Raw genomic sequence first — 72089 nt, 5'->3', positions numbered from 1 at the left:
GCTTATGAAGACATGCCAATGCTAGCGCTGATGAAGCTAGTATACCAAAGACAGAGGGTGGCTGCATCAGTACAAATGGTAATCTGCCCCACGTATACACTCATCCGAGATGATAGGCAGATAAGCATGACTCTTTTCCATTTTTAGTGCTTTAGCTCAATTACAGCCAGCACCATGAGCTCACAATTACTTTTTCAGTTCTAAGTAAAGATTTACTTACTGTTAGGCAGTCCCTGTGTGGAATAGCTTAGTCAAAATAGACAAGACAAGCAAAGGGTAACAAGGGAAATAAGATGACAAAAAGAGCTAATTTATCCAAGGTTACACAACAGGACAGAGACAGAGCTAGAGGCAGAACTCAGCTCTCTTTAGTCCAGGTCTATGCTAGGCCTTAAAGTCGATTGTAGATACATAATTATAGCTATGGCAATGGTGTAGCTTATCTTCCATTGACTTACCTGACAGCCCTCACAAAGGGAGGTCAATGGGAGAAACTGTCCCATCAACCTCCCTTATTCCTCACAATATTGAGGAGTACAGGGGTTGACTGTTGACCCTTGGTGGTTCTATTTTGAGCATTCCTATCAGGTGTGCAAACTTAAACGCTGGAAGATTGACCCTGACCCTAGTCCAGAAGTGTAGCTACAAAGTAGTGGAGTGAGGATTCACTGACTGTCAACTGCACCCACAGCTCCTCAGAATGAAGTAGTATCTTCCTAAAATTACAGCTTGTTCAGCCTGATACATTTGATTTAGTTTCACATTTAGCTATTTTCAATGCTTGAGATTTTCCAGTGCTTTAGATTAGAGAAAATTTTTCCCCCACACAACACAACATTAGAAAGATCCTTTCAAGTACAAAAGCAGGTCTCAGATATCATGGACCTAATGTCTTGAAAAGTCCCAGAAAATTTAATAGCAACTTTTTTGACTGCCTTGGAAATACACCTTCTAGCCCTCCTAAAACCACAGCCATGGGGCAAATTGAACCAACCTCACAAAAGTGTTCAAGACAAGCTGCTGCCAGGCCATAGTGGACTGAGAAGGTGCTGCTTAGAGCCAAGTGGGGAGTGGACAGACCAGACTGCCAACTGGAAAAAGTTAAGAGCAATTGGAAAAGAACTATTATTTTCATGCTTATAAGAAGACATAGCAAACAATGAGGAGGGAAGTATATAAAGATATTTGTCACCATTACCCTTTGTGCTTCCAGGTTATCTTGGAACTCTTCAATCTTGCATTGATTATTATTGAATAATGACAAAGCAGTTCCAGTTAAGGGACATCAACAAAATACTCAGCTGATTCCTGACAAATTATTTTGATAGCTTATTGTGGCATTCCCATTTCTTACAGGCTATACATTCTATGAGGCCTTGCATGAGCTTTTCCTCCCCAAATGAAGTTTAGCTATTTACTTCCAACAGAGAAGAAAAAAGTTGTAAATATTTTAATATTTCATTAAATTGAAAAACATTAAAGGTATTTGAATATGAGAATATTTTCTACTGAATATCATAAAAAACTAACTTAAAATTTAAATACAATGCTCATGACAAACTCTGACTTTATAGCAATGGAGTCTGACACTTTCTTCAACCACATAATTGGTACAACACACCCGGAGCGTCCCTATTCTCCTCTGTTATTGAACCCTAATCTGAAGGGACACCTCTATTGCTGAGTGTGTCATTCAGACTATCTGGGTGGCTATTTAATTTTTGGCTTCTCTGCAGAGAGGATGCCAGCACAATGGTACTTTCTGCAATAAGGGTCAGGATTATGAATGTGGATAACAGAACTTTCTCTCAGGTCCGTCAAGACTATGGAACACTCTCACTCATGCACTGAGAACACCCCCAGACTTTCCCATTTTTCCACTCCAAATGCAAGGCTCATTTCTTTGATGGGATAAGAGCCCATATGGAACAAGCAATAATACCAAAATGGAGAACCAAAAACTGCTAATGTTATTTGTGGAGGTAAATTCTAGGTATTTCTGACCTGGGGAAATGTTGACAAGGAAATTGGATTTTGCTCATCCCTGCAAACACTTAAGCATGTATATAACTTTACTGATGAAGTAAAGGAGTCAACACAAAAGACATGAAGAGGTTGACATCTTGTAATCTCACTTGAATTATAAGTGGAGATAATGGCTACATCTACACATGCACGCTACATCGAAATACCTTATTTCGATGTAGCGACATCAAAATAGTCGATTTCAATGAATAACGTCTACACGGCCTCCAGGGCTGGCAACGTAGACGTTCAACTTTGACGTTGGGCAGCACCACATCGAAATAGGTGCTGCGAGGGAACGTCGACACGCCTAAGTAGCACACATTGAAATAAGGGTGCCAGGAACAGCTGCAGACAGGTCACAGGGCGGACTCAACAGCAAGCCGCTCCCTTAAAGGGCCCCTCCCAGACACAGTTGCACTAAACAACACAAGATCCACAGAGCCGACAACTGGTTGCAGACCCTGTGCATGCAGCATGGATCCCCAGCTGCCGCAGCAGCAGCCAGAAGCCCTGGGCTAAGGGCTGCTGAACACAATGACCATAGAGCCCCGCAGGGGCTGGAGAGAGAGCACCTTTTAACCCCTCAGCTGCTGGCTGCCATGGCGGACCCCGCTATTTCGATGTTGCGGGACGCAGATCGTCTACACGTGCCCTACTTTGACGTTCAACTTCGAAGTAGGGCACTATTCCCATCTCCTCATGGGGTTAGCGACTTCAACGTCTCACCGCCTAACGTCGATTTCAACTTCGAAATAGCGCCTAACACGTGTAGCTGTGACGGGCGCTATTTCGAAGTTGGCGCCGCTACTTCGAAGTAGCATGCACGTGTAGATGCGGCCAATGAGTGCATTAAACAAAAGATAAGAAAAAGGGAAGGGTTAAAAAGAATTAACAAAAAAAAGTTAGATAGGAATTAAAAAACTGTGAAAATAGTGGGAGTAAAAATAAGACAAACAATACCAGAATAAGTAAAGTAGCATTCATTTTTAAAATACCAGGTTAGAGTGCAAATTAAATCATTTAGAAAAATAACAAACATTTAAAATAATTGGGAAAAGTAGAACAAGCAAGGGGGACATAAGTATCCAAAGGAAGGGTTAAAAGGCCAGGCAAGGGACAATAGGATGGGATTATTAATAGCAGCAATGAAGATCCAGTTATTAACAGATAATAAGTAACAGAACATGAAAATTTAGAACTGACCAGATAAATTAATTAAAGAGAATAATCTCATATACCTCTTCCTATTGTCCACAAATTATCTGCAATCTCTTACTTATTGCTGTAAGAACATGGTACAATCTTGAGGGTAAACACCATGGGTGAAATCTTGAACAGATTGCAGTGAATGCTAGAAACTGTACTGCCTTCAGTAGAGAAAAGATTTCACTTCATGCTTTAATTATGTCTAGGTGGCAACTTGCCCTCCTTGGGGCATATTAGGAGAAATTCCCTCCAGTTTGGGCCTGGGGACAAGCATGAGATCTATGCACTATTGAACTCCCCCTGAAGCCCTAATCAAGGGTTTTAGAAAGATTTAAGTGATGCAAAACCTTGAAATGGGATTCTGCCCAGGCGCCAATTTCACCCTCAATGAACATACTTTTGAATACATAAAGCAAGCAATCCATACAAATAGCAATAAAACAATGGATAATGTAATGTCAGTCTTTGCAGAGAATTAGATGGGCAATCTTTGCATAGTCTCCTGGTATATTTCAGATATGCTAGATGACCCAGGAGTACCTCCCAAATCTAGTGTAATTTCTACCTCAAAAGGTCTTGTCTTTCATACATATCTGTTGTATCAGGCATCAAATATCAGCCAAGCATCCATTTTCCTCACCTACTTTTCTCTTGAGCAAATACAATTATTAAGTTCCACTCTCATATATTTGTCCTGTATCTTAAGTGGCAGTATCCACAACATGAGGAGGCTATACTCTGGCTTTTTTATTACCTGATTGATAAAATGAACTACATTCTCTCTGTGTGTGACACACCCACACGTACACACAGTAATTGGCCCCCTCTAAACTGTCTTTTCCCTGACTCAGAATATTCTTTAATAACTTCTTCACCAGGAAATCTATTCATTTGTCCCTCCTTATTTCTTAATACATTTTTATTAGCACGACACTTTGCTAAGAGGATGACAAACTATGTGCCTTGTCCACAGCTCTGAGATCCTCATGGTGTTTCCCCACCTCTGAGAATGACATCATGAAGTCACTGCTTTGGCCCCAATTCAGGAAGCTGTTTAAGCCAGAGCCACCAACCGGGGGGTGGTGGGAAGCAGGACAAGGGTGGCAATTGCACTGAGGCCTGGTGCTTCAAAGGGGTCTGGAGCTCCCAGCTGCCACTGTGGCAGTGAAAGTAGTCTGAGTCCCAACCCCCTTTATATTGCTGTCAGAGGGCCGCTTTGCATGGCTGTGTGTGTGTGCACGCGCGCGTGTGTGCAAACGCCACCATCTGGGCAGTGCAGAGGCCCTGCCCCTTCTGCCCAAGGCCCCACCTCTTTCAGCTGACACTCCCCCCACCCCACACACACATCTATCCCCAGGGCCCACAGTAGCTGTCAGCCCTGCTGACCTCAGTGCATACATAACTAACATTAAGCATAAGTAAACAGTTTTCAAAGTGGAGACAGGTAAATAGCAATGTTCCTCCACAGTCTATACTAGGAGCAGTGCTGCTCCACATATTCATAAATGATCTGGAAAATGGGGTAAATAGTGAGATGATAAAGTTTGCAAATGATACAAAATTACTTAAGTTAGTTAAGTCCAAAGCAGACACTAAACAGTTACAAAGACATCTCAGGTGACCAGGCAAGAAAATGACAAACAAAATTCAGTATTGATCAATGCAGAGTAATGCACATGGGAAAACATCATCTCAACTATACGTGCAAAATGATGGGGTGTAAATTAGCTGTTCCCATTAGAGAAATAGATCTTGGAGTCATGGATAGTTCTCTGAAAACCTCTACTCAATGCACAGTGGCAGTCAAAAAAGCTAATAGAGTATTAGGACCCATTAGGAAAGGGCTAGATAATGAGACAGAAAATATTATAAATGCTACTGTATAAATGCATTGAATAGTGTATGTAGTTCTGATTGCTACCTCTCAAAAAAGGTATATTAGAATTGGAAAAAGTACAAAAAAGGGCAACAAAAATTATTAGGGGCTTGGAATTTCTTCCACATAAGGAGAGATTAAAAAGACTGGAACTGTTCAGCTTCAAAAAGAGACAACGGAGGAAGGATATGACAGAAGTCTATAAAATCATGAGCGATGTGGAGAAAATGAATAGGGAAGTATTCTTTACCCTCCTGTCCTAACACATGAACCAGAGGTCTCCTAATGGAGTTGATAGGCAGTGGGTTTAAAAACAAATAAGAAGTACTTCTTCCCAAGCTGCACAATTAACCTTTGGAATCATTGTCAGGGTATATAGTGAAAGTCAGACCTATAAATGAGTTAAAAAAAAGAATCAGTTAAATGCATGGAAAATAGGTCCATCAGTGGTTATTAGCCCAGATGGTCAGAGACGCAATACCATGATCTGAGATCTTTAAACCTTCAACTGTTTGAAGCTGGGACTAGGTGACAGAGGTTGGCTCACTCCATAAATTGCCCTTCTCTGTTCACTCGCTCAGAAGCATCTGGAACTCACCACTGTCAGAAGACAGGATACTGGGCTATGGACCATTGGTCTGGTCCAGTGTGGCTGCTCTTATGTTCTCATAAGTAATTTTGATGAAGACAATGGGACTACTTAAGAGCTTAAAGATTTGCATGTGTCTTAAATACCTTCTGGAATTAGGGTCTTTATGCAGTAAATTCTGATGAACTGTTCATGTTTTTATAGCACTGTGAAAATTACTTAGAATATCCCACATTGTTGATCCAAAAGTTACGATATTTGTCTGTATTTGAAATAACATCACGAATGTTCACCAGTACATGGAGAGTTCTGATTACTACACAAACTGGTTTTGTGGAAAGACTTGTTGTTGAACACCATACAGCTTACACACTTACCCTGTTGCAGAGGGCAGGTTAGTAGTATTAAAGCATTTGAGAAGAGAAGCCACAGTTTACTATGTGCACCATTACATAAAAGCTAAAGGTAATTTTTAGACTTGGAATCAAGCTGGAAAGTTCAGATCCAGTCTGAGTTTGTCAGAAAACTGGCAGTGTTTGAATATGCAATGTTGGTTTGGTATTTTATAGAAAGGTGTGGTCACTAAAATTCAGATTAGGATTTTCCCAAAATTCAGGAGTACTGAGATATGGGGTTTTGGATTGGACCCATCTCTATTTTGCTAGGGCTAGTATAACTCCCATATTTTGTGTATACTGTTGACTTCATAGTTTTTAAAGCAAATCACAGAGATTTCACAATTGCTTACATCACTCTTAGAGCATCTACCAACAGTTTAGATCAAACAGAAACATATGGACAGGTACACATGCTTCTCTGGTGGGAAAAACTTCCCTCTGATTCATCTCGGTACATCACACATACAAAGGGAAGAATTTAGCCCATGATTAACTGTCGTTATTATCATATAGCACAGTACAGGCTGACCCTCTTCAGTCCAGCACTTTCTCATCTGGCAACATCTGTAATCCAGCATGATTTTAGATTAGCCGGACAGTCACTTATCATAGATGAGGCCAAATTTCTCGTGGTTCCATAAAGTTTGTTTACAGTCACCAGTCCTGGCTCTCAGTGTTTTGTGCTGTTATTGCTGTAATTCGCCCCCTACATGTCTCTTAAGAGCCCAGGAAGCAGTGGAAGTGTTGGTAATGCTGCTAGACAATATTGACCTCCCACAGTGCAGAAAATTCTCTCATTCGGCACCAGTCAGGTCCCAAGGGTGCTGGACTAGAGAGGTTCAACCTGTACTTCATTATATTTGAGTCTTGAACAATAGTAGGCAACACTATTTATAGCAAACAGTGCTTTGCTTTCCACCTTTGCTTCTCCCTTCTTGTTTGTAGTCTATAATAATAATAAAAAATGCAATCCACTGTACATCAACAGAAGTAAAATTTGTATGCTGTTTAGCAAAGAAAAAGTAAAAACAACTGGGGATGATACTTACTGTACCTAACAATGAAAGTATCAACCCATATGCTTTTTGAAAATTGAAAATAAAATTATAGAGAAAATACTTTATTTGATTCTCTGCTTACGGGAAATTCATTTTATTTGACTTTTTTATTTGTAATATCAACTGTATTGCAGAGCACAGTTTCTAGGTGCTCCCTTATGATACCATTCTTCTAAATTATTAATGCCGTACTGTTGATATATTGTCAGCCTTGTACATACATTCTATGAAAATGAGTTTTACAGTAGGTTGGGATTTATAACAAAGCTTGACATATGCAGCTAATTCACCTAGACAGTCTTGTCAGTTTTAGGTTTATAAATAATTGATACTCAGGGCTTGGAGTTCACCTACTGTTAGTGCTTCAGCTGTTAAGTTTCAGCAACATAATGGATGAATATTTGTTTATAATTTCTGTACATGGACCTGATGTCAGATCCCCAGTCTCATTTACATAGGTAGATTGAGATGTTGGAAGTGTAATGAGCATATGAAGATGATGAATTGTTTTCCTCAGTGCTGGTGCGGTTCTGTAAATGTTTGATTAGTTTTGAATGGATTACTGTTAGATTATCTGGTTCAGGGGTTAAAGTGAGCAGCTCTTTGCTCCCAAAGCTTTTGTGATCCCTTGCTGACAGATTTTAAAATTCATACAGTGATATTAGTGCTGAAAAAGCTAGGGGTGTTCTTTGCAACAGATGTTTAGTAATTAAACATACGGTTTGCCTGTTTGGAAGTTGCTCAGGAAATTTAAATCAGCATGATTTGTTTATGGTAGTTTGAGGGAATTACAATTTCTAAAAATATAGTATACTTTTGCCCCTAAAGTGCTGATGTTTTCCCATCAATGACACTAATTAAAAAGGAATAAAACACAACAATACTCAAATGTTTAACAGCTAGAGAGATAGAGGGAGCTAGTGCAGATAAAACAGAGGTTCTTATTTCTTGCATTTGTAAATTAATGACTCACACTAAAAATCATTACCAATTAGATGTCTGGGGTAGAAAACAAAGTAAAAATGGCAATTCTTGCCCATCCTTTTTTGCTTAATCTAACCTAATCTAATCTAATCTAAAAAACCTGACTATAAAGAAGGAACTAGAATGAGGAAATTATGTTGGAGAACACAAAAGAAATTAAAATACTACTATACTGAGAAGCTCTGTCCTATTAGAAATTAAGCTTTAGCAAGTCTCACACAGTTAACGAAATGGTACATGAAATCAAGATATAGCAGGGAATATATGGATCTGACTGACTGAGGGTTTGTATTTTAGGACCAAGAATTAGCTATCTCCTTTATCCAGCTGCAATGAGGCACACGGTTCTTTGCAAACATTGAGTTATTGGAAGCAAACACCTCTGTACAGTTGTCTCATGTGTCTCTTTTTGCTGAATAGGGACAAGTAGACATGTTACTTGCTGTAACTTAATGTTCTTCTTACATGAATTTTCCCGCACCCCGGAATTTGAATAATTGGTTGTTCTCCTTCTCAGACAAGAGAATCAGAGAGCTGCTACTTAATGAAAAGATTTAGTGTTAGCAGCTAAACAGAACTGAGTTCCAGTGCTCTACTGAACTATATTTTGTCAGCCTTATGTATAGTTCCTTAGCTTGTCTGGCAATCATGTTCGTGATTATATGGGTAATGAAACACGTGCTCTTTTTGTCTGTGGCGCTGATTAATCTGCTTTCTATTTAGCCTTGATTTATGGTGCTCAACTGTTGAGGTGAACACTGGCCCATCAGTTCCATAGCCTATTACAGACGCAGTGACTGCTAAATGCCTGCGAGGCTTGAACTGTTTCTTGACAGCCTGGCTTCCCGCTACATTCCCTCCAATCTGTTTTGCTTCCTGGTGTGACCTTTCATACAGTAAAATACATTAGTTGAATAGAACAGTCTCATTAAAAGAGTGAATTAACCGAAGAGTCTTTTTAACTAAATGACAGCCAAAGGACTGAGTGCTAATAGCCATGAGCAGTTAGAAACTTAACTCATGAATCAGGCTGTTAATACTGCTTCATGCCTGAAGCACTGAGGGCACCACACTCTCTGCTTGCTCTCATAAGAAGAAAAGCTCATTACTTTCCTCCTGATGGGAGAGAAAGAGTGAGCGAGCAATAATAAAGCTTGAATTTTTCAATACTGTTAAAAATGGGGCTGACAGATTGCCGACAATAGGAGCAACGGCCTAGACACTGCGTAGAGAGCCACTGAATTAGCAATACCATATATCATACAATCTAATTAAATCAACCCGAAGAATGAAATTAGTTTTCTGTGAGTGAAATGGCCTTTGAAAGAACGCTATTAAATGAACTGTAGAGCATTAATTAAATAATTCACAGTGAGGGATTTTGCATTTATACAAAAATTGTGCACTTAATTGTCCATGCTGTATTACAGATTTGGCCTTATGTTAACAATGTGTCTAAAGCACACTTATTGGAGCATATCAGGAATGGCTTAACATAAATGCAGCTTATAAAGTTTTTAAGGCTTTGCAAAGAAATCAGAGAAAAGAAGTACCTTATAGTGAAAATGGCATATAGAGTCAATAACTTTTCTCAATTCATTTTGTGTTTGCTTGACAAATTGTGAATTTTAATTATGAGGAATTTTGCTAGCATTTCCCACTCTGTGTTTATTAAGAAAAAGAAACCTTATCTAAAATGCTATATTTCAAATATGCTAATTAAAATATATCTTGATTTTAAAGAGGATGGGAACTAATTTATTCCCGAAGTTAATACAGAATGGTATAATATATGAAAACATTTAATATGTGCATGTTGGTTGTTGGACTGATATGGCAGGATGTTCTTTATCAAAGGGCAGCATCTACTTCTCAGAGTTTTTTTTGTGAATTTTATTGTTTATGGAAATATCTAGTTTCTCGCCTCCCTTTGCTGTTGTATGAATGTCATGTTAAAACAACATTTTCAAACCTTGATGCTTAGACATCTAAAAAATTGGCTTGATTTTTGGAGTGTTGAGCACCCACAAATCCTGTGGAAGAAAATGGACGTGGCTGGAACTCATGATCTTTTGAAATATAGGGTGCTTTTATATAAATACCCACATATGGATTTAGCAGTCTAACTTTACATGCACTCAGCTTTAAAAATATTGGCCTTAATCCAGACAAGCATATCCCCTTGCAAATAACTCTTGAGAAGAAGCCATTGTTATAAATGAAAAGATGCATAACTATATAAATATAGGTGTTTACCTCTTGAAGTAAATAGGATGCAATTCAATAAAGACAAATGCAAAGTAATCCAGTTAGGAAGGAACAGTCATTTGCATACATATAAAATGGGAAATAACTCCCTAGGAAGGAGTACTGCACAAAGGGGAATGGGCAGGTCATAGTGGATCACAAGCTAAATTAGACTTAGTAGTGTAATACTGTTTGAAAATAAGCCAACATCCTTCTGGGATGTATTAGCAAGAGTATTGTAAGCAAGACATGAGAAGTAATTCTTCCTGTCCACCCTGTCCAGTTTTGTCTACCACTTTTCAGGAAAGGTGTGGACAAATTGAAGAAAGTTCAGAGAAGAGCAACAAAAAGGATTAAAGGTCTAGAAAATATGACCTAGGAGAGAAGATTGAAAAAAACAGCTGGATTTGCTTTGTCTGGAGAAGAGAAGATGGAGAGAGAACATAGTAAAAGTTTTCATGTAAATAAAGGTTTTTATAAGGAGTGGGAAAAATTGTTTGCTTTAGCCTGTTAAGGATAAGACAAGAAACAATGGGTTTAAATTGCAGCCGGCGAGATTTAAACTAGACATTAGGAAAAAAAAAACTTCCTAAATATCATGCTGGGCAAGCATTGAAACAGGGAGATTGGGAATCCTGTCCACTGGAGGTTTTAAGAGCAGGTTAGACAAACACTTTAGGTAATACTTAATTCTGCCATGAGTGCAGGAGACCAGACTAGATGATCTCCCAAGGTCCCTTCCAGTCCTATGATTCTACAGTGTTACCAACTTTAAAAAATATTTACTGGATTTGCCTTCTCTTATTGCTCTGTAACCCAAATTAGTGTTGCAACTTGAAGGGAGGTTAAGACCAATTTGGTCATTCACTTTGTTTGTGCATTATTTTATTTATTGAAATTTATCTTATGTAATGAAATTACTCAATAAAAGAGTAATTATCCAAAGCTTTTGATGCCCTTCACAATATTTTAAAAATAGCTGTATAAACAAACAGATCAGTCCTTTACTCCAAGGTCTGATCAAATAACACAACAGCAACACGAATATAACATCAATTAATTTTGCTCTCTCACTATAACATAACAAGTTTAGGAAGGTTGTTTTTTCTGTTTTTTTTTTGGCCAGCCTGGGATTTTATCAGTGATTTTCTGGGAGGAAAAAGATTTTACATTTCAATTTTCTTTGAAGGCTAAATAATAACACCTGGCTCTTATTTCAAATATTTTTCTACAGCAGAATGGAAAACAATTTACAATGGAGGTCTTTATCCCCATTTTACAGCACAGAAAATGGAAACAGAGGGATATGAAGTGACTTGCCCAAGGTCATCCAGCAGGCCAGAGTCAGGAACTGAGCCCAGGTCTCCAGTGCTCTAAAACAGGCTCTACAAAATACCACAAACATAAATTCAAAGTACAAAAACGACAAGTTCATAGTCAGAGGTGAATAGCCCTCTCAAGCCATGGCTGGGGGCTGCCTGAGCTGAATTCGGAAGAGACCTGAGTGACAAGAAAAAAGAGCACATTTTATACCAAGTCAGTCATTGTTATGACATTTGCCTCATTAGTTTTAGCTTTTGTTTTAGTGTTTATGTCTTCCCATCTCCTCTGCCCTCTGCTGTACTGCAGCAGAGCACACAAGGCATGTTACTGCTCTCTGGGGTAGCTGCACACTCTTCTGGCACATGGCTGAAAAAGAAGGTGAGGCTAGTGAGTGAATGATCATGACTAGAAAAAAACACAAAGCACAGATGCTTCCCCAAAATGCAATCAGTCCTTGTGTGGTCAGAAAGAGGATAAAAAGTAACTGTAGTCAATCTTCAATATAAGCCACTCTGATACCAGTTGTTTTGCTCTTACACCACAAAAACTTTGAGGAACACGGTGTAAAAATTTCTTGCACTAAAATCATTGTGTCATTTAGAAAATGGAAAATTAGCATGCCCTCCCAGCATCCTCTGTGACTCTCCCCTCTCTCGTTCTGCACATAGGATAAAAATGGTTTACAATGTATTTTGAGTGAGGATCATTTCTTTAAATGTTGCATAAAATGCATTAAATGTATGTATGGTCATGGCAATGAAAAATACTACATATGGGATAAAAATGGTTTTAAAATGTACTTCGGGTTAGGATCATTTCTTTAAATGTTGCCTAAAATGCTTTAAATGTCGGATATAGTAAGTGAGTGGTACATTAGGGTTTAAATGGTCACATAGGCAAAATTCACACTCTTACAGTCCCTATCCCTCTCTATTTACATTATTTCTTATGTGGGAAAATTACCTCATTATACATTGTTTTGCTTTAAGTCACAACTTTATGGTCCCTATCCCCTACGTATATTGAGGCCGCCGTATACACACCCTGAGGAATTTTACCACACAGAGTGCACACTGGGCTGACAACAGTGGCAGGTCTCCATAAAGGGGGAACTGAGCATCCAAACCAAATTGTAGATGGGACACTAGGGAAATAAGTTAATTTCAGATACACAATTCTAGCTATGGCATTTGCATAGTTAGAATCAACGTATCAGAATCGACTTATTTCCCTAGGGAAGACCTAGCCTCTATACTCTTGCACTCACCACCCAATAGCATGGAGTGCAGGGGTCAACTCCTGACCCCAGAGAGATCGATTTTGCTGCATCTTTACCAGATGCACGAAACTGAACTCTGGAAGATCAACCCAAACCAGGTCGATCTTCCACTTTGTATAGACAAGCCCTGATGAAGACAAAACTACCTGTCTAGGGATATTTCTTCATGGGAGGTATAAACCGGCTGTGATCAGACCTCCATTACATTGTCATCAAAAACACACATACCACAAACTCCTCAGCTCCTCTCTACTGTGGTTTGGTACGTAGGTGTGATTTTGTTCTTTTACTTTCACCATTGCATGCTTGTATAACCAGCCATAGGTGGATCTGAACCTGGGACCTCAGTTCAGGAGCCTCTCCAGTTTGAGCTAAAAGCCAGCTGACTCTCAGCTAAGGCTGTGCAGAAGCCTCATTCTTTGTCTCTGTCAGTTGTCTAAGTGCCCATTTCATGGGACAGTGTACTGCACCCGAGACGTGTGGGTTACACTTGCTTCCTTTCACTGGGTGGGTTATTTATGGGTCACTGTCCTATATTCATTAGCATCCAAGTACCCATTGTTTTTTATTCCCAAGCATGACTCTCTCTGTGCTGACTCTGGTGTCCATGTGATGTTCCAGGTTGGGCCTAAACTGTGCCAAATTCTGAATCCTCCTTGCTGTGCATAATATAGTCCTAGCTGTGTGTGGCCAAGCTGATCATAGACTGCTCGTTACTCACTGATGTGATTACCATGTACACCCTAAATGTTGTTGGTAGGTTTCTGTCCTTTGTCTTGTACCTTTTGAAGACTTTATATCAACAGCATCATTGTAAGCAGGGTGCTCGGGGTATAGGAAGGGCTCCCCTCTTTCAGAACATCTTGGGCCTTGTCTACAGTAGCCCCCTCCTTCGAAGGGGACATGTAAATGAGCCCAAACAGTAAATGGCAATGAGATGCTGAGCTGCATATGCAGCACCTCATTAGTTTAATTCTCACTGTGGGAACTTCAAAGTTGCTAACTTCTAAGCACCAGTAAGCCATGTAGCCACAGGCAGTTCAAAGTACCCATGCTACTTCAAAGTGCCCTTACTCCCAAAACATTCAAAGGTGGGGGCTAGTGTAGACAAGCCCCTTGTGTACTTTTATCATCAGTGGCCCATGTTACACAATGAGTCAGTGATTTGGGTCATCATAATAATGAAAACTTGCAGGGAGAAAACTTGCAGAATACACTTCTATTTACTTGACTGTACCACATTTCATACTGCCATAAACACTTTTCTGTAATTATCCTGAAGTTAGGAGGGCAATATCTCTATATGGATCTCTGTCTGGACAGGTGGACCAACAAATATTGCTGTAGGTGATCTGTTTCCCACAACCTGAGATGTTCCAAACTTAAATCCTGTGGCTCAGTTATTGCCGCTAGTAAAATATGGAGATATACCTATCTCATTGAGCTGGAAGGGACCTTCAGAAGTCATTGAGTCCAGTCCCCTGCTGTCTCACCATCCCTAGCAAATTTTTTTAATCTGCTTGCCCTTGATCCCTAAATGGCCTTCTCAACAACCGAGCTCACAACACTGGGTTTAATAGGCCAATGCTCAAACCACTCAGGCATCCCTCCTAGCGAGAGTAAAGGGATGCAGCTAAAATTCAGTGAGACCAAATTAGCAGTTGCTATTCTCCTAACCACACTTTTCATGGCATGAGTAGGGCCTGGAAAGCATAATGCTAGCAGCTCCATGCCCAAGGAGGAGGGAAAGCAGATGCTTGAAGATTTCCTTTTTGAGAGCATTCCAGAAAAAAGTTACTCAGGTGATATCAGTAGTGCTAGCTAACATAATCCCCATATGGGGCACTAGCAAAGCAATTTGCTGAAGGATAGAGGAAAAGGCCATAGAAAAATCATTGCTTAGAGAATTTCAGTCAGTGGATCATGATATCGTAGGGGAAATGCACATAATACGGTTGGTGTAAGTGAGCTTAATGTTACTGTGATCTGAGTGTTTATGACACACATGAACAGTGGAACAGGTGGTGTGTGGGCCACCAAGTAAGCACAACAAGCACCTCCGTTAACAGTCAGAACCTGGCATTTCCAGGTTGTGAAATCTGTCCCATGAGGTCTATACAAGCATATCAGCAGGCATCTGCTGCAGACAACTGTTCAGACAGCACCTTGCAATGCTTCACCAGAAGATGCTCTGTTGTGTTCTGTGCCCAGAATCCATCAGTGTCTAGGTTGTACTTCCAAAATATGCCGACTGCAGAGCTGCTCTCCCTATGCTAGGTTTTTACATGGATGTTAAAGGAGAATGTTGTGAAGCTCTGTTCCTCCATGTGGAATACCAAACATATGTCTCTGGAACAAGCAGTTTTGGTACAACAGACTTGCAATGGTAAGCACTATGTGGTGTACTGTATGTGAAGGAAGTTTGGATTTAAGATGGGCAGGAAATAGCTAGGCTTCTAGCATGGGAGTTACACTCAATATCTGAGTCCCAAATGAAAACCCTACGGAGGCAGACATGGGGCCACTCTGTGTTCTATATAACAACTTGCTCTGCAGGAAAATGGACATAAAAAGGATACAGAGAGGTTATTATATGGCCCTAGAAGTAGAAAAAGTGAACAGTGTATTGTAGTGCTGCATTTAAACTTGACAGTAATTTTCTAGTGTGAATATCTTCTTAATCCGATCAGTGAATGATGCCCTGAATAGACATTGGCTGAAAGAGATGAAACTGGGTGTACACTCAGGAATGCCCCGCTTAGCAATCAGTGTCTAGAAATCAGCCTATATGCATTGAGGATCGGCCTCAAGTAAAATTAGAGACATACAGGGTTTACACTAATCTAGCCAAGTGGGTACAAATATGGTTTGCCCTCCTGTGCCTGTAAGGATCTTCATGGTATAACTGCTCAGATTTCTGAACTGGGCCTGTTCTGATATGTAGGCAAGACCATAGTCATTTCAGCTCACGTTGCTCTAAATGATAGGCTAGTCATTTTTTTAAATGACACTGCAAGGCTCCAGTGCATAATCACCATGTTCCCACTTTTTCATTTGCTTTATTCTATGATGTGATATTGATATAAAACCATCGTGACCCCATTAAAGATATCTCATGTGCAGTAATGTTAAACCATTCAATCAGTCGCATCATTACCTTTAATATTAAGCATATTTAGTTTATTCAGTCATAACAAAACACATATTGTATTACAGAATCCCTTTTTCACATCTACTCATTTCAATTGCATTGTGTATAATCTCTAAAATGTATCTTTTGTATAAGTAAACAACAAAATGTTTTGTGTTGGGGCTGAGAAAAGATATGTTTTCTCTCCCTGTTCTCCAAAGCGATTGAAAATATTCCAGATGCATCACTGCAAAGCTCATTGAAATCGCTATTTTTTCAGGGATTTTTCTTAAAACTAAACTTCCCTGAAGGCTCAAACAATCACAGCAATTAGAGTCAAAAGGCCAGATAGATCTTTGAGTTCAACTGCCACTACATTCATTTCTATCGAGTCTGTGCCTTTGTGTTAGTTCCAGTACTATGTAACAACTTGCTCTGTGGGAAAACTGAAATAAAAAAGATGTGGAAGTGATATGTGAGTGATCAGAATCATTGATTCTTTCTGTTGATCAGTCCTTGTAAGGTACATCTATTAGCACCCTTTACTTCAGCTAATGATGATTGTGTATACATATTTTATATACATTTTTATACATTATATACTTTTTTGACAAGCTGATGAATGATCCAGTAGAGCAACAGATTGTGGCATATACCAGAGTAGGAAGCATCATCTTCTGGAAAGATGAAACAATTAGTTGACCTACCATCCTTGGTTAGTAATGGAGGAAATGATGACAGCTCACTAACTGTTGAGTTTGATGCCATTGCTGTCCCTGTTTATTTACCTGCTGTTTCAATTAAAATTGAACATGTAATGCAGGTATCTTTTAAACCAAAGTAATTTTGAAGTGCTTTGTTGCAGGCCATGAAAAGCCAGAATTTTTCTTTGCTGCATCCCTTATGCCTCATATTCCCCTTTTACTATATCTTGTTGAGAATGACCAGCTACCAGTGTTGCATAGTGCCCATTTACAGCAACGCATAAGTACATAATCAATTTGCCCAATAGCTTCCCTCTTTAGTGACCCATGTGGTGTCAAAGCATTTCAGCTAATACATTATTTGTACTCTGGCGCTGAATCATCAGTTGTCAGCAGATTTACCGACAATAAGAGCTAGAGCTAGAAAAGCACAGAGACAATTCTCTACTTCTAATCCTGAGTTCCCTGATCAGGTTGGCAAGCCAGACTCTCCCCCTCATCACAATTCTGAGAGAGACTAAACCTTCTAGTAGTGTATTTCTGTCTTGCTGAGTTAGTGAGATGCATGGAATCATGTATCCTGTGAAAAATTTGCTGTTAAGAATTTATTATTTTCTTATCTTGAACAGGCTCCTTGTATATTCCTAAAAACGGCAGTTTCTGAAAACATGCTGGCTAGGAAAATTGTCTGCTTGAATTTTCATGGCAAGAGAACAGTGGAAAATTCATTAAAATTCATATATATGTTCATGAAAATATTAGTGAAGAGTTGGTCATGCTTTAGTCACAATTTTAGTCCCATTTGACCAAAGCTAAATTTGAACTAGAGAGGAACAATTGCATAAACCACTTCCAGTCCCCTGAACCAATCAGATCCCTCTGTCCTTTTGGGCACTACACTCACCACTGTCTCTTTGCTTTTTACACATCATCAAGAACAAGAGAAAACCACACAGACCTACTTGAGCCCTAAATGACCCTTTTTACTAACTACAGCCATACAAGGTCTAGCTACCTATGTGTGCACTGCTACTCGGTCAGGTTCTGGTGGTTTCTGCAACAGAAGACACAGAGACAGAAGGCTCACAAACATAGTGCCAGATTTCTATGTACTACACAAATGTTCTTCCACACTGAAGATACATGAGTGAGATGTGCCTGGTTAGCAAATGGCACCATAACTGGACTCCTTGTTTATAGACTCTTTGTCCATTTATGCATTCTGATATGGGATATTTACTGTGATTTCTAAAGTTTAACACCTGTAAAACACTGTCCGCCCCTTTTTTAGGCTACATTTGGCAACAATTTAAAACAAAGTACTATCTTGCCCATGTGTCATGTATATGTATATTTACATCAATGCACATTTTACATTGGAATCAAAGGCACATAGGGTCCTTAGTTCAGAAACACCTTTTTCGGGAAGGATTCTTACAACTTTTGCCCTATGGCTTTTTCTAAGACTTGTGGCCTTTTCTAAATAGTCAAACATCACCTTGAGTTCCCTGGGAGAGAAGAAAATAAAAATCAGTATTGGTTAGATTACAGTGTTTAGTGAACCCCCAAAGAAAATGTGATTTTCAAGTACTTGTGCTCATCTGCTATATGTATTTCACACACACTAAGAACTCCTAACAATAAAAAAATATTTTATCAACAGAATGTCTGCTTAACTACATAACTGCTCAGATGATAATTTTTGGGTATAAATGGCTTGACAGAGGTCCCTCTGAGCATTTATTTAGTTTCTATCAATCAATTGTTCATATTATTTTCCATCTGTATTTTGATACGTTAAGGAATTTACCTAATAATCATTGTGTTGTAGATGTTCTAACAAGAAAAAATAACAGATGCAAGTTTAGTGAATATTGAGTTTTAAATGTGTCTTGCAGTGATTTGTGGCTGTGTCACTGCAAATATTTTTCAATGTCATTGCCTAAGTCCTGGCTGTCACTAAAGCAGTCAGCTGGGGAATAGAAGGCCTAACACTATGATCTCAGTATTAATGGGAGCTGTTGAGAGTGGCAAAGGTGATAAAGTATTGTTTAGTTATTGGTGCCATACTTTTGCTGCAGGACATTATTATAAAACGTTGTGGGCTTTTTTTTTTTGTCTGTCAGATTTCAATCACATATCCAATAACGTATTTAGAAATTTACAGGTAAAAATACTGCAAAAATGGTTATTTTTTAAAAACTGGCAATAGGAATATCCAAGCATGAAATCTAAAGACGTAAGAAGTATTTGTGAATCAGCTAGTTGGTTTTATGTAAATATTTTTGGTTCAATGCACAACTTAAACCAAAGTAAATATGATATAGAATGGATTAGTAAACTGCTAAAGCGAGTATAGTTCTGTTCCTATTTTAGATCTTGGGCTAACTGGTAGCCTGTCCTCCTCTTTGACATGTGTGTATATTTTCCACAAATGTTAATGGGAGTTATATGTGGGCATTCAAGAGAGAAAGCATACCCCAGTTGGTAGGTAAATTTATGTGTCACTCTTTTTCATTACTCCCCAGACTAGAATACAAGGAGAAATAGAGATATAAGATTTATAAAGCTTTTACAATATCCTGTGTTGCCAAATTGTATTCTAGCAAGGGCATAACAGGATTCCTTGCCTCAGCCCAAACTCAAGACCACAAATTAATGTCTTGCTGTCATTATCATTAATAGTTGTAGTGCATGTGTTTGAGGTATGATTAAAATAACCTTTAAAATTCAATCTTTTATTGATGGCAGAGATAACCTGATTCAAAATCCTTTGATAAACACATTCACCACAGCTTTAAACAAAATCCAATGCCTCTTTAAAAAAGGGCATATAAAATTAGATGATGAGAGTTTATATTGCCTTCTAATATCAAGCTGTCTGGGTTTGTGTGGGTAGAAATATTGTAACTGAAGTATGGTGAAGAAAAGGAGTTTATTTTAGAATGAGGGTTTTTGAGTGATTTCATACCAAGTAGAATATAATGGGGACGGGCTTTTGCCAGTGCTTTGGCTCTCCTGACCTCCATTTCCAGTAGAGATTAGCTTGATAAAACTGACACAACCTCAATAAAACACTAACAATGGAAAGAAGTAAATAGAAATCATATTAAGCAGCAGCAATATTGCATGAATTGAAACAAAAATTTAGGTATAATAGCCTTGGTGGGTTTTAATATTGTTCTCAATCACATCACAATATGAATCATATCAGGGTGATTCTAAATAACATTTATCATCTCCAGATCTCCTCTCCTAGTAGACGTCTCATATTATTTGAGGTTTTTTTTTTTAAGAGCTCATACATAATTAAATGTGCTGAAAGCAAAGGGGACAAAATACCTTCAGAAACAGTGACTCTGTGCTACATGCTCAATTAAATGTAATACTCCCACATTTATCGTTATTTAGCTGGCTTCCAGAAGTTAAATAAATAGCATAATGATACATTACTGCAGAACAAAAGGTAAGTAAGGCCAGCTCTGAAACTTTATTCCGACAGCAATTGTCTTGGAATTGTTGAATTTTGGGTACAATATCCAAAGCATGACAAATGAAAGGAACATGAGTCAAAGTGTATGTGACAAGGGATGAGAAGGTAAGGTAACAGACAGAAGGGTGCAATTCACTTTGATTTTAAATAGGACTCCAGGAAAATGTCTATCAGAGAGAAAATATAATCATCCACAAAGTAAGGGCCTAATCCTGTGCTAAGCTTTGTGTGAATAGACGCATGTGGCTCCAATGATTTCCACAGGACTCTGAGGCTACACCTATACTACAACAATCTGTTCACAGAAGTTACTGTCAGAAGAGATTTTTCAGCAAAACTTCTGTCGACAGATCATGTCCAGACACAAAAGTGATTGAAAGAGCAATCTGCTCTGTTGACAGAGAGCAGCCAGACTGCCCAGCCACTCTCTCGAGAGAATGGCCAACCAGAAGCTCAGCAAACAGGGCTATCTGATGAACCGGAAGCCCTGTTGAAAGAGGGCCCCCCAGAGCTTCTACATGGCCTTTTTTGTCAACAGGAAACTTTTGACAAAGGCATTTTTCTTGATTTGGGAGCGGCACAATGCTGCCCGTGCAAGTGCAGAGTTTTACCAGCAGTCTGGCAACAAAGTGCACTTTGTGTGTAGATGCTCCATAGATTTTGTTAAACCCTCTCATGTAGATATAGCCAGAGTGGTTGGTAGGTAGGGCAACCTATGTTGGTAGAAGTCCCAATTTTACAGGGAAAATCCCAATATTTGGGTCTTTTTAGTATATAGGTACCTATAACCTGACATCCCTTGTCCTGATTTTTCACACTTCCTTTTGGGTCATCCTATTTTTAGGGGTCAACTTACACCAAGCCCAATTCAGGACTGAAGTTTTAAACAATACTATTGTCACCACATTCCTTCTGTTTTCAGATAATATTTACTTCATGATCTAAGGGTGAAATGGGTATTTTCCAATGCTCACGCAGATGATTCTGTCCCAATATTATTCACTTTTATAATAAAAAGATGGTGCTAGCTGACACATTTGGGAAATCTGTAATGCACTGTATTTATCAAGTTTAATACCAAACTGACTGATACTGACATTACTTAATCAGGATCAAGCAGGCAGAATCCCTGTTTAAGACAAATGGGTGCCTAAATTTAGGTGCCTAAATAGCCATTTAAACAATTAAAGGCTGATGTAAGGACCTCTGAAACTCAAGGTACAGCTTCTTAACTATTCAGGAGTATAAATACGAATGTAAGCATCTCCCTTTAGACATAAGAAACAGAGTAGAGGAATGCCAAGTGAATATTAGGTGTAATTATTACAGTAGGTATAATTATTATACACTTCTTCCTTTACCACAAATTAACTCTTGGTTGAAGCATATGCCTTAATTCTGTTTTCTCAGTCCCTTTCAGAAAGCATTATGTACAGAGCTAAACTTCAAAGCTGTTGTATATAAAACCCTCACTAGTAGGTGTTAATAATTCCAGTCACCTTTCAGGGTATTATATATTTTCTGAATAAGCAAGCATTTAATAAACAGAAAAACACTATATTTGGGATACTATGCATAACCCTTAAACAAAAGCTGCTAAGTGTTCCTTATGCAAACTCTCTTACCCTGTTGCTGTTTCACGTATTCAAATATAAGGTTTCAACATAATATTCCGTGCTTCTATTCTTTGGCACATCCCATAAATATATTCTCTCTGATCAATTTTCAGAGATAAGTTCTCAGTCTCTGTAGTTTGGCCATAGTATGTGTTGTGTCCCGTTCCCCCCTCAGACTCTTCCATGCTTGAGAAGAATGGCAGAATCTTTGTTCTTTTCACATTTCAAAATCCCATCATAAAGCAATCAGAAGGATCTCCCCAACTAGCAGCATTCCTCCCTTGGGTTTTCAGAGATTCATAGATTCAAAGGCCAGAAGGGAACACTAGATGGTCATCTAGTCTAACCTCCTATATAAACACTGGCCATGTAACATCCCCTTAAAAATTACTAGAGCAGATCTTTTAGGAAAAAAACCATACAGTCTTGAGTTAAAAAATGGTCATTGATGGAGGATCCATCTCAACATTTAATAAAGTGTTCCAATGGTTAATTAACCTTACTGTCAAAATTTTATTCCTAATTTTCAGTCTGAATTTGTCTAGCTTTACCTTCCAGCTATGACTATAACAAGGACAATGTTATATCTTTCTCTGACAAATTGAAGAATCTATTTTTAAATATTAGTTTCCCATGCATTTACATAACAGCCTAAACTGAAAAGATGCTATGTAATTTGCGCTAAGCAAATTGTATAGCATAGTTCAAGTCAGTTTGGAAATAGGCTACTTCGACATGTGGCACTGTCTAAATAGTGCCACATGTAAAAATAAAGTGCTATTTTGAGGCATCCTTTACTCCTCCTATGCTGAGATGCATAGGGATGAGCATGCCTGTTATTTCAAAAAATATTTTGAATGGACAGGCACATTGCATAGATGCAGGGCAGCTATTTCAGGATAACACAGTACCTTGAAGTAGCTCCTGCCCTGTAGGCATAGCTTTATAGACTATATTCAAATTGTCCCCTAACCTTCTTTGTTAAGATGATTAGAATGAGTTTTGAGTGTCATCACTGTGATGCATGTTTTTAAAATCCTTTAATCATTCTTGTGGCTCTTCTCTGTACCACCTCCAGTTTGTCAACATCCTTCAGTTGTAGGCACCAGATCTGAACACAGTACAGTATAACCTCAGAGTTATGAGCACCTTGGGAGTAGAGGGTAGAAACTCAGAATTGTTCATAGCTCTGAACAAAACATTGTGGCTATTCTTCCAAAAGTTTCCAGTTGATCATTGACTTAATATAGCCTTGCAACTTTGTTATGTAGAAAAATGTTTCCTTTTTTAGTAGTTTATGTTTAACACAGTATTGTACTGCATTTTTTTGTTTGTGCATGTGTCTGCTCCTATCAGCTTATGTATGTCCCATTCCAAGTGAGGAGTATGGTTGACTGATTAGTTTGTAACTCTGGTGTTAATGACTCTGAAGTTTTAGTGTATTATAGCAGCCATCACACCAGTGCTCAATCCAGTGGTTAAATAACCATCTATCTAGGAAAAATATAATCAGTAAATTTAAGAAATGCTCAGAAAGTGTGAGGGAAGAAGGAGGATAAGGGAAACTATAGTGAGAATATGTATTTACATAGGCTAGTGTACCCAGACAATGCCTCCCCCATTACAGACCAGTTTTGCCTCCCCTCTAAGGTGCCTCAGAACACACAGGGCACCGAATAGCAGCAAACAGCACAGTCTCTGCTGCCTTCCTAAGGGGGCCCAGATGTGCTGGCTCATCATGACCCTGAGGAACTGAAAACACAGATAAGAGGGCTAGCAGGCTAACCGTTAACAAAGCGACCTCGAAAACTACCTCCGGCTGGTACTGATAAGTGATGCATCCACACAGCCATCCCAGGAGAGAAATCCCCGCCCAAGTAAAAGAATCTCCTGTACTCCTAAATTACTTATCTATTTCTCTTACAAGTGCAAATTAAGCAGAAACCACTCTTGTAAGAACTGGCATCACAAGGACAGACCAGTACGATCTGGCACCATAGATAAGAAAGAGAATACGTGACCCAAGGGGTATAAAGATGGGCCCAGTGGCACACTAACTCTGAGTGCATCTCCACCAACTACCTGCTGGTCGGGTCAGGTGATTGCCTCCCGAGGTCCGCAACTGGGGATGCCCAACCTCGTATTTGGTCTTTCCGCGGAATTGAGCGACCGATCCTGGCTTGGCTACGCTGGTATCGAGAGACGCAAGGAGGGTAAGAAGCACCCACATTAAGGTCTCCTTTCTCTCGTGCCCATATTTGAGAATTAGAGCTCTATAAGTTGATGTTGTTTGTCTGTAACATAACCTGTTAACACCTGTACTCTGCTAGCATATAAGAAGTAGACAATAGCCTTTTGTAATCACACGCGTGAAATTGTAGCTTAATAAACCTGTAACTAGTTAAGCATTTGAACCTGACTGTTGCTTCTCTTTGTTACTGTGACACAGCCGGCACAATCAAAAGAACCTAATAGCTGTTTGGCTATACTAGCCTGGCCAATGGTGAGAGTGCTGAGAGCCTAGCGTAGAGTCATGCCGCCTCCTCAGGGCAGACTCCTGGGGCACCCGTCAGTCAATCCTGGCTGTCCGCTGCGAAGGGACAGTTCATCCTAGCAGTTAAAGTCTCGGGTGTGGAAAGGCTCTTAGTACTACCACTGGGGCATCCGTCAGCCTTGCCCAGGCTGCCCGCTGCGAAGGAGCTTCCCGCTCTAGCACTTAAAGACTCGGATGGTAACAAGGGCATAGTTGGTACCTCACCGCACATTACCCGGCCACCGGCTAACAGCTAGTTATGTGCACCACTTTGTTACAATTGCTATGTTATTACATACAACAAACAACAATATACATTTAATAACATTTGGAAGTGGGAGGTGTGTACAGTGCACAAAAGGTAGATTGGATAAAAGTGTGAATTAGGATCAGGGTGAAATTTTTGGACTGAAACTTGGTCTCAGCAACAAATGCAAATAATGTGACTCCGAAACACTCCAGAAATTCACTGAATTATTTTGGCTGAATAAAAACAAAATCCGCAAAATAATGAAAATATTTTATTTTGACAAAATGTAAATGAAAGATTTCAATCTAAAATGATTGTTTTAGAAATTTTTTAGTTTTATTTTTTGAAAATTAAATTCAAAATGAAATATTTCAGGTGAAACAAAATATGCCATTTGCCCTGAAAGACCTTTTCTTACTTCTAGATTTGCCATTTTTTTAAAAAAAAGACATTTTTGGTTTAACCAAAAAATTAATTTTTTTTGGAAGGGGAACTATGAGTGAATCATAAAAATTTATTATTTTCACAGCACTAGTATGAGGGTGCTAAAGAAGAAGCAGACAAATGGGTGTTGAAGGCTGACATAACTGGCAGATAGACACAGTGATGGTATGATATATTGGCTACATCTACACGTGAAGCCAACATCGAAATAGCTTATTTCGATGTAGCAACATCGAAATAGGCTACTTTGATGAATAACATCTACACGTCCCCCAGGGCTGGCAACGTCGATGTTCAACTTCGACGTTGCGCGGCACCACATCGAAATAGGCGCTGCGAGGGTACGTCTACACGCCAAAGTAGCACACATCGAAATAAGGGTGCCAGGCACAGCTGCAGACAGGGTCACAGGGCGGACTCAACAGCAAGCCACTCCCTTAAAGGGCCCCTCCCAGACACACTTGCACTAAACAACACAAGATACACAGAGCTGACAACTGGTTGCAGACCCTGTGCCTGCAGCATGGATCCCCAGCTGCCGCAGAAGCAGCCAGAAGCCCTGGGCTAAGGGCTGCTGCCCACGGTGACCATAGAGCCCCGCAGGGGCTGGAGAGAGAGCATCTCTCAACCCCCCAGCTGATGGCCACCATGGAGGACCCAGCAATTTCGACGTTGCGGGACACGGATCGTCTACACAGTCCCTACTTCGACGTCGAACGTCGAAGTAGGGCGCTATTCCCATCCCCTCATGAGGTTAGCGACTTCGACGTCTCGCCGCCTAACGTCGAAGTTAACTTCGAAATAGCGCCCGACGCGTGTAGCCGCGACGGGCGCTATTTCGAAGTTAGTGCCGCTACTTCGAAGTAGCATGCACGTGTAGACACAGCTATTATATGATACAAGAGCAAATAAGGAGATAGAGAGTAAATTGTGAAGGGCTTTAAAAGTAAGGGCCAGAAGCTTATCTGTGTGGTGATAGAAAGGGGAACCCAATGGAGGGACTTGGTATGACGTGGCCAGAATGACAGACCAGGAGAATGCTATAGCTAGTAGCATTATGAGAGGAGGTGAGGGAGGCAAGGACTGAGGTACTCAAAATGGGGACATGTTGTGAAGCTGAGAGTGATGTAGACATGGAGGACAGAAATTAGTATGGGTGAAGAAACACCAAAGTTTGGACTTGATCTGGATACCTGGGTCTCAAGAGAAGACAAACAGGTCGTTCAGATTCTGGGGCTGTTCTGAGGCAGTTAGTTTCAACATTGATGAAGAATAGTCTCAGAGGGGTAGCTGTGTTAGTCTGTATCTTCACAAAACAAAGCAAGCAGTCATGTAGAAAAACTAACAATGTTATTTCTTAGCTAATGAGCTTTCATGGGAAAGATCCACTTCTTCAGATCTGGAGCAGTACTGAGAGAGAGAGAGAGAGAGAGAGAGAGAAATTGATGGAGAAGGTAGAGTATGGGACAGGGCACACTGAGAGTACTGGAAATGTCCAGGAGGAGGTATGAGACAGATAGGCTGAGATGTGGGATTGGATGGAGGGAAACAGGGCCCAATGGAGAGGTAGATGTGTGACTCATGCACATCAGCACAGAGATAACAACTGAGACTGGATGAAGTCACCTGCAGGAAGTTGGTACAGAGAAAAGAGTGGGGCAAAGACCAAAACCTTTGGTGTATGAGAACCAATCAGTGACCTTGGTGACAGCACATGTGACATCATGTATAGATGCTTTCAGTGGCTGTGGTTATAATTTAGTAATTCATTGGCATATAGAACACCTAGCACAGATGTGGGGAGACATTTTCCACATAACATACAACATACTTTTTCCTAAATTCACAACGTCATCTCAATAAGATAGGCATAACCTACCCCTCAGGAAGACCTCACCTTCTATAAATACCCAATCACAAAAAATATGAATATGTCACTCATAAGGCTGATGGAACAAAATCAGTTTGAAGCATGATCTAGAGCTTGTCAAACAGGCTGTGGCAGGTAGTCACAGGGAGTGAATTTCAAAGGCGAAAGGTTTTCTGCTGAGAATGCCTCACTGTCAGCTGTAAATATACAAAATACTAGAATGTAACAGCAAGAGAGACCCTGCTGACCCCAACTTCTGTCCCGTGATGTAAGTGACAGGCCTGTCAAGAGCTAAACTTTTAATATAATTTAATTTTAGGCTCCTGTATGTTTCTGACACTTCACTGTTTCTGCAGTAACTTCTGTTTCGGAATCTCAAAATACAGCACAGTAGGCCTGGAGACAGTTGGCTATTTATTATCATCATTTTACAGATAGGGCAACTGAGGAACAGAACACAAAAGTGACTCACACCAGAAGTCTGAGACAGAGTCAGGAATAGAAACCACACTCCCAGCCAACCTTTGGGCTACTAAAGCACAGACAATGGAAAACAACTAGCTTAACAGTAACAACGTTAAAAATAAGAGCTGCAGTGATGTTTTCCACCATTTTGTGGCTGCAGAATTTGCTACAGAATTGCACTTCAGGCTGATTTCATGTAACCCTCAGGACCTAACTGGCACAGAAAGAACTTGGGTTGAGTGAGCACAAACTTCACCTTCATACAGCAATTCCAGAGCTGCTCTATGCACTGGTTGGCCTAAAAGTACAAGTCCAACTTAAAAAAATACTTCTTCATCCCTCCCCCATGTGGAAGAGGAAGGAAAGATGATTCCACTATGTCAAGAATAATTAAGATACTACTTAGTTCTGCCTCAGTTCCAGGGACTAGACTAGATAAACTATCATGGTCCTTCCAGTCCTACATGTCTTTGCTTCTAAGAACCTCTCAGGCTCTTGGATGCAAAACCAAAATCTCCATCCTCACCACCCCAAGTATCAAATGCTGCAATGTGCCACTACTTCTCAAAACCTCCAGCTGCCTCCCTCCTGAGACAGTTGTAATGATTAAGTTATATCATTTACTAAACCTCTTCTGCTTTGGGGTATATGTGACGCTGCTGCAAAATTTCTACTTTGCAGCAGAACCATGCACATGTGTTAGAAAAGCCTGAAGCCTCCTGCTCCAATAAATCTCTTAGTCTACAAGGCGCCACAGGACTTCTAGTAGTTTTTTGTAGGTTGCTGCAGAATACACGGACCATCAGCCATGGGCACTTCATAGCACATGCAAAATGGCCTATGATAAAGGCTTTATTCTGCCATAATGTTTGAATTAAAGAAAGAAAGCAGTTGTCACAGATATGACTTTCTTGTCACTGTCACAGAAGTACCAATGCTCTTTACTGACTTTTTCTTTGGTGCACTTAAGATGAGGCACAGCCGTTAGATGTGGTTTGTTGGAAGAGAAAAATGCAGCTTAGGCCCTGGGCAACATATTCATAAACTAATGGACCATGAGACAAATTGTGAGCATGAGAAAGTAAAAGGAGCTCACTCCCTTAAACCGAATACATCCCTTTGAGTCTTTGAGTGAAGGAAAGTACAGTTCTAGTTGGGCAGAGCAAAAAGAGGTAAATTACTGTGTCTGTGGCTTCCTCTTCTCTTTTGTTTGAGGCCACAGATCTGTCAACATCTCCTGTCCCTGTGAAGCATCCACTGAGCTCAGAGTCTACATGATCAGAGAGCAGGCATGAGGTAGAAGGAACCTGGATTGTGGAAAGAGCTGCTTCCCATGTCATTAGTGTCTTACTTCAAATCTACAGCAACTGTTGTCATACACTTATCTCATAAGCTGTAGCTTATGTGGGTTCCTCAACTGCACAGAAGGAGCGTCTTCATTAGGTCTGGCTTAAGGAATAGCAACTATTAGCGTTGTGGGTCCTGCAGTAGTCATGTTGGTATAAGATAGAAGAGCCAGAAAACAATGGACCATCAGAGACCAGGGGAAGAATACACCTACTCTGTAAGGAGTCTCTTGACATGCTTGGAGACGAGACAGAAGCATCTTGAACTGTGAAAAGGAATTTTTGAGTATGGCAGGGTCTGAGCAGCTGGAGAGAAAGTTCACGGGAGGTCTAGGTTCAGCAAAACAAAACAACCAGACAAAACCATCCTACTCACAAGGTTTACAGTTCATCGGTATCATCTAAAGCAGGGTTGAGCAAACATTTTATGTTGCGCCCAACTTTTCATCCTTTCAATTACCAGGGCCCCCCAACAATCCAGAAGTGAGCAACAGTCTCCTGGAAGCAGTGTGCCACACTTCCTTGGTGACAGGAGCAGAGGCTACAGGGAGTGGGCAGGCAGCGGAGGCTGTGGTGAAGGGACAGGCTGATCGTGCTAAGCCTCATTATCAAATTTCAAGTCTTTGTGAAGGGGCACACCTGCCCTTTGTGCATCCCAATCTAAAATACTCTTTTCCAGCAAAACATCTGGAAGGATGAATCGATCATCTGGAGAACCAGATCCATCATTCTTCTATAAGTACTATGTTTCTATATTATGCTGACATCTCTTCAAATTCCACATTAGCAGATTTGTGAATGGAGCACAATTATTTACATAGGCTAGAGCATATATGCACACATGTGGGAGCATAATGCTTCCACTTAGCCACATTTCCATTTAAAGACCTTTATTTTGTTTTAAACTTACCTGCAGGTCCTGCAGTTTTGATAACTCATGCTACTGGGTGAATTTTAAAGGCTTATTTTTTTGGCCAAGGGATTTTAAAATCTCTCATCATTTACATCTTTCCTCTCATTGTAAGCCATTCAGATGCAATGTACGGGAAGCAAAAATTAAACAAGTCATTCATGTCTGACTATCTTTCCTAAATCTTGTACCTGACTTGGACACTTTGGCTTGACCATTTGTGTTCTTGCATCAGTTCATTAATACATGAAAATATGCTATCAAACAGACAATCAAATTTCATGTAAAATAAGCTCCAGCCTTAAAACCGTTCTTAGCTTTTTATGTGCATCTCAGTGGGTAGATATATTTCCTGCTACTAGAGCAAAACTGATTTGTGTGATGGTTCCCCATCATGAAATCACTTGGAAGGTTGTGAGATAAAATGTCGCTTAGGATAATGTAATTGGCCTTAAGGTACAGGAGTTGAATTATTTTCAGTGATTTATAATCTGGAAATTAAAGACTCACTCATTTTCTAATTTAATTCCATCTTCAATGGAAAAATGTTCACTCTGAACTAAATTGGCGAGTAATGTTGCTAATTCAAATGCAGATGCAATTTCGATTCTGGTAGCAGTTTGCTGTGATTGACGAGTCCCCAATGGATCATTATGATTCTTATCTCCCAATCTCACAAATTCTCTAGCAGTTGTGATAATAACTTCAGCTAAGGAGAAAAGGGAAAAAAATAAATTCTCTGCTGCATTGTCAATTCAGGCTTTGCTTTTTTTCTGACATGAAATGGGGTTTATTTCAAATCTATTGCATGTTAGAGACAAATATGGAGCCTCGTTACCAAATTTTGTGTCCTCATAAAACTGCAGTTTAATTGTTTACAGATAGTTTTCTAACCTGCATTAAAATTTACCTCAAATGTGTTTTACATTCTTCATTGTTAATTAGCTGAGGCAGTAAATTGCATTTTGGGTAATTCATTAAGTACAAAACATCTGAACGTGTCCAATGATTAGCTATAATAATCCACATTTTGACTTTTTCAAAAAATTGTTGCCACAGTGCTAAAAATAAATTAAAAGACTTTAATCTTCTTTGAGAAATTACACAGATAAATTAATTTGATTGAGAAATTATAGTGTATTTCCAGATTACGACAGAGTTCACCCACTCGAGTCAAATGCCATCAATTATGGGAATTAAAATGGGGTTTTCTATTGTTATAGGTTTGACTTACACTTGTTTGTGTTTCCATGATAAACTGTAGTTTTTAGGGAGGTTCGATTCAGGTGTGCAGAGAAAAGTGTTCTTAGACTGAATTTTTTTTGTTGTGATTTCATGTAGAAGTGATTTTATTGAATGTGACGTTAACTTGTATCTGTTTGCTGAAAAGTAAAAATGTCTGATGAACAAACTTAGCCTCTTTTTAAAAATATTTCCAATTGCTAAATAAATGCTTAATTTTCCAGGTCTAGGCAGGCCCTATCATTAGCTAATTTTTGAGAGGGGGGAGAGAAGACATTCCAGAAATAGGAGAGGAATCTGCACCTCTCCCTTTCCTCCATGCCATATGAGATTCCAGTATGAACAATAACCAGTGGGCTATAAGACTGGGGATGATCTACACATGGCCCAGGAAATGTTTACCCAAATGATGCTGTGATTTATTCAGCTTGACATCTAGCCCTGGTCCAGGCACTGAACAAATGAGGAATAGGGAGTAGAAGAGAATTCCTAACCTCTAGATTGCAGACCATTTCTTGGGAGGCTATTTTAAATATGCTAAAATGATTTTATCCCTGATTGTTTGTTTATTACTTAGCAACAAAAGCAACAAAGCAACAGCAACAAAAGAACAAAAATTGTTTTTGTGGGGCAGCTTACGTGGGAGGGTTCTGTAGAAGGTGAGAAAGGGCACAGGAGGCTGGATGAAGGCAGAATAAAATAATGAACTAATTTGAACAGAACCATGAATTTTGCTCCCAGACTCATGAAACACCGTATAAAAAATTGATCACATTCCTCTGTGTTGTCTGTATGTCCTGGACCAGATCCACGCTGGTGTGAATAGACATGGCTGCATCTGTAGATCTAACACCTGAGGTGTATAGCTAGAAAATATTGGCAGGATTCAAGGTCATGGAAGTACGAAGAAAAAAATCCTCTGAGTGTACTTCAGTCCCTTTAAATCTTATCAGTATTAGTCATTATTAACCTCAGGCTTTTTGTTTGATTATGTATGTTGGGCTGTATGCCTGCCAAATAATATCAGACAGTGCTGTTATTACTACCTCATGTACAAAGAATATGATAAACAGATTATTCCCTTTTTACTTATGTCACAGTTCTCTGTACTACAGTAGTGAGGACCATACAAGTACATTCTAATTCATGTAAGTACTTACACAGATCCATTCTTTGGTCTGAGAGTAATAGCAAACACTGTCCAGTCAGGTGTGGACACCTGAGCTAGTTACGATGCTTGTAACTTGATATACAAATATAAAGTGATCACAACACTGAAGAACAAAGAGGACCTGAGTCTTCATTCTGTGCGTGTGGTATTTTACATGTCTGCAAAGTGAGTTCTCCCATTCTGGTAGGGTAGCAACCCACTTAGCACTTTGCACTGGTATAAAAGACTACACAATGTTAATGGAGATCCGCCCCCACCATCAGTAGGAATTGCCTCTTGATGTGATTAGTCCGTGCGTTATGATGCCATTGTGTGGCTGGTTTGGGGATAATGGTACTTTGGATGCTACAGCTCTCATTTTCTAGAGTAGACAAATACACACCACCAACTACACGCCATGTAACAGAAACACTAACCCAGGAATCAAACCCCACAGCAAACCCTGTTGCCAACTCTTTCCCCTGTATCTACCCTAGTCACACCATCACAGCACCTAACCACATCAATGACACTATCAGAGGTTGATGATTCACCTGAACATCTACTTATGGGATCTATGCCATCATGTGCCTGCAATACCCCTCTCCCATGCACATGGGCCAAACTGGTGCAAAAGAATAAATGGTCATAAATCAAACATCAAGAATGGTAACATTCAAAAATCTGCAGGAGAGCACTTCAGCCTCCCTGGACACTCCATAACAGATTTAAAAGTTGTCATACTTGAGCAAAAAACCCTCCAGAAATAAGACTTCAGTGTGAAACTGCACAGCCAGATTTCATATGCAGATTCAACAATATCTGACTGATTTTAGCAAGGACTGGGAATGGCTGGCTCTCTACAAAACATAATTTCCCCCTTTTGGTATTCTCACTTTCCTATCAACTGTTGGGAATGTGTCACATCCACCCTGATTGAATTGGCCTCATTAGGACTGGTCCTCTGCATAGTAATGTAACATTCCCATCTTTGAATATATGCACAGGTTAAACCTTTCTAATCCAGCACCCTTGGGACCTGACTTGTGCCAGATGAGAGAATTTGCTGGACTATGGAAGGTCAATATTGTCTAGCACATTACCAACATTTCCACTGGTTATTGGGCTCTTAGAAGACATTTAGGAATACATTACCAGTAAATAACAGCACACAAGACTGCGAGAGAGTACTGGTAGCTGTAAACAAACTTTATGGGACCTCAGGAAACTTGGCCATACCTATGATAAGTGGTCATCCTACTAACTGGATTACAGATGCTGCTGGACAAGAGAATTCTGAATTAGAGAAGTTCAAGCTGTATATGCCCCTGCCAAACTAAAGTTTCCATTTCATATGTTTGATGAAGTGGTCTCCAGCCCACGAAAGCTTATGTCCAAATACATCTGTTAGTCTTGAAGGTGCCACAGAACTCCATGCTGTTGTTGCTGAACCAGAGCAACATGGCGACCCCTCTGAAATGTATCTGAAATGTCCAGCTGGGGACCAATAATTTATTTTTAAAAAAGCAGTAGCCTTATAGAGGGGTGCCCTTCCATTAAAAATGGAACAGAGCTTTACTCAGAGAACATGATTCTAGTCCTAATGAAACTACTGTAAAATCAGAACTATCTCCCTAGAAGCAAATACTGTTAGGCCAGTATAAAATATGTATGAGGTCAGAATCAATCTCATTCTGGGGAGAATTTGTAATAGTCTCTGATGGAAGAGGGGTGCACAATAAGGACCATTAAGAACCAGTAATTATACTGCCTAATTATGTTATACCAATGACTCTGGAGCCCAAAGTGGGTCACAGCCCATTTTCAGCAGGGCCAACAGCCACCGTAGGCCCTGGGGGAGCAGCTCCATGTCCTGAAAGGGGCAGGGCCAACAGCAGAAGGGGCTGGGCCCAAGGGTAGTCAGCCCTTAGCACTGACTGGACTGTGTCACTGGGCTTTCCCCCAAAGCCACATAAACCAGTATTGCTGTGACAGTTCAAAGGAACCAGGAGCTCAAGGCCCACTGCTGCTGAAATGCCAGGCCCCTATGCTACTGCTTCCCTTACCCCCCTGTCCATGGGCCTGCCCATTTTGGAGGGCTGGTGTTTCTAGGGCCTGGGGAGAAAGTTAAAGACTGAGCCCCACTCCCTGGAGTCACAAGGGTATCAGCTCTTGGTGGCAGGGTTCAGCTTACAGCCTCGCTCCCAGCCATTGGAGTTTGGCTTTGGCCCTTATGCCCATGGTGGTAGGTCTTGAGCCCTTTGTCTCCTGGCCCAGGGCAGTGGTGCTCAGGCAGACTCAGGCTTCAACCCCCATCATGAGGTCTTGTAATAATTTTTATTGTCAGATAGTGGTCATGCAGCAATGATGTCTGAGAACCCCTGTGTTACACTATCAGGAACATTTCTTTCTGACCACAGCTGGTGATCAGCTTTTACCCTGTAGCATGTGGAATGATAATTTTTATAATGTCTGTCCTTTTCTTTGCTCTCCTCTGCTCACTAAGCTCAATTTCACACAATCTGGTAACACGATGGGTATAAATCTCATCTGAGATCTCAAATGTACCACCCTGGCCAATATGTCCTGCTGTGTGACTGCTTTATCCTCCCTACCCATAAAGCCAGGCAGAATCCTGTGGAATGGAGGTTGCTCGGCTAAAGTAAAGTAAAGCTGATATCATTTTGACAGGATGGGATGGGTCTGGATTGAATAGACCCAGTCCTTTTCATCTGGGGTCTTTCTGCTCCCTTCTGAAAAAAGCAAACAGTATTTGCTGTGCTTTATTTTCTTCCTCCTCACCCCTTGCTATTTAAGAGCTATTGTTGGTTCCTGGGCAGGTCCCCTCTTTCCCATACAGGGTCCTTCCTCTGCAACAGAGAAACATAGGGCCTGTACTGCAGAATCAACAGGACTTGAGGTCTCTGAGTTCCAAGAAGGCTGTAGGGAGGCCCAGTCAGCAATAACTGATGGCAGGAGGAGGCAGAAGAAAAGGACAGAGAGAGAGGAGTGGCATTAATTGTGCTTTGGAGATTGGGTTTCTGAGGATCAGACATACTGGGAGCTGCATGAATTGCATTATGGGGAGAGGAATAAAAATGAACGTGGGGCAGTAGGGATCTTATGGAGGGGGGCATACGGCAGTTGAGTGTTCATATGGGGGAGCCACATTAACTGGATATGGAAGAGTCTGGGTATGTGCCTCCTTCTGCTAGACCTACTATTCCTCAAGAAGTTCAGGCAGAGAACTCTTCCCCTAAGCACTCAGCAGCCTGGGGAAAGACACTCTCAGTTGGGTCCCAAATGACAGAAGTGGGGAACATCTGTGTTTTGTGCCATGAGCAACTGCTTCTACTGATTTTTTTTAAATTATAGCATTATACCGCCTGCTTTTATAAATGTTTTCTCACCATGAATGAATTCAATTAGCTAGGGTACTCTGGGAGGGGGAGATGGGATATTGCAAAACCAGTTAACTGTCTTAAACATGAGAAAACATCCTTAAACACAATTTTATACTTCCCAAACATTATAACTTGTTCATTACAGCACCACAGGCAATGAAATGTGGGTGAGGCACAGGACACTGGCTTGTGTCACATGCTAGTTGGTTAGAAAATTTAGTCTGCTCCTCTGCAGTGATCTGTGCACCAGGTCTGCATCCAACTAGGCTGATGTAGGATCAGTTTATCCTGATGATTACTTAGTGATAACACAGGCCAGACTTTAATCTAACTTGGAACATTGGGATGGGTCCCATTTAAGTGTGTCAGTGTTAAATCAAACATCAGAAATGGGTTTGAATTGGGATCGAAAGAAACAAGGGATTGAAGTTATTAATGTACTTGGCCGATCAGCTTTGTGTCTTTTAGCCATAATTCCATTGATATGGAACACACAGAACCTCATTTGCTTGCAGATGTTAGCTTACTGGATGTGGTAGAACTAAATGTTGCAGTATTATGACCATATACTCAAAATAATTCCAATCCTTCAAAATGTACTGCTAGTCTTCATAATGCCTTGTCAGTATTTCACATTAACTTTTAGATTAGGTGTAGGTAAGTGTATAGAGGCTAGATAGCTTTTTAAAGTGGTAGATAATATAACAACAAAGGTACAGAACGTGTAGACAGACACGTAAGCAAAACAAGTAAAATTAGAATGGTATATGTTCTAATATTTTGAGTTATCTTACCCTTTAGTGTATGCTCCCTTTCATTTGCACAAGTGATTTGCAACTTATGAGAAGCTGATCAGGCAAACAGACTTTTGTGACAAAAACAAACCTGGTACAACAGGGAACAGATACCACTTTTGAAATATTATGTGGTGCACTGAAAACTTAGTCAGGTTCAAAGGTACAAGTCACAAAATGCCATCATAAAGTTGCATTTTAGATTGGTATGCAAATTTGTAATGTTCATCAACTTAACTTCTTAAGAGCCAGTACACGTAGGCAGTTAAGCATCACAACATTTCCTATCTTGCATAATATGTTGCACAAAACATATGTCAATAGGTCTATAGAGGATTTCAATATTCTGGGTACATTGTGTCCTATACACATATATCTGTAGAGCTTCAGAGAACCCAAAGACTTACTGTTTAAGAACTGGGTAACTAGGAATATTATTATGTCATATACTAAGCACATCACATTCCACTTTATCCACAAATTTTAAAGCAAACTTAGCCATTACAATAGAAATAGAGCTTAAAATTACAGGGGCATATTCCACACTTGATTCATGAACATAACTCTCATTAATGCTAATAGAAGTTATGCACTTGCACTGAGAGGAGAATAGATCACAAGTTGATGATCACCTTAGACTAACAGCCGCACAATGAAATTTCTCTCGTAGAAATTATGTACTCACTCTCCTTCTGCCTCCCTACAGCACAGCAGTGCAACTCTACACAGCACACATATCACAACATGATATGTGACAACAACTAGTAGAAGTTATAGTAATGACTAGCAAAAATCACAAGGACATCTTGATATGAACAATACCAATAAAAGGATATGAAGCCAGCTTCTGAGTTCATTAATATAGGTGAAAAGGAGACCAGAAGTGTGCTTATGATATGTAAGATGAAATATAGAAATTAAAGTATAAAAGTTTTCCAGTTTACTTATTAGTACAACATATAATTGGATGGAAGTAGCAAGTTTCGAAAATTTGTCTTACCATAATGACTGTAATTTTTTAAAGATCGAAAATGATTCTGACTAGAAAATACCATTAAACTCCAACTTGCTTAAAATTTAAAGGGTAATTCACATATAATGCTTTTATTTAATAGCTCAATTTACAAAACGTCTAAAATTAATGCAGATCTTTTCAGGACAAAATCAGCTGTAACTGCACCAACTAATTTTTGCTCATTTGAACTGAATTATTAATAAGAGAGAAATATACCATATGTTCCCAAAAGAGCTGGATACATTTATTTCAAATAAAATTGCTGTGTTTGGTGGAATATAAGAGGTTTAAATGCTTTTAGAGAAATGGGTTACTTATATACTGATTTAATAGAGTATAAATCAGGCTGCATAATTAGGGACACAGCTGTTTCCTAACCTAAAGCTGGCAGCTTTTGTTGGTTAAGTTCCTTTATCACCTGCATGGCTTTAATCAGCAATAATTTGTTCTTCTTGTGAAGTAATATAAGTTAATCAATAATTTTGTTGTTTATACTATACCAGAGAAAGGCTTTTATGGCAGGTTTGGGTTAAACTGGGAATACATTTGTTAGGCTGTTTGCTTGATTTACTTTATAATACTGTAATCCTAATTCTAACTGGGAATTAAAGAAGAGGGTATTTTGGTAGTGTAACCTTTATCTAAAACTATTAGAGAGAAATGTTGTTTTAATTTCTTAACATGCATTTTAAGTGTCTACTGTAAAATTTGACTTCCACCCACAAATTCAGACCGATAGTTAAAGCCCTGGGTAAACTTCTCTTGTCAAAGTACATGTGTAACTCCCTAGGATATTTGTGGGACATCTGCAGCGCATTAAAGGGAGAAAAGCTCTCCTTGTCAGCTTCCCTGCTTTAGATGAATACTACTGGAAGTGGTTAGAGAAGAACACCTGCTGTTTGAGACCCAGGCCCTAAACTAGAAAGGTACTTAAGCACATTATTAGTTTTAGGCAGGCAAATAGTGCCATTGACTTTAGTGGGACTATTTATGTGTGTAAAGGTTCCCAAGCGGTACTCAGAGCTAATACCCATCCATAACTTGCATCATTCAGATCCCACTGAAGTGAATGGACTGCTCCTGTGTGCAACTGTTCATCACTGGGAGTCTGGGGTTTACAATTGGATCTTGCTTTACAAGTTATAAGGTGTAAACAAGTCTCGTGAAAATGTGTGAGCTATTGAGTATGTAAAGAACAATTTAGAGAATTAAAACAATGCATATTATTTTCCAGAGTGTATTACTTATATACTGGCCCCACTGAGCCCACAGCCTCTCAGGTGAGTTATACCTATCAGGTGCTTTTAAAAAGCAAACCTATTTCAGCCCAAAACAAAAAAGCAGTCATGTAGCACATTAAAGACTAACAAAATATTTTATTAGGTGGTGAGCTTTTGTGGGACAGACCCACTTCAGATCTGAGGAAGTGGGTCTCTCCCATGAAAGCTCATCACCTAATAAATTATTTTGTTAGTCTTTAATGTGCTACTTGACTGCTTTTTTGTTTTGAGAAGATACAGACTAACATGGCTACCTCTCTGTGACTATTTCAGCCCAGTAGCTCCTAAGAGATCTTTTGGAATGGTCATTTAGATCCCAGAGGTTGTGTTGTCCTCTACCATTCAAAAGCACAGAGGTGTTGTGATAGGCAGTGGGGCTGATAGCCACTATGACTCTGGGGCAAGGTGGGAGAAGGGACTGGTTCCATTATCCCAGAAGGGGTGGGACTCAGGGTGGAAGGGATGGGGTTTAGGACAGTCAGCCCCTAGAGCTGCCTGGACTGTGGCGCTGGGCTCCATCTCCCACAGAGCTACACAGAATAGCACAGCTGTGGTATTTCAAAGGGGCCCAGAGCTCTGCCCCCCTTTTTGAAATCTCAGGCTCTGCAGCACTGTATCCCATCTTATCAGGGGGCCTGGTGATAGGCGTATATAAAGTTTAGGTCCAGATCCAAACTTCGGAACCATGGATTTGCTTTGGCTCCATATAAGATGATATAATGTAGAGTTACATTATACTACTATAGTGACCTGCTGTGAAATTCAGATCCAGATTTAATGACCATAATGTAGTTACATTTAATATCCTTGTGAGGGGAAAAACACCAAAGAAGCCCACTACAGTAGTATTTATCTTCAGAAAGGAAAAATGACAGAAAAATAAGGATGCTATTCAAACAGAAATTAAAAGGTACAATCACAAAAGGGAAATGACTGCAAACTGAAAGTGAAATCATTTGAAAATACCATAATAGAGGCTAAAATTAAATGTATATCCAAAATAAAAAAAAGGACCAAAAGAGTGCCAACCATGACTAAACAATATAAAAGGAGCAGTGAAAGTTAAAAAGGCATCCTTTAAATATAGGACGTTAAATCCTACTGAGGAAAATTGAAGAGGAATTATGGCAAACCAAGTATAACAGTATATTTAAGAGTAACTAGTGAAAGACTCAACAACTACTAGCAAATTCAGTGCATGAGAAGCCTGCCAAAAACGCTGTTTGGCCATTGTACAATCAAAATGCTAAAGGAGCACTGGAGAAAAATCAAGCACTTTTGGACTTCAGTACCAGCCAAATTGGTTGAAACAATGATAAAGAACAGATTTAGCAGACATATAGATGAACCCAATTTGTTGGGGGAAGAGTCAACATGGCTTTTATAAAGGGAAATCATACCTTAATAATCTATTAGAACTATCTGAGGCAGCCAACAAACATTGGACAAGGTTCCTCACCAAAAACTTTTAAGCAAATTCAGCAGTCATGGAATAAGTGGGAAGGTCCTCCCATGAATCAGGTTAAAAGACAGGAAACAAATGATAAAAATAAATGGTTAGCCTTCAGAATGGGGAGAGATAAATAATGGTGCCTCACATGAACCCATATTGAGACTAGGGTTTTTGTAGATATATTCAAAACAGACCAAGAAAAGGGGGTAAATAGTGAGGTGGCAAAATTTTCAGGCAATAAAAAATTATTCAAAATAGTTAAGTGCCAAAAAGACTGGGAAGAGTTGAAGAAGGATCTCACAAAATTGGGTGTCTGGGCAACAAAATGGCAGATGAAATTCAATGTTGATAAATGCCAAGTAAAGCATGTTGGAAAGCATAATCCCAACTATAGATACAAATGATGGACTCTAAATTAGTTATTTCCACTCAAGAAAGAGATCTTGGAATCACTTTTAACACAGCTGTTTGAAAATATCTGCTCAATGTTCCCAGATGATCAGGGAAGCAACCCTAAGATGTGGGTGTCTCTAATCTGAGGCTATGTCTACACTAGGGAAAGTAAGTCGATTTCAGATACACACTTCTAGCTATTCCAATTGCATAGAATTGCTGTATCTGCAATCAACTTACCTGGCTGTCCTCACTGAAGAAGCTCAATGGGAGAGCTTCTCCCACCGAACTCCCTTACTCCTCACATCTTGCGAGGAGTGCAGGGGTCAATGCTGTCCCCTGATAGGTCAATTTCATGCATCTCTACAAGATGTGTGAAAAAAACCCAGAAGATTAACCCTGAGTGGGTTGATCTTCTGGGGTAGTGTAGACATAGCCTTATACTTCCAGAGGCTGGAAATGGATGATAGGAGCTGGACCATTCAACCGTTGCTTGGCCTTTTCATTGCCTCTGAAGCACTTGACATTGTTAGAGTACAGGGTACTCAGAGATGACAGACCATTAGTCTGACGTAGCATGGCTATTTTTATGTAAATTCATCCAAGGCATATGGTTTTTACAGCTCCATTTTTTACTTAGGTCATTTTCTAATATAAATCTAGTGTCTTAAATAATTGTTTTTGTTTGGTAGCTGATTTTCAAATGTAATTAACTGAACATTATATATATATATATAATTAGTTCATGGTATGAACATAATTCCACAGTCTGTGGGTATGCAGAACTTTTGGCTTCAGAAGGAGTTATGTGCAACTAAAAGGCATAAGATGTGACTCTTACTCAAGCAAATAATGTAGCCATTTTGAATTACGGTTACTCAGAAAAGTTCATTCCTTTTATTTTTTCCTACTCCTGAGATTTAAAGGGCTGATCCAAAGACTAGTGGTGAAGGAGTGTTTCTATTAGTTTTAGAGGGCTTTTAATCAGGCCTCACAAAACTAAACACCTTTCTTTTTAGTTGTTTTTAATTTTTTTTTTAGATAAAGCTCTTTTCACTTAATAGCTTGGATGTGAACATTTAGTTGAAGAAAAAAATTAAGGATAGATTGAAGTCCCTAATGTTTCTAAATGAAATAATGACAAACCGATAATTATAGTGTGGCATGGAGGTCTCACTAGAATTAATTGCATAGTATTGTTTTAAACCATAGGAACCACTGTTTGAGTCTACTTGCTCAGCACTGGAAACAGAGAGGTAGCTGTATTAGTCTGTACTAAACCAAAACAGCACTTTAGGTACTAACAAAATGATTTATTCAGTGATGAGCTTTCATGATGAAGTGGGTCTGTCCTACGAAAGCTCATCGCCGAATAAATCAATTTTTAGTTTTTAAAGCGCTACATTTCTGCAATCCTGGAAACAGTACGCTTAGAATGTGTTCGAACCATTATCAGAGGAGTAGCCATGTTAGTCTGTGTCGGCGAAAACAACAAAAAGTCCTGTGGCACCTTATAGACTAAGTTTTTTTTGGAGCATATGCTTTCATGGACATGGACCCACTTCGTCAGATGCATGCAACCATTGTTTTAATATTCAAATGCTGTTATTTACAATTTATTGGATCTTTCGGTTTCTTGAAATGGTATGTGTGAGTGAAAGTCTACCCAAGCAAAAGGTGATTAATTTTATTTTAGTTAGAGCTCTGTGTCATGCAGTATAAAATATACCTGATACATTCCTGAAGGCACAGGACAGCAGAACTCTGGGGTACTGATAAATATACAGATTCTGCACTAATCTGAGTGCACATGAGAGATATTTGGTTTTGAATATTAAACTAAAATGCAGACAATGTATCATATCTGTATGCTTTGTGAGCTTTGTTTATTTTCATATTTTTCTCTTGCCGATTCAAACATTACCTGCTCCATAAAAGTGAGTGTTAGACAGCTTAAGCACTACTCAGGTTTAGCTAGAAAAAGACTGGAGCACCCCCTAAAGTGCAGAACTAGCATCAACACAAAAGACATATCAATGGAATTAAGCACTGTACATTTATATAGCTAGAAAACAGATGTTAATGTGCAAAAATGTTACAAAATACTGGTCTAAGTAAGACAAAATACTGGCAGCTTATAATAGAAATATGTGACCAACCATACGAAAAGATCATGTCAGATCAATGAACATCAATCAGTAAAGTGTCATGGTAATTCTAGTAGCATTATTTGAGCAAGAGAGGACATATATAATGTTGGAACAAAGTCTGGACACCATGTATGAAGCAAGCAGGAGGGTTTGTTACACACAGAGCTGGTGGAGTGTCATTTCACCCATCAGAGCACTGCCAGACAATAGGTTACAATTGATTATACAGGATGCTGATGGGTCAGGGGGCTGGAGGGGAAGGGAAATATGGCATGGGTATTATCCATGCCTGGACAGGTTCTAGCAGCAAGACGAAATGATCACAATAAGCCAATAATCTAAAAGGTTACATAGTGTCCCCACCCATAGCTTATAGAACATCTTATCTCTAGTATAAGTGGTTTTACTGAACAAGTTACTTAAACAAAGCAGACATGCAACAGCATCTATGTGTCTAATTGAGGCGTCTACAGGAGTAATGACAATGCCTTCACACGGGCATACCTAGGGGTGCATTAGTTAGAAGATTAAAGCAAAAGACAGTAACAGCATAAAGCAATAACACATTTGGTTTTTATGTACCGGCCTGGGCTATATCCTGGCTATCCCATGCATGGCCATTTTTCGGAATGTGGTTGCTGGGGCAACTATCCCTCCCTCCAAACTCCAAGGCCCTGTCTGAGTTGAGACGACATTCCCTGGGTCTTGTCAGTGAGATGAGTGGAGTCCAACCTTCTACTCATGCTAACTGGGTTTCTGAGCTATAAGATTATAGGCCTACTCCAGACTTTAGGATTCAAATAGGGGATCTTTAGCAGAATACCATAACCTGTCTCAGAAATTTCCATCTTACTTTTAATTGCTATTAGAAATATATATTTATTCATGTCAGAGGGAAAACAATGGTCCAGGACTCATTACAACCACTAGGTTTGTATGTTAAAGAATTATATTGTTAATCATATCAGACGTCCCTTGTCTCCCAGCCTGTTTTAGAAGAGCAGATAGCTAATCCAAGTCCACATTTCTAGTGTTTAGTGCCAGAACTTTATTTTAGATCCAAAAAGGGGGGAAATATTCAGTTTAAAAATAACATATTTCATGAACTTACAAACTTTGCATAGTTAAAAATATTGTGGGAGAGAAGAGAATCTCACCCTCCAGGACTTTACTACCAGTGTTTCTATTACACACCGCAGAGTGAAGTTTCACAAGCATTGAGAGCATCATGGGGGTAAATTTTACAAACCGATAAATAGTTCCTCTGCCTTCCTGTTCTAGCTCTGACCTTGATGACAAATGTCTGTCAAGCGTCTGAGGACTAATTTAGCCAGTGAATGAAAATAAGGTTTAATAAACTTCTGGTCACATGGCCAAAAGTTACAGCTGTCTCACAGGATGACTCCTAAAGATACCTGTCCTAACAGCAATGAAATGGGAGAATACTTCCTCGTTTGATGCTGAAATAGGCAGCTTCTGCACCTGTCTCAAGATCTATCCAGACTACTACAAACCAAAGCTGTATCAAATCCATATTATTCCAAGGTGTCGGGGTAGCCATGGCTTAACCATTCTAAGACCTAAGCAAGGTCACACTCCCAATTAGATTATTGCATCAGCCAACCTCCCACAAGTGTTCATACCTTGCTGCTAATCCCAGCCCTTTCTGCACCAAATGTTGACTGACACCAGCCTAGACTATGGCATAATTAATTGTTGAAATATTTATCTGGCTTCCCATAACCCTAAGCCCCATAACGTATGTATACATCATAGGAAAGGACTCTAGAAAGGAAATGTTAGTAAGCCACCTGCTGCTGTACCTGTGCTCACCAGGTCCCATAATAATAATGCCCAGAGACATCTGTACACCACTGGATTCCTGGGGAGAAACACCTACCTACATCCTGCTGATTTTTTCCTCTTCCTGTTCTGCCCATTTTCCCCAATGCAGAACTGCCACAATCAAACTCCTGCTCTGCACATGGCTGCCTCTGCCAACATAATTCACCCTATAGCAGGTGCTCTTCAAGATCTCCCACCTTTAGGAAACATTCTCCTTCCTAGACGCTCTGCAGTATCAAGGGGAAACAGGAAAAGCCTTGCCTCTTCCCAGGGTCACAGTATATATTTAGGTCTGCCTACCATCTGCTGTCAAGTCCCAGTGCTTGTCAGAGGAGTTTGTATTTACCAACAGCTTTTCTCCTAGAAAAGAACAAACTGCATGGTGCCATTCAGGGAATGGTTCCTGATTTTACCCCTGTATTTGCCATCCACAACTACCTGCAACAGACAAATGTGATTCTGTGGTGGTCCACGTATAGAATGTCTCATTTTGCCTTTATAAATCTGAGGCCTGAGAGAGATTATATCTTAGATTAGACAAACCCAAGATTGGGTGGAGAAACAATGGTCTGTAGCCAATAAACTACACTAACACACAAACAAGAAAACCATCAGTCAGCAATGAAAGAGAAAAAGATCTATTGCAGAAACTAGATGCTAGCACCAGAAAGCTAAGAAAAAACATCCAGGTAGCCTTTTCCTCTCTACATTTCGTGGGGTTTTCCTCCAAAGATATCAGTTCCCTTGGAACATTGTCTTGCCCGGGTGATGTTTTTCATTTGAATTAGTCAGGTTTTCCAATGGGGTATTTGAGCTCAGAATCTAGTCCAAAGGCCCAGCGTGATCATAATAGTTTCTACCATTAGAAAAACAATTCCTCTGCATTCCTCAGAGGTTGTTAAGAGATATCTGTCTTCTGTTGCTCTAGGATAGGGGTCAGCATCTTTCCAACGCAGAGTGCTGAAATTTGACCTTTAGACCTCTATGTACGGCCTGAGTGCCAGTGGTACTTTTTAAAGTCACTAATAGTCCTACTTATAGCAGCTTCATTAATAAATAATTTAAGATGCAGAGCGTTACCAGTTAGATGGTGGTTGGTAGCATTAGCTGGTCTTTTGTTAATCTACAAACAGCATGGCTTTGAGCAAGCTCCCAGCTGCATGGGGTAGGAGAGGCAGAGTTGAGCTCCCATTTCCTGTGCGGATAAAAATTGGCTTGTGTGCCACTCTTGGCACCCATGCTGGGTGTTCGTAGCACCTGATCTAGGACACTGGGGCAGGAGAACATTGATGTTAGCTGGTTTTGTTTTAAATGTATTTTCATTATTTCCTCCCTTGCCCCCAGAGAAAGTAGCTGCTGGTAGTTGTGAAGTTATTTAGGAACATTTTACTAATGATGTTTAACTAATTTGTATTCAACATGCACTGAAAGCATAAATCAAATTGTTTTTCGATCTGTGCAATTTAGGAAAAAACATGAGTAATTAAGACCTGGTATTTTCTATATATAGGAATTATGACTTTTCACCAGCGTATTAACATCAACTGCAATTCTATATATTAAGAAAATCCAAGTTATAAATTTGTATAGACAAACAACAGGGCTCTAAGCAAAATAGACTGCACATTTCTTTCAGTGAACTTTGAGCTCTGTACTACAGGTCAGCCCTCAGTATTTCATTCCATAATCTCCCAGATACCTAATTGCATAATTAATGCATCATTTCATGCCCAATCAGTCTAAAGAAATTGTATGAAAGTATGGTAAAATAACAGGGCTGTGAGTCTTTGGTTATGGGCCTGTAGTTCTAATTCAAGAATTAAGTATCTGTCTTTTCTAAAAGTCATTACATGATTTATGGGAAAATTGGTGGAAAAAGCCCTTGGGGGGTTGTGCTCAAAATCTGGTTTAAAAGATTGGCTGCAAGCTATGACTCTTGATTTCCTCATGTCAAAATGAATAGCACCGCCTGTTCCTATGCAAATTAAATGTTTGAATGTATGTTTCGTGCAGATCATATTTGTTAATTTTATTCCTTATACAATGAGATGACTTCCATTTTGATCTTTCTACCTGGAATATGCTAAATTAAATTCCCCCCCTAAGCTATTCAAGCTCCTGATTCACCAAAGGTGCAGGTCTGCTTTTTCTGTTGTGTGATAGCTCTAAAATGTCTGCAGAAATTGTAGGTCAAGAATTACAACGGTGGTAAATCACGTTTCATGAATGGGAAGTAATCTGTGATTTCTCTAGGGTTTTTTTGGCCTGTCATTAAAATGAGCACAATATTCACAAGAAAATAAATGACTTACAAATTTTGGCATAAATGAAAGCCGTGTCAATCTATGTGCGATTGTTGAGATCTAGAAATACCCACTGATGTCTGAAATCTATGTTACCTTTTAAATAGAATAACTTTCTTTTGGAATCTCCACAATTAATGGATAGTTTAGGAGGAGTTACTTCTAGTTATTGTTTATGAAAATGTGATGACAATTTTATTGTAAATGTAAAATGGGTCTGACGGTATTTAGTACACAACGAAATACAAACCCATCATGCTGCTTCCTGGAGCACTGTCAGCGAAGATTATCTATTTAAGCTTTTATACTTTCCTCCTCAACACAATATCAAAGGATGAAATTCAGTTCTCTGAAGCAAGCCAGAAAACAGCCATTCATCATTTAATCCTTCCTCCCCCTCTATTCAGGAGAGGTAGCTCAAAGGTCTTCTTCTGGATGGCAACTTTCAATCCTAGCACCTTAATTGTTGTCACTTGCTTCCTTAATACATACCTGGACACAATTCCTGTTAAAGCTGGCATACCCCAGTGATTTCAGTGAACAATATGTGTCCCGTCTGTCATGCTTAGTATATGTGCAAAAAGATGCACACTCGCTTTTTCTTGCCTTTCTTGTCTTTCAGTTACTTCTTTGCTTCATGTTTCTCACACTGATGAGTTCTTTAAGTCAGGAGCTTCACTTGCATTTTTTCTCTTTTCTAAAAACTTGTGTGTCCCAATGGTGATATTGGGGTGGAAGAAGGCGAGGTCGCACAAATATATGAATTAGTGAGAATGAATGGTAGAATCTCTAGCATGTGTGCACAGCACCTGGACTGACATAATAGACCTTAACACTATGAAGGACACATCAGCTGCAGCTGGTTAGGCATAATAGCTCCAAGGAGCTACTATTACAGTCCGTTGGGTCAACGATCTACAAACCAAAAAGGATTTCCATGATAGACCACAACAGCTGTTTTGAAGCGACTGCATTTTATCGAGTCAAAGTCTAACTTTTAAAAACTGGCACTATGCAGATTTACCTTGGAGACGCTAATGTCTTGGAAGCTGCCTTTTCACTCAGTTGGGTAAACAAGGTATGTTCTCAAAACTTTTAACTGAATCACAATGTGTATTTACTTGCTAGATCAATAATAGCTTTTAGAGCAAGGGTGGGCAATAGTTTTTGATGGGGAGGCACTCCAATATTTTGGTAAGTGGTCCAGGGTTACACTTTTTTATAGAGCAGGTGCAGAGTCTGGAATGGAGGTTTGGTGCAGGAGGGAGCTCAGGGTAGAGGACTGGGGTGCAGAACACAGTGTGTGGTCTGAGAGGAAGTTTGCATGTAGGAGGGTGTTGTGACTGGGGGCATGGCATTGGGGTACAGGGTGTAGGAGGGAGTATAGGTACAGGAGAGGATTCTGGTTTGGGGAGGTGTAAAAAGGGGGTGCAGGGCCCAGAAGGGAGATGGGGTGTGGTGCCAGAAGCAGATTCTGTCTGGAGGGAGTTAATCTAAGCAGCTCCTGCCCAGGAGCACTCTCAGACAGGCTTCCCTGACTGTCAGCAGCCTCAGCCCAAAGAATGTTCCATGTGGCTTGCTGCACTGGAGGGGCGGTGGTGGTGGGCGTGGGGGGGAGACAGCTTCCTGCTCCCTCCCACAACAAAATCTCTCAGCTCCTATTGTCCAGAAACTGGCTCAGGTGAACTGAGAAATTGTGCTGCACGGTCCTTACCATCAGCAAAATCTCTCTGTTCCCACTGATAGTTTTGTGTGTCCAGTTTCCAGCCAATAGGAGCTGAGTGAATTTCCTGAGAGGATGGGAGCAGGACTTGAAACTCTATCCCCTCTGCAGCCCTGGGGGCCTGCTGTGGGCCAGATTAAAAGGCTTGGGGAACAGGATAAGGCCCCTGGGACCTGTCTTGCCCACCTCTGTTCTAAGAGTCACTATATGCCCTTATATAGAGCCAAAATAATCCAGGACAATTTATGCATTGGAATGTGTATTTATAAAACACAATGTATGTGGGCTTTAAAAGACGATATGCTTCTACACTGAGTTATTATGCCATTACCCAATAAAATGGGATAGTCTCTTGCATGTATATTGGCAGAGATTTTCAAGTGTGCCTGAGTGTGATCAAGACTAAGATAAGCAGGGTACCGATACCTTTTCACCAGTCACGGGGAAAGCCCAGGCTTAGCTCCACCCCAGGGGTAAGTTAGAGCAGCCTAGAGACTGCTTTAACTTGTACCAGCTGGAATGGCCTTTTGTGCCCAGGCTTCATTCCTTCCCAACCAAGAATATATTTTACACTGTAATGGGGGACAGTAGTAGATCCCACCGAACTGGCTACATCAACACAGCTGGAATTCCTAGCTATCATAGTAGGACAGCTCCCTGTCCCCCTTGTGTGGACCAGCACAAAATGGAGATAGCTGGAGCCAGGATCTGACCCATTGCCCTTATACCTTTTCACAAAGGCCATGTCTAGATACACCCCTCCCTTTCAGAAGGGGCATGTTAATAAAACACTTCCAGGCTACGTCTACACGTGCACCCAACTTCGAAATAGCTTATTTCGATGTTGCGACATCGAAATAGGCTATTTCGATGAATAACGTCTACACGTCCTCCAGGGCTGGCAACGTCGATGTTCAACTTCGACGTTGCTGAGCCCAACATCGAAATAGGCACAACGAGGGAACGTCTACACAGCAAAGTAGCACACATCGAAATAAGGGAGCCAGGCACAGCTGCAGACAGGGTCACGGGGCGGACTCAACAGCAAGCCGCTCCCTTAAAGGGCCCCTCCCAGACACACTTTCATTAAACAGTGAAAGATACACAGAGCCAACAACTAGTTGCAGACCCTGTATATGCAGCACGGACCCCCAGCTGCAGCAGCAGCAGCCAGAAGCCCTGGGCTAAGGGCTGCTGCCCACGGTGACCACAGAGCCCCGCAAGGGCTGGAGAGAGAGTATCTCTCAACCCCCCAGCTGATGGCCGCCATGGAGGACCCCGCTATTTCGATGTTGCGGGACGCGGATCGTCTACACGTCCCTACTTCGATGTTGAACGTCGAAGTAGGGCGCTATTCCCATCCGCTCATGGGGTTAGCGACTTCGACGTCTCGCCGCCTAACGTCGATTTCAACTTCGAAATAGCGCCCAACACGTGTAGACGTGACGGGCGCTATTTCGAAGTTACTGCCGCTACTTCGAAGTAGCGTGCACGTGTAGACGCAGCCCCAAACAGGTTAATAAAGTGCAGACATGCATAGTCAAAGCCTCGTTAGCATAATGGCAGCCAGTCATGCTTCAGAAGTGCTGCTTTCGGAATGTAGACTGGCTATATAGAAGTGGGCACTTTGAAATAAACCCCAGACTTCGAAATTCCATTATTCCCAGTTTGTTTTGGCACTAAGGGAATTTCAAAGTATGGCACTTATTTCGATGTGCCTGCGTCTATACAGCCAGTGTGCATTTCAAAAGCGGCACTTTCGAAGCGTGACTGGCTGCCATTATGCTAATGAGGTGCTGACTATGCATGTCAGCGCCTTATTAACTTATTCCAAAGTGCCTCATTCACATGTCCCTTCTGAAAGGGAGGGGCATGGGTAAACACGGCCAAAAGATTGATTTGTTTTGATTATATGGTGAATTTAAAGACAAGCTGATACATGAATGTTACTGTTGCTCTATATGGTTTTAACAGGTATGCAGGTTAGTTAAGCTTCATACTTAATTCCTAACTCATTCTCTTGTGACTTTACAAAGGTCTCTGTATAGCGTGCGTCTTTTGAGCTCTCATGTGTGCTGTTATACCTCGGCAGAATGCCATGAATTAAGGTTGAAGTATGAGCCTTGCCTTTGGATTTCCTGGCTTTTGTTGGTTTGTGTCATAAACTCAACATTATTTAAATCTTGTGTTTTGTACTTAATATTACTAAATGCCTCCTCATCAGTGCTGAGCTTGTAATTGGTCACAGTGAATAGGTAATTAGACAGATAAAACACAGTTGTGTTTGCAAAACTATTCCTGGGTTTGCAGAGGACAATAATTATGTAGCTTATAATGTTTGAAAATATTGTCTAAATCGCTTTCCCACATGTTGTTTTTGATGGAAAACAATTAGACAAAGGATTCTTTCTCTAAAATGCCTCTGATTCAGATTTGCCTGATGAATGGTCTTTATGCTGAACCCAAAACATTTGTTCCAAGTAAATTATATGTCATTGCAAGCCCAAAAGGCCTGCTTCACCATGTTTATTGGGCTAAATTAAATCTTGTAAAGATGGGAAATAGAAGGCCTCAATAATTATTCACTTCTGTATAATTTAAACTGAAAAGGATGTTGCAGTTAGGAGAATGGAGATGAAGCAAACAACACTCCCTGTATTGTGTTACCATTATAAGAGGTACAATAGGGAAATTTATTTGATACTGATCTACATGAGCACAACACAGTTTCAAATGCTACTTTTTCAAATAGCAGCTTTTGAATTGCAAATTTCAACCAAAATCACCTGATTCATTATTTGAATACATTCCCAGTGAAGTCAGCAAGCTCTATCTTTGGCTTCAGGGAAAGGAACATGAGGCCCAAATGACAATTTCCCTATTAAGGGCTAAATCATGAAGGGTAACTAGCCCTCTGCCCTGCTCCAATGCTAACCACTGAGGATGGGCCGATTGGCTTTGCTGAAAGGAGACAAATTGTGCTGCACCACAAAGACTCAACACATAGCCTCCTTGCTGCCTTCATATAAATGTGTGCTCCATACACAGACCAGATATAATGTAAAAGTTGTTACTGGTTTAACATATTATACCACCTCTTGCTCCCACATTGTGAGCTTAATCCAAAGCCACTTAAAATGAATAGGAGTTGTTTCAATGATTTGTATCAAACCCTAGATGTACAGGGAATCTCTCTCATAGCAATAAAGTACTTCAAAGCAACAGGCACTTTACTATGTGTTTCTGTCTCTTGGGCTACGTCTACACGTGAAGCCTACATTGAAATAGCTTATTTCAACGTCTTATTACGCTTATAACGTCTACACGTCCTCCAGGGCTGGCAACGTCGATGTTCAACTTCGACGTTGCGCAGCACACCATCGAAATAGGCGCTGCGAGGGAACGTCTACACGCCAAAGTAGCACACATCGAAATAGGGATGCCAGGCACAGCTGCAGACAGGGTCACAGGGCGGACTAGCACTTCCGGGGCAACAGCTAGCCGCTCCCTTAAAGGGCCCCTCCCAGACACACTCAGCCTGCACAGCATGCGGTCTGAGGAGCCATAGGCACACAGACCCCGGGCGACGCAGGCATGGACCCCCCAGCAGCAGCAGCAGCAGCAGCAGCAGCAGCAGCCAGAGGTCCACCCAGCCCTCCCAGCAGGAGCAGGGCTTGCCCTGATCCATGCCATGCGGGAGGCAGCTGAGCACCTCCTTGCTACACCGGAGGAGGAGCTGCCCCCAGGGCAGCAGGGCTCAACCCCCAACCCTGCAGCACCCCGCCCCCACCCCCGCCTCACACGCCGGCGGCTGTGGAGCTACCCCACCAGCACCGACTGGTGGGAGCGGCTGGTGCTTGAGGAGTGGGACGACGACCGCTGGCTCAGGAACTTCAGGATGAGCTGGCAGACATTTATGGAGCTGTGCCAGTGGCTCACCCCCGCACTCAGGCACCAGGACACTGCCATGCGGCGTGCCCTCCCTGTGGAGAAACGGGTCGGCATCGCTGTCTGGAAGCTGGCCACTCCCGACAGCTACCGATCCGTGGGACAGCAGTTTGGTGTCGGCAAGGCCACCGTCGGGGCTGTCCTCATGGAGGTAAGAGAACCCACGGGGGGAGGGCAGGGCAGGGGAGGGGAGGGGAGGGCAGAGGAGGGCAGGGCAGGGGAGGGGAGGGCAGGGCAGGGCAGGGCAGGGCCACACACACCCTGCTCACCCCTCATTGGTGCTGTCCCATGTGCTTTCCCTGGAGGTTGTGCGTGCCATCAATGCCATGCTCCTGCACAGGCTCGTGAGGCTGGGGGACCCAGATGCCACCATCGCGGCCTTTGCCACCCTGGGCTTCCCCAGTTGCTTCGTGGCTCTGGATGGGACTCACATCCCCATCCGCGCCCCGCATCACAGTGGAGGACACTACATGAATCGCAAGGGCTACCATTCTGTGGTCCTCCAGGCCTTGATGGACAGCCGGGGCCGTTTCCAGGACATTTATGTGGGCTGGCCTGGCAGCACCCACGACACCCGGGTTTTCCGGAACTCGGGCCTGTGCCGCCGGCTGGAGGCGGGGACCTACATCCCACAGTGGGAGATCCCTGTGGGGGACACCACCATGCCCCTCTGCGTCATCGCAGATGCGGCATACCCCCTGCGGCCCTGGCTCATGCACCCGTACATGGGCCACCTCTCCGCTAGCCAGAAGCGCTTCAACCAGCGCCTGAACCACGCGCGCCAGGTGGTGGAGCGCTCATTTGGCCGCCTGAAAGGACGCTGGAGATGTCTCCTGACCCGCCTGGATGCGGGCCCCAACAACATCCCCCTGATTGTGGGTGCCTGCTGCGCCCTGCACAATTTGGTGGAGAGCAAGGGGGAGGCCTTTTTCCAGGGCTGGGCTGTGGAGGCTGGCAGGGCTGACGTGCAGCCACCCGCTGCCCCCAGTCGGCAGGTGGACCCCGAAGGGACCCAGGTCCGGGAGGCCCTGCGGGCCCACTTCGATGATGAGGCCGCGGGGTGAACTCTGCCAGGCCCCCCACTGCCCATCCCTTCCTCCACAACACTCCCTGCCCCAACGCCCACACCATGGAGCACCCAGCCACACACCCCCGTCCCACTTTTCCTGGACAAATGACAGCATGCACTTGTGGCTGAACTTAAACTGCTTTTTCTTTTAGAACTTTTTTTTTTTTAACTATAAATAAAACAAGAACAAACTATATACAACATGTGTGGAACAAAAGTAATGTGTACAAATAAAATAATAGTCATAAAAAAGTTTGTTCAGTAATAAAAAGAAAACCAGGGATGATAAAGGGGAGAACTATTTACATGGGGGGGACGGGGCAAACGGGGGGCACAAATTAATAAGTCCCAACTATATACAAGGGGGGGGGCCACGTCCCGGGCCCCTCGCCCCTAAAGTCCGGCACTGGGTGTGGGCAGCTGGGAGCCCCGCCGCGGCCGCAGCCCGGTCCGGGGCTGGCTGGGGGGCGGGGCGGACTGGAAGATATGCCGGCGAGTCTCAGCTGGCTCCAGGGGTCCCTCGGCGCTCCGGCCCTCGGCGGTGGGTGGCGGGGCGACGGCGGACGGGACGGCGACATGCGGAGCAGCTGGTGGTGCGGCGGGTGGAGCAGGCAGGGCAGGCGCTGCGGCAGCTGGCGTGGCGTGGGGGGCCAGGTTGTCCAAGAGGCGGTTGAAAGTCTCCATGTAGGCCCCCCATGCCTCTTGGCGCCAGGCCAGCGCCTGCTCCTGCAGGTGCAGGTGGCGTTGCTCCACCCGCAGGTGCTGCTCCGCGACCTCCAGCTGCCAACGGTGGATGGCCAGCAGCTGGGGGTCCGTCGCCGTCGCATGGTGGTGGCGCGGGGTCCGCCGTCTAGCCCGCCATGGGGCCGGTCGGTCCTCGGCCGAGGGGCTTGCCTGGAGCGATGGCCCCGGAGGGGTCTCTGGGACCACTGATGCCTCGCCTGCGCTCTCTTCTGGTCCTTCTGATGGTGCAGGTGCGGGACACAGGAGAGGAGGGGGGGAAGAAGAATGGAGACAGGCGTTAGTGTGGGCCCCGAGCCGTGGCCTTTGTCCCCCCAGCCCTGTGCTGCAGGTTCCCCATCTCCATCCCCGGGAGATGCTGCTGTGATGGATGGGGTTCAGGGGTTCCCCTGCACTGCACCCCGTCCCCTGGTGGGAGCGACTCTCACTTCACTCCGCAGGGTCTGACAGGAGAGGTTTCTTAGGCCACAGATGCCCAGTTTCTCCCAGGAGTGACAGCACCAGCTGTCAGAAGAGCCAGTCCTTCCAACCCGTCCTGGGGAGAAGACCCCAAGGGGTGCCCCTCTGGGATGCAGCTTTCCCCCTCCTCAGGCTGGCTGCCTTCCAGCTCTCCCTTCCCCTAGCCTCTACCTATAGCCCCCGCCCTCCCCCCGCCAATTCCAAACCAGCTCGGCTCCTCCCTCCTCTTTGTTCAGGGTAGAGGAGTCACCTGCCAGCTGTAGCCCCAGGATCCTCCTTTGCCCCGGGAGCTATTCGGCTCTTGTTGCTCATATCTAGCCTGAGTCTCCCTTTTGCACTCCCCCCACTCCATCACATGCTGCTGTTGCTGTTGCTGATGCTGCTGCTGCTGCGGGGTGTCTCACCCCCTCCTCCCGGGGGCCCCTCGAGGTTCCGCTCCCCCTGCCCCGGGGATGGGGCATGGCACTGTCATACGGGGTGGTGGGGGCCAGGGGCTGATGCACTGCTGTGAGGGACATGGCCCTGCTGTCCTTGGGGCCATGGCCATGTGAGCATGTGGGGGGCCCTGGACACATATCTATTACCCCCCACCCCTCAAGCCCAGGGGTGTACACCAGAGGGGGGTACATACCTGTCGGTCCACTCCCACGGTCTGGAGATCCCTGGGGGCGGAGGCCTGGCTGCTGCTCCGGGATGGCAGGAGGAGGATCTGCAGCCTGGATTCTGCAGAGGAGGAGCCCCCCTCCTCCTCCTCCTCCTGCCGCGATGGCCTGGGGGTGGGCTCCGGGGGGGGGCCCCGGGGTGCGGGGCTTACCTCCGGGGTGGACTCCGGCTGAAGGGCCTGCTGGAGCTCGTCGGCCGAAGTATCAAGGGTGGCCGGAGGGGAGGAGGTGTGCCGGGGGCCTAGGATGTCCCTGAGCTCCCTGTAAAAGGGGCAAGTGACGGGGGCGGCCCCAGATCAGCCGGCCGCATCCCAGGCCTGGGCGTAACCCTGCCGCAGCTCCTTCACCTTACTCCTGACGTGATCAGGAGTGTGGGCAGGGTGACCCTGGGCAGCCAGGCCGTCGGCCAGCCGAGCGAACGCATCTGCATTCCGCCTCTTGCTCCCCATTACTTGGAGCACCTCCTCCTTGCTCCAGAGCCCCAGCAGGTCCCGCAGCTCGGCCTCCATCCAGGAGGGGCCCCGCTGCCTCTTGCCAGCCTGGCTGCCTGCCTGGCTGGGCTGGCTGCCCTGGCTCTGGCTTCCCTTGGGGGGGGTCACCTGGGAGTGCTGTGGGGGGCTCCCGGGCGGCCATTGATGGTCCTGTGGCTGCTGAGGGACGTGCAGGCTGGTCGCGTGTCTGGGATGCTGCCTGCACGTTCCCTCAGCTTCCTGCACAGGAAGGGAGGGGGAGGGGACCTTTAAGGGGCCGCTCCACGCGGCCACCACTGAGCTGAGGGGCTGCAGAGAGCGTCTCTCAACCCCTCAGCTGATGGCTGCCATGGAGGACCCCGCAATTTCGACGTTGCGGGACGCGCAACGACTACACGGTCCCTACTTCGACGTTGAACGTCGAAGTAGGGTGCTATTCCTATCCCCTCATGGGGTTAGCGACTTCGACATCTCGCCGCCTAACGTCGAAGTTAACTTCGAAATAGCTCCCGACGCGTGTAGCCGTGACGGGCGCTATTTTGAAGTTAGTGCCGCTACTTCGAAGTAGTGTGCACGTGTAGACATGGCTTTGAAGTGCATATGTGGTGAGTATATATTTGCAAATTTTAGAGGAGCCAGCTGAAGCTCCACCGATAAGATTTTGTTGAAGTTTTCAAGTAAAGTAAGCTGGTTTCTGTATGTGTGCGCCCTCCTCAAATTGACAGTCTTTATTCTCTGAGTATAGATTGAATTTTCTGATAATTTAAAAGTAAATCCATAAATTAGTTTGTGAATGAAAACTAATTTAAAAATGGCTCCTTTAAATAACCTGGTACCCTTTGTCAAATATGTGTTTGTTCCTAATGATTTCTGTAATGAAATAATTCTCTCTTCAAACTTCCATATAATTGAAACTCACTGAAATTTTGTACATATGCTGTGTAGGAAGGATTTTTAAAGGATTTATGGTAATGGTCCTGCATTATTCTTCATAATCGTAAGTTAGATGCTGAAGAAAACTGCTTTTCTTCATATAATTCTGTGAAAAACTTTACTCTTCCAAAATGGCAACCCTCTAGTGATACCATGAGGAAAAAATAATAGAAAAAAACTAACATGTCTCTAAAATCAGCTAAATCTAATCTAAAATTAAAATACTTGTAACAAACATATGGTATTTCCTGATGTCACTACAGAGCGCAGGAAAGGTTGTTTGTGCATTTCCATGCCTTATTATATTTGGATTTCTTTTAAGATTAATCCTAACTCTCAATTTTCTCAATGCTTCTATTTTGTATAATTATTTTAACCCTGTAAAGTATTTCACCTTTTACTTTCAAGTGTAACCAAGTTGATCCTGTAAATGCTTATGAAGATGGCTAATTTTAAGCATGGGAGCAGGTCTATTGATTTCATTGAGAATACTCACATATTTAAAGCAAAATATATATGTTTGTGGATTGGTGCCTCTTACATGTTGTGGTGATCATTAGCCCCTAACCCTGTCCTCTTCAGCTAAAACAGCAGAAGGGGCACATGAAGTGAGCTAAGGAAGTATAAGTGTCCTTTGTTCCACTGGAGTAGTAAAAAGTAACATAGGTTCCAGCCACGTTTGTACATGTACACACTACATGAAAAAAAAAGAAGAAACATGTTGTTAATCAAACTTTTTATGCACACAAGGCATTTTATGGAACAGTTAAAATAATAATAGAATAGAATACTAGAATGGAAACGGCCTTCAGACGTCATTGATTCCAGCCCCCTACACATATGGCAGGACCAAGCACCATCTAGATAATACCTAAAAGGTGTTTATCTAACCTACTGTTAAATATCTCCAATGATGGATATTTTGCAATCTCCCTAGCCAATTTATTTCAGTGCCTAATCACCGTGACAATTAAGCCTTTTTTCCTAATGTCAAACCTAAAACTTCCTTGCTCACTTTAAGCTCATTGCTTCTTGTCCTATCCTCAGAGGTGAATGAGAATAATTTTTCTCCCTCTTCCTTATAACAACCTTTTAGATACTCAAAAGTTATGTCCCCTTTCAGTCTTCTCTTTTCTAAACTAAACAAACCTAATTTTTTCAATCGTCCTTTATAGGGCATGATTTCTAGACCTTTAATCGTATTTGTTGCTCTTCTGTAGACCTTCTCCAGTTTCTCCACATCTTTCTTAAAATGTGGTACTCAGAACTGGACATCCAGTAGAAGTCAAATCAGCGCAGCCTAGAGCAGAAGAATAAATTCTCAGTTACATCTACACCACAGAGATCTTTCGAATGATCTCTTCCAAAAAAAAAACTTTTGAAAGAGTGCATCCACACACAAAAAAGCAGATCAAATGCGTGATCTGCTTTTTTGAAAAAGAGTGTCTGCACAGCCCCTGCTCTTTCGAAAGAACAGACCAGGGACTGAAAACTCAGGTGCCATGTGGACTGCTCTTTCAAAAAAAAAAAAAAAAAAAAAAAAGAGGCCTGAACAGCATCTACACACATCTTGTTTCTAAAGGAGCTTTCAAAAGAAGGCACTCTTCCTGAAACGGGAGTGGAAGAGCTCTTTTGAAAGGAGTGCCATGTTCTTTTGATTTACTTTCTAAAGAACACTTTTCAGCTATGTCTACACTACAGACGTCTTTTGAAAGATGCTTTTCCAGAAGATCTCTTTCAAAAGATTGCAACCACACACAAAAGAGCAGATCACAAAAGCAATCTGCTCATTTGAAGGAGAGCATCCACACAGCCACTCTTTTGAAAAAACAGGCCAGGAATTGAAAAAAATAAGGCTCCATGAGGACTGCTCTTTCGACAAAAAGGGTCCGTGGAGCATCTACACACGTTTTCTTTTGAAAGAAGCTTTCACTCTTCCTGAAATGGGAAAAGAAGAGTGACTTCAAAAGGAGCACCACACTCTTTCAAGTTACTTCAGAAAGAATGCTTTGTGTATGTAGCCACTTTATGGGATCTTTTGAAAGAGCCTCCTTCTTTTGCAAATTCTTTCAAAAGAACCTGCTAGTGTAGATGAAGCATTCATATTATGCTAACAACACTCTTGTTAATTCATCCTAGAATGAGGTTTGCTTTTTTTTTTAACGGTGTCTTTGTTAACTTATATTTAGCTTGTGGTCTACTATGACCTCTACATCATTTTCTTCAGTACTCCTTCTTAGCAAGTCATTTCTCATTTTAAATGTGGAGTTCTTTGTATTTTTCTGCATTGCACTTCATCCTATTTATCTCAGACCCTTTCTCAAGTTTAGAGGATGGGGTTATAATGCAAAATGATCTGGGAAAAGTATTTGCAACCTCTCCCAATTTGGTATCATTCCACAAACTTTGTAAGTGTACTCTCTATAACATTATCTGAATCATTGATGAAAATATTGAACAGAACCAATCCCTGATCCCTGTGGAACCCTGCTCATTATGCCCTTACAGCATGACTGTGAACCATTGCTAACTACTCTTTGGCTACATCTACACGTGAAGCTATTTCGATGTTGCAACATCGAAATAGGCTATTTCGATGAATAATGTCTACACGTCCTCCAGGGCCGGCAACGTCGATGTTCAACTTCGACGTTGCTCAGCCCAACATCGAAATAGGTGCAGCGAGGGAACGTCTACACGTCAAAGTAGCACACATCGAAATAGGGATGCCAGGCACAGCTGCAGACAGGGTCACAGGGCGGACTCAACAGCAAGCCGCTCCCTTAAAGGGCCCCTCCCAGACACAGTTGCACTAAACAACACAAGACACACAGAGCTGACAACTGGTTGCAGACCCTGTGCCTGCAGCATAGATCCCCAGCTGCCGCAGAAGCAGCCAGAAGCCCTGGGCTAAGGGCTGCTGCCCACGGTGACCATAGAGCCCCGCAGGGGCTGGAGAGAGAGCATCTCTCAACCCCCCCAGCTGATGGCCGCCATGGAGGACCCAGCAATTTCGACGTTGCGGGACGCGGATCGTCTACACGGTCCCTACTTCGACGTTGAACGTCGAAGTAGGGCGCTATTGCTATTTCCTCATGAGGTTAGCGACTTCGACGTCTCGCCGCCTAACGTCGAAGTTAACTTTGAAATAGCGCCCGACGCGTGTAGACGCGACGGGCGCTATTTCGAAGTTGGTGCTGCTACTTCGAAGTAGCGTGCACGTGTAGACGCAGCTTTTGAGAACAGTTATCCAACCAGTAATACACCCACCTTATGATAGTCCCATCTATGTTATATTTCCTGAGTTTATTGATAAAAAAGTCATGATATATGTGTTATATATCATATTCTCCAAATAGTAAATTTCCTTTGGATTTTTCAGGTTCTGTTTTGTAAGAGAAACTGATCAATGTTTTCTGTTCATAACACGATGGTCAGAAGAAGCAATTTTGCTGTATGCCAAACAAGCAGACCTCTCTGTAGCCGCACAAACCATTACAATTCTTTACACTTGAACAAGGTTTTATTAATAACCTTTTTGAATTTTACTAGTGAGGGTAGCAATAATGCATGTGTATTGTTTGAAATGGAAATGTAAAAATATGTAAGGAAATTTTCAGGCAAATTTATGTTTATTTTTAAAGAAGGCTTTTCTTTTCTAATAACATCGTTTGCATGTGTACCTGACTGCGAGATAAGGGGAGGGTCACAACAGATAAAACATAACAGGATCATTGACTGTAAAATAACTTCCCTTTGTCTATTTGGAACTTATTTGCATTAAAACTGCAGCATTTCCAAAGACTGTTAGTAAGAAAATACTCATTTACTCATTCAATATCAGTACATCTCTCTTAGATTGACAGGGTATCATAGTAGTAGTATAGCATCCTTCAGTCTACATAGACTATGGAATGCGCCCTTCGTAGTTCCGTTTGGCATCCTCATTTGCAGCATCGGCTGTGACTGTGAAGACCCACACGAGAGTGACAGTCCTTGCTGCATCTGTTGCATATGTGATGGGTGTCTGACAGGTCCTTGCTTTGCTTTCTGTGGGCTTGCTTCTCCTTTGCTGGCTGTCTGATCCTCAACTCACCCTTCTGAAGGCCCTTGTATAGTTCCCGCCTCCATCTGCTGCGATTGTCTGCCAGCTCCTCCCAGCTGTCTGGCTTGATGTCTACTTCCCTGAGGTCTCTCTTGCAAACATCTTTGTAGCGCAGCTGGGGGCGTCCGGGAGGTCTTTTGCCAGAGGCTAGCTCACCATACAGGGTGTCTTTTGGGATCCTTCCATCATTCATCCTGTGGACATGGCCAAGCCAGCGGAGTCGACGCTGCCTGAGGAGGGTGTGCATAGTTGGGATTCCAGCTTGCTCAAGGACGGTAGTGTTGGACACTCTGTCCTTCCACAATATTCCAAGGATGCACCTAAGGCAGCGCAAGTGGAAGACGTTCGGCCTCTTTTCCTGGCGGGCGTACAGGGTCCAAGTCTTGCTGCCGTAAAGGAGGGCGCTGAGGATGCAAGCTCTGTAGACTTGCATTTTGGTGTGAGTGTACAGCTTGCTGTTATTCCACACTCTCTTGCTGAGTCTGGATAGAGTTGTGGCTGCTTTACCAATCCTCCTATTTAGCTCAGTCTCCAAGGACAGGGTGTCAGTGATGGTGGACCCGAGGTAAACGAACTCGTGGACGACCTCTAATGTATAGTTGTCAATGCTGATTGATGGAGAAACAGCAATGTCCTGAGCAAGTACATTTGTCTTCTTTAGGCTGATGGAGAGCCCAAAGTCCTTTGGTTAGAATTCTCGCCCCAGCTCAACATGACATTTGCTCATATGTTTAATTCTAAGCAGATAGATAGTTCATTTGAAATAAATGGACTGCTCATAGGTTTAAAATTAAAAGTACTTAGTTGGATCAGGACCTCTGTGCCTACCTATATTCCCTGAGGTCATATCTGACATGGGTATCCTCCATTTCTTTACTAAACTGTCGTGTCTAGCTCCACAACAAGCTATTAAATGAATGATTAACAAGTTTTTGTGTGTGCGTTTTAGATTCCTTACAAGGACCTGAGCCATCTACCAAAGACAATCATTGACTTCACTGTGAGTTCGTTTAGGTCCACACCTTGATCCTAAACTTTCCTTAAAGTAACTCTACTACTTGGTTGCATTTAAAAATATGTTAGGGCAGTTAAAATTAGAGTAGGGAGAAATATTTCTGCACTCACCTTTTAAATGGGGAGAGTTTCCTTTTGAAGTCAATTGGAGTCACATATGTATGTCAAATTGTAAGACTCAGCCTCGCTACATTAAGCACAAGGAGCATCACTGATTATTGGCAGTGTGTAGGACCTAATGGTTTTAAAGAAACAGATCACAAAACATTTTTCAAGGTACATTTGACAATAAATTACTTGCAGTTGGGCAGAGCTATTCTGACCATAGGAAGGTTTGTGGCAGCCTCCCCAGGCTCCAGGCTTAAGGGGGTGTGCAGCAGCCTCCTCACCCATCTTATGGAGTGATGTCAGGGAGATCCAGGGGATTACCTGGGGGCAAGAGTCTTGGCATGGGGCAGCAGCAGGAGTTGCCCCTCCTGCCACTCCCATAACAGATGGAGTCTGAATGGGACAGGCTACTGGGCCGCTCCATTCCACTGTCCTCTCTTAGCTTGCTCTGCCCTGGCTTCACCGTGGCAGTGGAAAACAGCACCCTGGCCCTAGGGTGCTCCACCTTCCAGCACCACAGAGAAGCAGGGTGCAGTGGACTGAGAGAAGGCACCAGGGCAGAATGAAACAGTCACGGTGTGAGCTGGTGGGGGGCAAGCAATGTGAATTTGATATTAATTCTGGTTTTGGTACAGATGGCACAGAAGGTCTTCATGTTCTACATTTAGGCTCTTTTCTTTTATATGATAAGGAACATATTAAAAATATGTATACTGCAGTGTTTTGTAACAGAACTTAGGCTTCCAAATCACTTAGGCACTTTGGAAATTTTTTCCTCGAGTGCTTGTAAGGTGTTTAGGAAAACGTGCTTACACATTTCTTGTCTGACTGGGATGCACTGGAAATCTTCTGTGCTTGCATTTTTATTCTGAACTAGAGTAATCTAACGGTCTTCTAAGCCTTGAAAATCTGGGTGCTTATTTTAGCAGAAATTCTTAAACTTTTGATCTTCACTCTTCACTAGATATAACCTCAATAACTTGGGCCTGTTCACCTAAAAACTCAGGAAATACAAATTTGCCAGCTGCAGAAGTTCTGTATTTTGAGATTTTGGGTCATTAAGGACTTACACGTTTAATCTTTAATAGGCAGAAATCTTCTTTCTTTCAATCCCCTCAAAATATATTATACACGATAATACATTTTTAACAACGGGAACTGCATGATCACTCAGTTCAAAATTTCATTTGGTTTGAATGAATCTCTTCCCTGTTTCACATAACGAGATATGTTTAGAATTTCAGAAGTCGGAGATGAGTGAATATCTAGTCTGTTTCTCTGCCAGTGTGGGATTGTTCATATAATACATTTTTCAGTGTATTGTCCAGTCTAGTTTTAAAAGTCTTAAACGTTGAAGGTTTTACAATTTCTTTTGAGAGGCTGTTGTACAACCAAGTACATTTCTCACCGTCATTAACTTTGGCTTGATACTCAGCTTCTATTTTTCCATGGCAATTTTACCCAATTACCTATACCCTTATGCACCATACAGAACAGCTCCTCTACCTGCCTCTTATTCACATCATCTGTTATCTGCAGGCTCTTATTGTACCATATCTCATAGAGCTGGAAGGGACCTTGAGAGGTCACCAAGTCCAGTCTCCTGCACTCACAGCAGGCCCTATCACCATCCCTCACAGATTTTTATTTATTTATTTAAATCTAATCTGCACCTTCAAGGATTGAACCCACAACCGTGGATTCATCTGTTATTCACGGCTGTTATTGGGCTTCACTGATCACCATCTATGACATGGGGAGAGAGCTTTCCTTTGGGTCAGAGCAGCAGAGCTCCTGGCTATGTGTTTGGTTTTATTTTATTTTATTTCCATCCTCTGAGCTATAAATAGTTAGAGCTTATTAAAGGCTAATTCACAAAGTTCTTTAGGGGCCAATCCCAGCAAGTGCTGAGCACTCTCTATTCCCATTTGAATTTAGTGGGAGAACACTCAGCTCCTCCCAGGAAATGCTCAACAATCCTCATAGGATGAGATCAAAAGTCTAACCCAGTACTAAGCAACTAACTCCAGAAACACCATTTATTTTAATAGAGAAAAAAGCTTCAGCTCAGTGTGAGACTTAGAAACGTCAGAGTTAGAGTGCCTGTCTCCCCAGCACCTCTGATCCCAAATTCAAAACTGATCCCTAACTGAAGACTTCTCTCCTTTTATGTGGCTCTGCTCCCTTGTTTCCTTCTATGCTTGCACAGTGTGAATGGAACAGCAGCTGCCTTACAGGAGCAAGCCAAATCATGACGTAGGGGGCCCATGTGACCAGAGTTTGTTTGCTTTGCCCTCTGTAAAGCAGCAGCTGCTGCATGCATTGAGGTGTGCAGTTAACTGTTTAAAAGCCTCCTTTCTGCAGATAAAGAAAAACTCAAGGACAAACTTCATCCTCTGCACTCCTTTATAGAAAATGTGCCAGCATTATGGATTTGGTTATGAGAGTCAAACTTCGGTGGTAACATGCATTCAGGTCTGTGGCTCAGCTGAGCACTGGCTATTGGAGGATTCAATTCTGCAAGGTTTAATTACACAAAAGTGAGTGCTAAATACATTAGGGAGGCGATAAAATACAGGAAATAGTGTTCCTAATCTAGTACTATGAAGGAAGCAGGCCAAATGGGATAGGAATGAAGAAAAAGTGAAACAGAATAAATAAAAAGGCTAAAAATAAAATACCAACATAAAAAAAATCAACTCAAAGGATCAGATTTTCCACTGTGTGCAAGAAGGAAGGGCAAAGCTAGCTTTTGGATTTCTGGACTTTGACACTGTATCAGATAGCTACCCTCCCCCCCGCCCAGGACTGAATGCCAGCACTGACCATTGCTGGAGCACTTTGCCAGCAACTCTGCTTCCACTAAGCTCCCTCATAGGTTCCTCTGACTCCACCCCTACTGAGGAACCCATCCAGCAGTGGTTTCCCCGGAAGAGGAGTTATAGATTCATATCCCTTTGTGCTTCATCTGTGGCACTACAGAACCAGAGAGGGGGTTGAAAATGTGCCCCAGATGTACTTGTCTGGGCATTTCAATCATTTAGTGCTAAGGCACAAACAACCCTGGAAACCTTAAAATTCAGCAATGAAAATAAATGTTAGTTGTATAGACATATGGCCAATTCTACAGTCTTCACTTCAACTTCGATGAATTCTTATGGTCAGTGTTATATAACTTGCAGTCCCTACTAACACAAAACTCCCAGTGAGTGAGGGTTTTGCCTTAGTAAATGCTGTAGAATCACGGTAGGACTGAACAGCGAGGTTATTCTGAAATAACTACAGTAAACCCTGGAAATGCGCAACTTCCAGTTAAGCACACCTCGAAGCCTCTCTGCAGCTGTCTGCCTGCTTGGCTCCCCCAGCTGCTGGGGGAGTGGGGTGGACAGATGGCCACGCCACGGCGGCTGTCTGTTCTCCAGCTTCCCCAGCTGGGGGAAGCTGGGCTGGCAGCTGCAGTGTCATACCTTCTCCCTGGCTTCTCCCAGCTGGAAGAAGCTGTACTGCAGCAGTCTGCTTGGCGTGGCTTCTCACAGCTGGGGGAAGCTGGGGAGAAGGACAGCTGCACCACTGCAGCTTCTCACTGGCTTCCCCCAGCTGAGAGAAGCTGGGAAGAAGCCGCAGCAGCAGGGCTGTCCTCCTCCCTAGCTTTCCCCAACTGGGAGAAGCTGAAGAGAAGCCACGCCTAGCTCCCAGAGTGGCCGGGAGCCGGGAACCAGGAGGCAACCTGGTTCCTGGTTCCCCTCCAGCTGAAGCCAGGAAACTGACCAGCAAGTGGAGGTGAGCCAGGAGCCAGGATGTTGCCTGGTCCCTGGCTCGCCTCCACTCCCTGGAGCCAGGAAACTGACCGGAGCTGGTGCCCTCATCAGTTTCTTGGCTTTCCTGTGTTGTGTGAGAAATGTGACTTATGCAGGGGTGAAAGAACACAAACTCTGCATAAGTCAGGGGTCTACTGTATTCTATAACAGCAACGAAGGGTCCTGTGGCACATTATAGACTAACAGAAAAGTTCTGAGCATGAGCTTTCGTGAGCACAGACTCACTTCATCAGATGCATCTGACGAAGTGAGTCTGTGCTCACAAAAGCTCATGCTCAGAACTTTTCTGTCAGTCTATAAGGTGCCACAGGACCCTTCATTGCTGTTACAGATGCAGACTAACACGGCTACCCCTCTGATACCATATTCTAGCATCTACACAAAGCAGTTGGCTTACTTTGAAATAGGCACACCTCATTCCAGCTGTGGCCACACTACCCCTATCTTTTGGCAGGGGCATGTAAATTAAAGATATTTGAAAATATGAATGAGGCACTGCTACACATATGCAGCACCTCATTAATATAATGGCGGTTGCGTGAATTTCAAAGGTCTAACTTCCAAATGCTGACCAGCAGTCTAGCTGCAGGTGCTGCGAAATATGCACTTTGAAATTCTCTTACTCCCAATTTGTTTTGAGTGGTGGACCCTCAGGTACATACCCAACAGGGCACACATCCTGGGCCATTGGGGGTTGGGGGGGCACTATACATGATTGGGGGCCCCCCATACCTCTGACAGACCCCGGCCTGCCAGGGCCCAGCAGGATCATGGCCCCAGGATGGCAGCACAGCTGCCAGTGCTTGTCAGCACCCGCTCCCATGGACAGCACCATGCCCTGCCCCCAGATGGAGAGACTGGGGAGGACTGCACAAAGGGGCCACCCATAGGGCCACTGCACCCATGGATGGGGGACAGTGACACAGTGCCCATGGGAGGATAGGGGGTGTGGGCCATGAGGCAGGGGTCAGTACTCACAGACCATTCCTTTCTTCCCTTTGTTTCCAAAGCCACACCATTTGATGGCCGGGAGAGCCTTGACCTATCCATGGTCTTGGACAGCACCCTAGAGGTGAGGGATGGTGACCAGTAGGAGCCACCACCAGCACCAGGATGGGCCCAGTTGTGGCAGAGCCAGAGGTGGCTGGCCGAGGATCCCCACCTCACCATCTCTGTAGGGCACCAGGTGGAGCCTGGCTGAGCGTTGGCTCTGCTTTTAGGAGGGTGAGGCCGCCTGGCACTGGGAGGCCTGGGTGGAGTTCCTGGCCACCTTCAGGAATGTAGTGGCCACCTACCAGGAGCTTCTGGTCTGGCTGCCCCCTTCCGCTGCCCCTGCTGCCCCTCCCACTGTGGCCCCACCCACCAGCCCCCCAGGAGAGGACACCACTGGCTTGGACCACCAGCCCAAGGCTGATCCCCAGTACTACCTCCCCATACTACCCACCCCCTCCCAGCCCTGCCAGGAACCCTGGGTGAGTGGGAGGGTGTGGGACCCAGGGCCGGCATGGGTTGTGTCCCTCCACCCCTGCCCTGGATCAATAGCCCACCAACAAGCCACCTAGGTCCCTGTCCCCATATATATATGTATTGTTAGCCCCTCCCCCTTTTAGCCCCAACTACTGTAAATAGTTGGACAATCTGTTATGTTTAGCCAGAAGTTTTACCCACACAATACACAGGCTTATTTTTCTAAAAATCCTCAGTGCTGTGTGCTCAGTGGCGGGGGTGGGGGATGGTGTGCGGAGGTGGGAGCCATGTGTGCAATGCCCCACCAGTGGCCAGGGAGGCACTCACTGGGGACCCTGAGGTTCCTGGTCAAACTGCTGGTGAAGAGCCTCCTGGACGTGGCTCCTGTCCTGATGGGCCTGGTGGCTACAGGTGGCGGTGGGCTGGGGATAGCCTGTAGCAGCCTCAGGCATCCACCCCTGCACAAAGCCCTCCCCCTTACTCCCCACGATATTGTGGAGTGTGTAGTAGGCACCCACAACCTGGGGGACATTGAGGATGCCCACGTCCAAGTGGGTGAGGAGAAAGTGCCACCGTCCCTTCAAGCAGCGGAAGGTGTGCTCACCCACCTTGTGGGCGTGGTTGAGCTGGCTGTTGAAGTGCTTCTGGCTGGGGGTGGGGTGGCCTGTATAGGGCCACATGAGCCAGGGCTGGACTGCATATGCCATGTCGGCCACCATGCAGAGGAGCATGGTGGTGTGCACCAGTGGGATCTCCCTCTGGGGGATGTAGGTCCACGTCTCCAGCTGGTGGCACAGGCCTGAGTTCCTGAAGATCCATGCTTCATGGATGCAGCTTGTTCAGCCCACATATATGTCCTGGAGCAGGCCCCAGCTATCCACAATGGCTACATCCAGGTTCCCGATGCAGATGGCCCTCTGGAGGAGCATGCAGTGGGGGGGAGCACAGGCACCCATGAGGGTGTGCTCAGCCCCCTCACCGGCCCCACCCTGGGTCCCCCACCCTGGCCTCCTCTGGCCCCCCCGGGCTCCCCACCCCCTAGTGGGTACATACCCAGGCCTTCTTACCTCCATCACAATGGCCCCACCTGTGGCCTTGCCCATGCCGAATTGGTGTCTGATCGAGTGGTAGCGGTCCGGAGTGGCCAGCTTCCAGACAGCTATTGTGAACCTGTGCTACATGGGGAGGGCGCACTGCATCTGGGTTTCCTGGGGTTTTAGAGCTGGGGACAGCCACTGGCACAGCTCCAGAAAGGTCTTTCACTGCATCTGGAAGTTCCGGAGCCACTGGTTGTCATCCTACTCCCCCATGACCAGTTGCTCCCACCAGTCGGAGCTGTTGGGGTAGCTCCAGAGCTAGTGGAGGATCTGGGGGCGGGTCAGAGGACCTCATGGTCTGGGGTGTCCCCTTCTGCCCCAGGAGGTGGGGCACCAGGAGCTGCAGCGTGTCCACCAGTGCTGGGGCCAGCAGGGCACCCACTCCGCTGGTGGCAGCCAGCAGAGTGTAGAGCTGCTGCTGCTCCCTGTCTGTTCCTGCGGGCACTGTGTCTGCAGGGCTTGTGGCAGCTCCGCAGGCCTCGTGCTGGGCAGGCTGAGGGTGTTGGGGTGGGACCCTTTAAAGGAACGGCTTGCTGCTGCCCCAGAAGGGCTTGGCCACCCGGAGACCTGGTCTGCAGCATTTCCTGCCCCATTCTTTTGAAAGAGGGCATGTGTGTGGACGCTCTCTTTCAACGTCCTGGACAGCCCCTTCTGAAATGGCACGTGGCCCTTTCAATGGCACTCATCGATGGTACCAGCCCATGTGTTTCTATATTTGGATGCTGTATTTTGAAATAGTTAAGTGCTATTTCTAAATGCATTTTTGTGTGTAGCAGCTTTATTTTGAAATAAGCTCTTCTGAATAGCTCTTCTGGAATTGCTTATTTTGGAATAATGCTGCTGTGTAGACACACCCTCAGGATTTTAGTTTGCAATCAACCCCTCTAACTTGCATGAGATACATTTTAGGCAAGTATATTAGCTCTGCCTTTGCCTATATTAGGATGTCAGCCTTCTGCTTCTGAAAAGTGGTGTCTGCTGCTAGCTCATCCCTTATAACAGGATTTCAGGAATTAATTGGTCTCCTCTAAGATCACTAGCAAATCCATATACTATTGTAATTACCTGAATGTAAAATATTTAGGAAATATCTATCATGGTCTTGGGAGTCTCAGAAATCCCTGAAAGCAAGACAAAAAAAATGCAAACAGTACTGAAGGGAATGGATATCAGCTTCTTCTTTTTTCTACCCCTTTGGTTCTTAGCATTTGTCTCTAGGGCAAGGCCAAATAGTGGGCATGTGTCACAGAGACATTTATCATGTAATTACAGCTTTAAGATCAGTTTCTGTTGGTGTGAGATGATTACTGTGTATTTCACGCTTATCAGGTTCCCAGCTGGGATCCAGAGATTTAGGGACATGAGATAGATATTTTTTAAATTTACGAGATAGCCATTAATTTAATTAATTGTACCATAAGAGTCCAGTCAGTCCTTAGATAAGAATGCTGAAAGGCAGAGGGAACCAGATGTCTTATGAAATTTCAATATTTTAACATGTATAATTGTAATAATTGAGGTCTTTGTTTTCGCTTCAGGGTACAGTGTTACTGAGTAAGATAAAACATATCAGAACATTTCCGTATGAATCATTATATTAAAATAAGAATACTATAGAAGTGAGAGGCTACATTTACATTATCCCCTTCCTTTCGGAAGGGGCATGGTAATGAGTGAGCTGGGAAGATGCTGGCAGCACCTCATTAGCATAACGAAGGCCATGTGCAATTCAAAAACTCTGGTTTCGAATCATGCATTGCCCGTGTTGGTAGAGGCCTTTGGAAAGGGCCCCCCCAGACTTTGAAAGCCCCTTCGTCCTAAAACCAAATATGAAGAAGGGGCTTTTGAAGTCTGAGGGGTCCTTTCAAAAGTTCCTTGTATACATGGGCGGTGCACAATTCGAAAGCAGTGCTTTCGAATTGCGCATGGCCGCCATTATGTTAATGAGGTGATGCATATTCCTGGCAGCGCTTCATTAGCATCTTCCCAACTCACTCATTAACATGCCCCTTTTGAAAGGAAGGGGCTAGTGTAGACGTAGCAAACTCTTTGGAAAATACCTTACACTACAAGTGTATTGTAGTTATTAACTCAGGAACACAATGCTTTGCCACACTGCATAAACCACTTTGAAATTTAGAACTGACTGCTGTAAATAAATGATTTCTTGAATCCCCTATAAACTCTTGTAAATATGTTTGACTAATTATAATAGGAAGCAGCTAGCCAGAGTTATCATCCATCTTGCTTTTCAGTGTTCCAGTGGTCCTTCAATTTACTTAGACGTTAGTGGAAGTTCTAAATCGCTGTGGAGCACCTACTTTCCTTTCACATGAGACAACATTTTCCTGCCTTCCTCAAAGCAGGGAATTCCATGTAAAAGTAAAATAAAATCAAAGGAAAAAATTTAAACACTCGCAATGGCTTTCAGCAACTCAAAAGCCTGTTGAAGGATTTTTGCTACAGAAATAGTTTAGTTTAAAAGATTTCCTGCATTACTTTGCATCTTGAAATACAGCAAGGAGTCCCGTTTTTAAAACACCATTTCTTAGCCCTAAGCTACAACAGTTGTGCCCAAGTCACAGTTGGTCAAAAATGACAAGTTTTGTAACTTTTTTTCGCCAAAAAGGAGACCGTTGTGTTTTATTTCAAAGAATTCATTCCATTTTTTGACCAGCTTTGGCCCAGCTATCAATATTTGGCATGGTGAATTGGACCGATTTAAATGCTGACAAAGTCATATGTAAAGGAATTTCATGTCTTCACATTGAAATATAGCTTCACCTAATTTTACTTGGGAAAGATCATGACCATTAATATAAACATAAGCAAGTCTGATTTCTCATTTTGTTAGGCCAGCCAGTTCCCTTATGCTGAGTCAGTGGCATAATGCCAGCATGAAACTGATACATTGAAGTCATGAATCAGGCCAGAGGGCTAAATCTTCAGCTGGAATAAACTGTTGTAGTTCCATTTAGGTCAACAGAGTTACACTGGTCTAGAGTAGATAATGATCAGAAGTAATGTCTTCTTTATATTTTGACAACTACATAGTTTAAAATAATGAAACAATTATGTCTCTGGTTCAATCTGCACTCAGTGGGGAAGGTATAGGAAGATAGCATTTTAGAGAAGCAGAAAGCTACATGTGAAATACATGCAATACAGGTTGAACCTCTCTAGTCCAGCACTCTCTCATCTGGCAACATCCATAATCCTCCATGATTTTAGTTAATCAGACAACCACTTATCCTGGGTTTGGCCAAGTTTCCTATCATCCCATAAATGGTAACAGAGAGATAGCTGTATTAGTCTGTATTCTATCAAAACAAAAAAGCAGTCACGTAGAACTTTAAAGACTAACAATAATTATTTTGTTAGCCTTTAAAGTGCTACATGACTGCTTTTTTGTTTTGATATAATCCCATAAAGTTTGTTTAGAGCCACCAGTCATGGCTCACACAGTGTTTTCTGCTGTTATTGTGCTGTAATTTACCCCTAAGTGTCTTCTAATAGCCCATTAAGGAGTGCAGGTATTGTGCTGCTGGATAATACTGTTTAGCAGCTTCTCTTATCCAGCACTGCTCTGGTCCCAAGGGTTCTGGATGAGAGAGGTTCAACCTGTATAATGTGTGCAGTGTGCTGATTATATCTTTTGAAGGAACAATCAACTCCATTTCAGAGAAGTTACTCCTGA

This window comes from Carettochelys insculpta, chromosome 7 (genome assembly GCF_033958435.1).
Source record: "Carettochelys insculpta isolate YL-2023 chromosome 7, ASM3395843v1, whole genome shotgun sequence".
Classification (NCBI taxonomy): domain Eukaryota; kingdom Metazoa; phylum Chordata; order Testudines; family Carettochelyidae; genus Carettochelys; species Carettochelys insculpta.
Note: the sequence above shows the minus strand (reverse complement) of the source record.